Raw genomic sequence first — 72,089 nt, forward strand, 5'->3', positions numbered from 1 at the left:
AAAAAAACACGTCGATCCCCTGTGATGCTTCGGTAATTAAAGATCCAGCGGTTGCTCTCAGCATGGCTACGTCTGTTTCACTGCCGGCTGACAAGGCAGATTTCCGGGTGGAGCCGGATCTGGTTGCAATAGCGTTGGCCGCTCAGTCGGCACTTTTGGTATATATCTCGACTTTGTCTTTTCACTTTATGCAAATACTATTTTGGTCTTAACTTCCTGTTTTGCAGACCGTCGAAAGGATAGCGGAGATGGGCCATCGCCATCATAACACCATCGAACAGCTCGACCGTCTTCAAACGGAAGTTAAGGGCCAAAAGAGTAAGGCCGAGTTCGAGGCTTTAAGGGCGAAGATGGAAGGCGCGCAGGGCGAGGCCGAGATGGAGAGGGCATGAAATGCGGATGAGCTGAGGTTATCCGCCGAGAACAGGGCAAACGCGAGCGAAGAAGCTCTGAAATTGGCCCAAGAGACGGTCTCCAAACTGGAGGCTGAGTTGGAGGAAATAAAGAAAGCGAAGGAAGCAGCCGACTCGAAGGCTTCTAAGGCATTCAAGGCCGGGAAAAGTGCTGCCTTCGCTGAATATGTAGATGAAGTCCCCAAATTTGAAAAGCGGGGATTCAAACATGGCTGGCTCGAAGCCCTTATTGCTGCTGATGTGATATTGGCTATGCCAATTCCATACAAGCAAGTGGATATTGAGCCGCTGGAGTCTGACTCTGAGGATTAATTTGGGCGACACCTTTTTTGTTGTTTTGTTTTAGGAGTTTTCGAATGTATTTTTACAGCTTTTTGTTGTTTTGTTTTAGGAGTTTTCGAATGTATTTTTATAGCTTTTTGTTTGGCAATTTTCATGTGTAAAATGGCTACAATTTGTGCTCAATTTCCAAATGAAAATTTTCCTTTTTTGCCTTGCTGTTTATCTGTGCTAAATTTTGTTATTGATGAATGTTATTGCTTTTGCGTACAAAATGGCTACACTTTATTTTTAATACCAAGTATCGATCGGCATTGGGTTTAAATACTTGGCCGATCAGATTAATAAATCTGCCCTTGCCCCAGCCAATGCACGAGCTTCATAAGCCGAATAGGACTAGTGCGTGGAATGGCAGAGGCATAGCTCGATCGACATTGGGCTTAAATACTTGGCCGATAAGATTAATATACCTGCCCTTGCCCTAGCCAGTGCACGAGCTTCATTAGCCGAATAGACCTAGTTCGTGGAGTGGCTGCAGCATAGATCGATCGGCATTGGGCTTAAATACTTGGCCGAAAAGATTAATAAACCTGCCCTTGGCCCAACCAGTGCACAAGCTTCATTAGCTGAATAGGCCTAGTTTGTGGAATGGCTGCGGCATCCGTTGATCGGCGTTTGGCTTAAATACTTGGTCGATAAGATTAATAAATCTGCCCTTGCCTCAGCTAGTGCACGAGCTTCATCAGCCGAATAGGCCTAGTTTATGGAGTGGCTGCGGCATAGATCGATTGGCATTGGGCTTAAATACTTGGCCGAAAAGATTAATAAACCTGTCCTTAGCCCAGCCAGTGCACGACCTTCATTAGCCGAATAAGCCTAGTTCGTGGAGTGGCTGCGGCATCCGTCGATCTGCGTTTGGCTTAAATACTTGGCCGATAAGATTAATAAATCTGCCTTTGCCCCAGCCAGTGCACGAGCTTCATTAGCCGAATAGGCCTAGTTCGTGGAGTGGCTGCAGCATAGGTCGATCGGCATGTGGCTTCTGGCGTTTGGCATTAATGATGTCGCCTTGGGGGCGCTGCATACATACGAATAAATGGGGTGAGTTCGCGCCGGTGATTCCACTTATTTTTATTCAGACTCGATTTAAACTAGCTTGGGGCAAATGCGAATGTCAAATAGAGTTTTCTTCAACAGCAGAGCAGAAGCGCGTACTTTGGCTGAGCTTGATACTGCAATGAATTGCAGCAGCGAACCCACCCATGCGAGAGGTAGGGCATCCAAAGAACGGGAAAAACGTCAGCCTCCAAGTCTTCGAAGCAGATCACCCCGAAAGGAGAAACAGCAATGGGAAAGTTCTCCGTTACCGCGACCGAGAAATGAGGCCGACGTGGCACCGTAACCGTTGAGTTTTGCAGTTTTCGCTGGGAATAAACCGATGACGGAGGCGGATTCCATTATCAAGGACCCGGGTGTGGTGGTCGAGTTTGCTCAATAGATTTTTCCACCGAAGATCCAGCAGTCGATGGTTAGTCGGCAAGATTTTGACATATTTTGAGAGGGCATCCACGGGGTGGTGAAAGGGCTGTATATCGCCTATGAAGTTGGCATGCGCCTACGCGCCGCGCGACGTGAAATAAAGAAGAAGGAGGAAAGAATCCGCAGTTTAGAGGCATGCGCGGAGAAGGCCGAGTGTGAGCTTAAGGAGCTTAGGAAGGCTCAAACCACTGAGCCACGTGCGGTGGGTCAATCCAACCCGATCGTGGAGGAGAGGGTGACTCAACGGCTGTTGAGTCATGCGATCGCCGACAGTGACACGGCAAGCATGTTCGTCGTGGAGAATGCGAGGAGCATGGGTTACGAACAAGGCTTCCATGCGGGCCAGAAGGTCGGCATCGACAAAACCAAAGAGAAATATTCGTTGTAATGCTCAAACGCGGATTGCATCTAAAATTATGTAATTATTGGTTGATCGAATAAACGGATTTTATTTTCAACGTGTTTTGTTGTAATTTTCATTCAACACACACGTGTTTGCATGTCTTATTATATAAATGTTTGAATAAACGTATTTTAGATGATTGAATAGACATTGATCAACCTGAATTAATCACAATCGCGCATTTCACCTCGAATGTTTATATGCTTTGATATGTAAACGGTTTTTTGCCGGCTCGCCATAACAAAGCGTTCTTCATTAAATATCTAATCGGCATAAATATGTTACGCACGGCCTGAAATCCGCGAAGGGCGCTCCAAATCCGGAGGCTTTATCGGCCCAAAGACGTCATGCACTGATGGGGCTCCGAATCCGATGACTATTTGGCCAATCGTGATATCCACGAAGAGTGCTCCGAATCCGGAGGCTTTATCGGCCCAAAGACGTCATGCGTCGATGGGGTTCTGAATCCGGAGATTATTTGGCCAATCATGATATCCATGAAGGGCGCTCCGAATTCGAAGGCTTTATCGGCCCGAAGATGTCATGCGCCGATGGGACTCCGAATCCGGAGACTTGATTTGGCCAATCGTGATATCCACGAAGGGCGCTCCGAATTCGGAGGCTTTATCGGCCCAAAGACGTCATGCGCCGATGGGGCTCCGAATCTGGAGACTATTTGGCCAATCGTGATATCCATGAAGGGCGCTCCGAATCCGGAGGCTTTATTTGGCCAATCGTGATATCCACAAAGGGCGCTCCGAATCCGAAGGCTTTATCGGCCCAAAGACGTCATGTGCTGATGGGGCTCTGAATTCGAAGACTTTATTTGGCCAATCGTGATATCCATGAAAGGCGTTCCGAATCCGAAGGCTTTATCGGACCAAAGATGTCATTGGCCTATGGGGCTCCGAATCTGGAGACTTTATTTTGCTAACCATGATATCCACGAAGGGCGCTCCGAATCTGGAGGCTTTATCAGCCCAAAGACATCATGCGCTGATGGGGTTCCGAATCCGGAGACTAGCCAATCGTGATATCCACGACGGGCGCTTCGAATCTGAAGGCATTATCGGCCCAAAGACGTCATGTGCCGATGGGGCTCCAAATCCGGAGACTTTATTTGGCCAATCGTGATATCCACGAAGGGCGCTCCGAATCCAGAGGCTTTATCAGCCCGAAGACGTCATGCGCCGATGGGGTTCCGAATCCGGAGACTTTGTTTAGCTAATTGTGATATCCACGAAGGGCGCTCTGAATCCGAAGGCTTTATCGGCCGAAAGACGTCATGCGCCGACGGGGCTCCGAATTCGGAGATTTTATTTGGCCAATCGTGATATCCACGAAGGGCGCTCCAAATCCGAAGGCTTTATTGGCCCAAAGACGTCATGCGCCAATAGGGCTCCGAATCCAGAGACTATTTGGCTAATCGTGATATCCACGAAGGGCGCTCTAAATCCAGAGGCTTTATCGGCCTAAAGACGTCATGCGTCGATAGGGCTCCGAATCCGGAGACTATTTAGCCAATCGTGATATCCACGAAGGGCGCTCTTAATCCGGAGGCTTTATTGGCCCGAAGACGTCATGCGCCGATGGGGCTCCGAATCTAGAGGCTATTTGGCCAATCGTGATATCCACGAAGGGCGCTCTGAATCTGGAGGCTTTATCGACCCGAAGACATCATGCGCCGATGGGGCTCCGAATCCGGAGACTTTATTTGGCCAATCGTGATATCCACGAAGGGCGCTCCGAATCCGGAGGCTTTATCGGCCCAAAGACGTCATGCGCCGATGGGGCTCCGAATCCAGAGACTTTGTTTAGCCAATCGTAATATCCACGAAGGGTGCTTCGAATCCAGAGGCTTTATCGGCTCAAAGACGTCATGCGCCGATGGGGCTCTTAATCCGGAGACTTTATTTGGCCAATCGTGATATCCATGAAGGGCGCTCCGAATCCGGAGGCTTTATCGGGCCAAAGACATCATGCGCCGATGGGGCTCCAAATCCGGAGACTTTGTTTGGCCAATCATGATATCCACGAAGGGCGCTCCGAATCCGGAGGCTTTATTGGCCCAAAGACGTCATGCGCCGATAGGGCTCTAAATCCGGAGACTTTATTTGGCCAATCGTGATATCCACGAAGGGCGCTCTGAATCCGGAGGCTTTATCAAAACACTTTTGAACTGGATTTTGTATTGAGTAAATAGAGATCTTTGCATTACAGAAAATGAGATGTACATGGTGAACCGTTTAGAACAAGCATCATGTCCCACAAGTCGGGTCAATGATAAAATTTGCGTAAATGCGTGGAATTCCAAGGCCGTGGCAAACTCCTTCCAGACATGTCTTTGAGCCGATATGCCCCCACTCCTGCGATCGAATCAATCTGATAGGGGCCGTCCCAGTTTGGATCCAATTTTCCATCTGCCAGTTTCTTGGCAGCTGGGAGTACCTTCTTCAGGACCAACTCTCCTGGTATGTAACGGCGCAGCTGAACACGTCAATTATACGACTTAGCAAGCTGTTGCTGATACTGCGCCGTGGATACAACGGCACGGTCTCTGCATTCTTCAATCAGAATCTAATCCAGGGCCAGCATCATGTCATTTTGGCCAATATCAAAAACTTTCGATCTTAAGGTTGGGAGGCCGATCTCCAGGGGTATGATTGCCTAGGTTCCAAAGCATAGAGCAAATGGCGTTTCCCCAGTAGATCGTCTCAGCGTAGTTCGGTGAGCCTATAACACACTCGGCAATTCTTCGACTCATTTGCCTTTAGCATTCTCTAGCCTTTTCTTGATGTCGTCTAAGATGGATTTGTTAGAGGCTTCAGCTTGATTGTTGCTTTGAGGATAGGCCGGCGCGGAGAAATAAGGCCGGATACCATATTTGCTACATAATTCTCGGTAGACGCCACAGTTGAACTGGGTGCCGTTGTCTAAGATAAGTGCTCTTGGAATACCGAATCGCGTTATGATGTTTCTCCAAACAAAACGCTTCATGTCGGAATCTCGGATGTGCGTTAGTGCCTCCGCTTCTACGCATTTTGTAAAATAATCTGTCGCGACAATAAAAAATCTCTTGTTACCCGGGGCACGAGGCAATGGTCCGACGATGTTAAGCCCCCATTGGGCGAACGGCCAAGGACTGGTTATGGAGTTTAGCTCTTCTGTAGGTAGGTGGGTCAAAAGAGAGAACTTCTGGCACTGTTCTCACTTTTTTACATAGCATTCGGCATTAGCTTTCATTGTCAGCCAGTAATACCCTTGGGTTATAGCTCGATGGGCCAAAGAACGCCCGCCAGAATGGGCGCCACAACTGCCCTCATGTATTTCAGTCAGAAGCTCTTCGACTTTATCCGGGTGTACACACTCCAGGTATGGACTAGAAAGGAATTTTTTATAAAGCTTTCCTTGCGGATCCAAGTAATATCGCAGGGCTTTGTTTCACAGTTTGTGCGCTTCTTTTTTGTCCGCTGGGAGCTGTTCGGAAGACAGGAATGCAGCAATGAGATCCATCTAACTCGGTCCAGCTTCTATAACATTGACCTGGACTTCTTCCGAAGGGCCAATGCTTGACTCCGAGATGAAACCTACTTCGATGGTCTGTTTAATCTCTGAGTTAATGGCGGAGGCTAGACAGGCAAGGGCATCTGCATGTGTGTTCTGATCACGTGTTATCTGGTTCAATTCATAATGGTCAAATTTTGCGAGTAAGGAGTTAGCTGTTTTCATGTAAGCCGCCATACGGTCGTTTCTTGCCGCGTACTCCCCATTTAGCTGATTGATCACCATCTTTGAATCATAAAATACAAGCAAACGCCGAACACCCAGAAGATGTGCATTTCGCAAACTGGCTAGAAGGGCTTCGTATTCGACTTCGTTATTTGACGCTTCGAAACCGAGCTTAACAGCCTGCTCAATTATTGTGCCGTCGGGAGCCATGATTACAACTCCGGCTCTGCTACCCCACTGATTGGATGATCCATCACAGTACAACTGTCAAATGTCCCCAACATAAATTCTCCAGTTCGGCTCCGGTCGAATCTCATCGAATTTGAAATCGGCTAGACCCTAGTGAATTTGGCAACAAAGTCGGCGAGCACTTGTCCCTTAACTGAGGTTCTAGGTAGAAACTGAATGTCATACTGGCCGAGTTCAAAAGCCCACTTTGAAACACGTCCTGATGCTTCTGCACTTTGTAGTACTAATCAGAAGGGATAATCTGTTAGCACCCCAATGCTGTGTCCCTGGAAGTAATGCATCAGTTTTCTTGCCGCCATGACTAGGGCTAGGATGAGTTTTTTCAGCGGAAGGTAGCGTGTTTCGGTGTCAACCATTGCCTTGCTCACATAATACACTGGCCGCTGCTCCCCAAGCTTTTCCTTTATCAATATGGCTCTGTCGGAAACTGCCAGATACAAGATGAACGGGTCACCAGCAGCAGGTGTTGTCAAGAGTGGTACTGAGCGGAGGTAGGTCTTGAGGCCGTTAAAAGCGGCTTCACATTCGGCGGACCATTCAAAAGTCTTGCCCTGCCGTAATGTATGAAAGAATTATCGGCAGTGATCTGTGGACCGACTGATGAACCTGTTGAGTGCGGCGGCCATCCCCATTAACTTCTGAACTTCCTTGACCGATCGGGGGAAGCTGAGTTCTAGGATTGCCGTGATTTTCCTTGGGTTGGCTTCGATTCCTCGATGGTTGACAATGTGTCCCAAGTATTTGCCAAAGCCAATCCCAAACGCACATTTGGAAGCATTCAGCTTCATTCTATATTTGTGTAGAATGTCGAATGTCTCTTTCAGATCGGCTATATGATTCTGCTCTTACTTGGACTTGACCACCATATCGTCAATGTACACTTCCATAGTGTGGCTGAGTTGCTCCTTGAACATGGCGATGACCAATCTTTAGTAGGTTGCCCATGCATTCTTCAACCCAAAAGGCATAACCTTGTAGCAGTAGGTTCCTCTTGGTGTGAGGAATGCAGTTTTGTCCTAGTCCTCTGGATGCATGGCGATTTGATGGTAGCCTCTGTAAGCATCGAGGAAGCTCATACGTTGATGGCGTGCCGTTGCATCTACAAGTTAGTCAATTCTTGGTAGGGGAAAACAATCCTTGGGGCAGGCTTTGTTCAGGTCCGTGAAATCGACGCACACTCGCCAAGTACCGTTTTTCTTCTTCACCACCACTGTATTAGAGAGCCATGTAAGGTAGGTCACTTCTCTAATTGCCCCGGCGTCAAGCAGCCTGTCAACCTCCTCAACAACGGCGGTAGTGTGCTCTGCGGCCGACCGCTGGCTTTTCTGAATGATCGGCTTGTACTTAGGATCAACATTCAAACGGTGGTGTGAAATGGACGGATATATACCGGGTATCTCATATGGAGTCCACGTAAAGACATTGAGGTTGCTAAGTAGGAAAGAGATTAGCTGCTGTCTGTCACCCTGACTCAGGGATGCACCGACCATGAAGAATTTGTCTGGGCTTCCATCGATTTCAACTCGGTCTAAGCCTTCCGTGGCCTTTTCATCAGGTAGCCACCCAACATCGTCGAGGCTTTCTCGATCTGGCACCTCAATAGAATTCATCTGCAGTTGTTTTGGTATTTTTTCAGCAAGGAGATAACATGTTTGTGCCAACTTCTAGGAGCCATGGATTTGCTCAATACCGCGTTCTGTCAGGAAGCGGAGCAGCTGATGATACGTACTCGGCACGGCCTGCATGGTGTGCAACCAAGTCCGCCCCATAATGAGATTGTACGGCGATGGCAACTTAACGACCAAGAATTCTACATCCACTGTGCGGGAGCCCGCTCGAATAGGTAGTGTGATTTTTCCCAATGAGTACTCTGGATTGGCGTTAAAACCGAATAGTGGATGAGGGGCCGGGGAGAGATCCGATTAGGAGAAGCCAAATTTGGTGAATGTCTTGTAGTACATAACCTCCGATGTGCTCCCCGGATCGATGAGTACGCGCTCAACTGTGAATCAGTTTACGCGTAACTCAATTACCAAGGGATCGATGTGGGAAAGTGTCACACCAGCCAGATCTAAATCATCAAAAGAAATGCTGGCAGCTTCATGGGGTCGTTTAGCCGGAGGGAGTTGATTTTGAGGGTCAGGATTCGACTGAATCGTATGCACTGCGGATGAAATTGGCAAGTTGTATATCATGTGGATCACGCCGACTGGAGGTGAATTCTGTCTTAAGGCTATTGCTTTGGTTGGGTTGCCTTTTCGGACGTACTGTTATAGCCGGTCATCCTGTACCAATTCCTCCAAGAGATCCTTCAGTGCATAACAACTATCAGTATCATGGCCATGGTCCTTGTGATACTCACACCGTCTATCCCGTCTTCTCGTGTCGTGAGGTCCTATCATTTTCGATGGCCATTTGAAGTACAGAAGGTGTTGGATTTTGGACATAACCGCACTGATCGACTCTGTCAACTCTGTATATTTCTTGTCGGCGTGCCTCGTGCGCCTGCTATCAACTTGCAGCTATTCATTTTCTCGGTGGGAGCATTGGTCGCTTGATCGGCGGGAATCCCGTCTCTTGTCCCGTTTGGCCCGATGCCGTGGTTCAGGGGTCTAGGGTGTTACAGAATTTAATAGTTGAGCAATTTCAGCAAGAGCCGTCTTGTTGGTCACATTTTCAGCTTTAATCCTCAAGGCATCATCTTCCACTTTACAGTATTCTTTAACTTTCGTCATCAACAACCAAACTGTTTTGGGGGGCCGTCTGGTCAAAGAGCTGCGGAGGGCACTGTCGGGATGCAGCCCCATCTTGAAGGTGGTGATGGCCATGGAGTCATTGCAAGCATCGTCTACCAGATTGAAACATTTCCAATACCGCACCGAATAGGCCCGAAGGGTTTTCCCCCGTTGAATCTGCATTGCCCAGAGGGAATCGGCTTGCTTTGGCTGGACCTCATTAGTGATAAACCTTGCCCTGAAAGATTTTTGAAGTTGGTGAAAGCTTTTAATCGAAGCCGGTCTATAATACCACCTAATAGCTAGTGGTCCCAAGCTGCTTGGAAATATTCTGCACATCAAAGCCTCGTCATCTGCATGCAGCGTCATGGCTTGCTTGTAATGGCGGATATGATCAGTGGGGTCTGATTTACCGTCGTACAAGGTAAATGACGGTGCTTTGAATTTCTTGGGTAGCACTGCCTTTGCAATCCGTCGTACAAATGGATCATGCCGGTGTTCTTCATCTGAGCTATTTCGTCTGCGCTTATGCCTTATACGTGGACTCTCTTCAGAGGAACTGGAAGTTTCAGATCATCCCTTCTTCTTGGGCTCCGGGGATAATGAGTTGAAGTCGCTATCAGTGTCTTGTTGTCAGGCTCGAGATCATTAACCTCCTGCCCTTACAGGTCATTCCAGATCTTGGCGTACAGCTTGTTTGGACTTCGCCACCTCCAAGGCCAAATCCTGACGGAGACGTTCGTTTTCAGCGATCATATTCTCCAACCTTTGTTCGTTTTGCTTTGCTTGTTCCATGATCGCTTGCATTGCCTCATGTTCCGAAGTCGAGAGTGAGGCGAAGTTCAAAACGCGTCTTATGGGGATAGTCTCTGGTCCAAGCATGTTTGTTGGAGTGAGGTCGTCTCTCTGCGTGGTTTCATCAGTGACTATCGGAGGGTCTTCCGTTACATCCGCCATGGATGTGTTTGAGTATTCCCACAGACGGCGCCAATTGTGGAGAAGTGGTTTGAAAATACTCTTCTGATCCTGGGGGACGCTCGTGATCCTCAGCTAGCCACCTGAAAAAGAATCAACACTCCGGTCGAGGGTGCCGGAATTGACACTCCAACGGACAAGTCAGTCTCTACTCTCTGAATTACTTGTATTTTAAGTATAGTGTAATAGTTCTCACATACCTCTTCCTGACTGATGTTCTTCTATTTATATCTTTTCTTTCTTGGGCCTCAGGATCGAGTCCACTTTCAATTTGCTATTCGGCTTCAACTGTAACAAACTGCTCTTCACTCGGCCCCTTGCTTGACCGACTATTGGGCCGAATAGGATAAGGTTCGGGCGTGTGAGATGGCGCCGAATGCTATATATTTCGACCCAAAGTTCGACTATTCGGCATATCTGTGACTCCCAATATTGGGCCCTCACACTATAAATGTGTCTCATTCGGAATTGGGATAGCAGTCATTATTGTGCAGTTAAATGGATTCATTTTATGATTTGAACTGTTTATATTGAGTAGAATATATCTTCAAAAAAATCAAATTAATCGGATATCGTTAACCCTCTCATCCACTCATTCATTTTAATACTTTAATACTTTATTTTTGTAGATATAAATGTGAGTGAATGAAAGAGTTAATGATTAATGATATCCGATTAATTTGATTTTTTATAAGTATGTTTTACTCAATGTATTTTGAACAGTTTGAATTATCAAAATAAGTCCCTCAATGAGTCTATTTGAATGCACAGCATTAGCTTATGCCCCAATACAACAACCACTCCAAATCTCATGAATCCCTCCCAAGTATTACACTTGTGTTTTTTCTTATTATTTTATTTGGACGAACAATAAATAATAAATATTTATTTTATATATTTTACATTTAAAGAGATAATTTAAATATTATAAAAAAATATATAAAGAACAATTTTAATTTCTTAAATCTCATCAATTTTACTAAGAAAGAAAACAAGAATTTTAAATGATTTATCTTTGACGCAATTTCTATTACTTTTTTTGACAATTTCTCACTTTTTTAATCTTTCAAACAAAAAATAAGAGATATGCTATCTTTATTTTTTTACTTTTCACATCAAACCCTTCCTACATATATGGGCTAGCACTATAATTTATCCCAAAAGTTTCAGAACTGAAAAAGAAAACAAGTAATAACTATAAAGAGTTGGTCTCATTTGAGAATAAATTATTTTAGTAATTTTTTTAGTTTTTATGAAAGATATATAAAAAATAAAAATAAAAAATAAAATCTTTAACTTTTGTATAATTTATTTATTTTTTTATTTTTTTAATAATTTTTAAATTTTTAGACTAAAAAAAGAGTTGAAATTTGCAACACCAGGTTAAAAAAAAAAAAAAAAAATTCTTGAAATTTGCATGATTTCAAACTGATGGAAGCAGAAAAAAAAAAGGTGATGATTCAAATAAAATACAAGCCCACATTGATTATAACAGGCCTTTTTCTTAAAGTTTCTTTCTTTTTAATTTTTTATAGTTAAATTCTTACAAATGCTGATCCTTCTTATCTCTTCATCATAATCCTGACATCTCTACTCCAAGTTTTGTTGTTTTCTATCCAATCCCCACCAAATTTGGCACATAAAAGATAGTTTCCTCCTTTCTCTTCACCTTTCCATTTTTTCATTTTACTCTCTTTCTCGCTCTCTCTGCAAGTTGATGCATGCTTTTAGGTGTCAGATTTTTAATGGGGCAGGGGGGGACTTCTTGCAACTAGTTGCTCGTTCACTATGATCCCACACCTCCTCCCCCATTGCCTTGCCTAATGATAATATTTCAGGATAACCCCATCAACATCATCCTCCCAATTTTTTTGACTTGCCCTTTTTAACCTTTTCCCTAACATTTTTTTTTTTTTTTAATTAGATTCCAAGGAAAGAAAGAAACAAAAGGTTGTGTTTGTTTGGGATAAAATCATAGGGTTGGATTATATGTTATGACTGATTTTGAATTTCATATTTAAATATAAAATTAGATTTTTGATTTGACAGTTTTTCAAATTGTGTATTCTTCATATGTGACAATATTGAGTCTCATAAAGGTTGATATATAAAATGAAGAATTAGATATGTCCAAATTTACGTTAAATGATCAAAATACCATCAGTTTATGATCATTACATATATATGGGCTTGGCTTTGCAGCAATCATGATCGGTAACATAGAGATTAATTTTTTTTTTTTTTGTTTGATTTCACTATTTGGTATGTTTTATTGTAAAGATTACATACAGTAAAAATTATTATCATTCATTACCAATTGCTTACTCTAACAAAATAAACATGGCCAAAGAACGATAAATGAATATATTAAAGTATTGAGAGATGCTATATATCACTGATTTTTTTGTCACAATTATGTATTATGATAACTATTAACGAATTAATGAAAGTAGACGTATCTTAACGTAAACGTACCAATGATATAAAATGGTAAAAAAATAGAATGTATATAGGATTTCTTTAAAGTATTTAGTACACGGCCGTACTTATCTTTGTTCTTATCATATTTAAATTTGATTTAAAATCTTCAAAATTTCTTGCAACTCTTTTAAGAGATTTTTTTTTATAATATTTTTTTATTTTTAACTTCAACTTAAGCTACTTTATGGGGGATATGTCAACTTCGAAAATCACTTTCCAAAATTATATTAAAATTTAAACTTAAATTTTATAAAATTAGAATAACCTATATGAGATGAAGTTTTTATTTAAATTTTTACAAGTAAAAATAAGGGTAGAATACACACAAGGGCAAAATGGGATTAAAATTTATTTATTTGTTAAAAATCTAGTCACATTTAATATACAAAAATATTAAAAACACTTGATTTTCTACCGCTTGCTTATAATGAAAGTGAAGTAGGCAATGGAAAATGATAGGTTCCATTCCCATTATGAATAGACAATAAAAACTGTAACAAAATATTCATTAATATATATTCCAACTATGAACATATTCAGAATGTTAGTTGACAAGTGCATTGAATCACCAAAATCTGAATATAATTTGGTTAGTGAATAATGTATGTGAGTATTGATTTTTTTATCTTACAATCAAATTAAATTTTTTTATTGAGGTCTAAGGAATTTAATTGTACAACACACGAAAGAATAGAAGAGTCCAATATCTGCATACAAAAAGATAACAAACACTACAGTGGCTCGTTCATTTGAGGCACTCTGATATTCAAGTTAGTCAATTTATCTCTCAAAAATAACAACTTCAGTAAACAATTCACAAGTAAAAGCATACCTTAGATTCACGGGATGCCTTACTTTTATAATCAGCAGTGCCTTCGTCCTTTAGAAGTATCAGTCCATATGACTCTGTCATTTACAAGAATAACATCTATCATAACTCACATCATTCAGATTAAGATACACTTCCATAACAATCTCATCTCTATCAAAAAATATAATTTGATATCATTTAGGACTCTTACCCTCTATCCGACCATATATCGGCATCTCGGCCAATCCATGTGACACCTGACTAACAACATCGACCACATGAACAACTCTAAAAATATGTTCTCACAATGTCTACCCTAATATAGTGTTGGTATCTTCCCTACAAATGCTCTTATTTAACCCAAATCTGTCTAGTAATTAAGATTTTTTTTTATTGCTTTTGGGGTACCCACAATTTGTTCATGTTAAAGTTAGTGTTGTATTATTCAGCTTATTTGGTTTTGATTTTCAGAAAATTTTATTTTTTTATTTTTCATATTTTAATGTTTTCAATAAATTTTTTTAATATTTTAAGTAATTTTTTGAAAAAAAATTTAGGCACACCTAAATACATTTTTCATATTTTTGTGTATTCATTAATTTTTTAAAATATTTTTTCACAAATATTTTACTATTTAGATTTATCTAAGTAAGATGCTTCTAAAAATATAAAAAAATGCTTAAAATTTAAAAAATATTCACTAAAAATAAAAAAGTACGAAAGCAAAAAACTTAATTTTTAAAAAACTGAAACCAAACACACTAATTGATTTTGTTTATGGTTTATTTGGTTCTTATAATTTGAAAAAAGTTATATTAGGAATTCCAAATAATCTACTAAATTTTCTACCAAACCTGTCACATAAGTGTGGGATCGACACACATGTGGGTTTGTGTACGTTCACACTCATATGAAAAATTTGATAGAAAATTTGATAAATTATTTAGGGTATATTATATTTTTTATTTGGAAATTCACTGGCTCCATTAATTTCATTTTTTTTTTTCAAGTTATGAAAATAATATAAGAGATTAGTATTTGAAAAATGGTTGAGAGCACTAAAAATAGTACTCTAATAGCATCACTAATAATGTGACAATGACGGGGCACTGCTTATGCCTTGGTTTTTTTTTTTTTTGAAAAATAATTGAGAGCTCTCTAATGGAAGTGGACTCCATTCTAATGTGATATTTTGATATTGGTTTTATTTTTTTTATTCTCTGCCATATAATTAGAGTTTCAAAATTAAATAGATGTATCATTGCGGTTTTTTTTTTTTTTTTTTTTTTTTTTTTTTTTTTTTTTTTTTTTTTAATATGCACTAGTACTAATAGTGAGTTTTTTTTAATCGTATGAATCGGTAATACTTGGAGACGATACCAATAATTCAAGTTATTCTCTTTTTGGTTTTTTTTAGGTTGGAGAATCCACGGATTATCCATGGGTAAGATAGTTGGAAAGGAAAGTTGATTTATGAGTGGTTGGTTAAACTGTCAAAATCTTGATGATATGGGAGTAGTAGGAGTAGTTTTCGGGTTTGTAGAGTTTTACTGAGGAGTAGTACTTGTACTACTGGGGTCGCTCTCAGAGGTTAAACTATTTAGGAAGGAATCTGAGAGATGGGTTTTCACAATCAACCACAGCAACCCCCCACATGGACCATTTGCTAGTCTTGTTGTTTTCTTTTGTTGTTGTTGGCTGATAAATCATTGTGCATTTTCTGATGGGTGTTTGTTTACTCAGAAAAAAAGGGGGCTTTCGTTATTCACTCAAATAGTAAGTACCAATTCACTTCTGTATTTCTTTTCTCTCTCGGTAAAAAAAAAAATGAAATGGGTTTTTTCTTTTGGTGTTCAGTCACAAATTACAAGTGTTTAAACTCGTTTCTCTGGAAAATTTTCACAATACTGAATTAACTACATTGCAATCTCATGTAATTGAGGTATAAAATTCTAGTTTTTTAACTTCATGCTGAGGAGTCACTGTGTGGAATGGACTGTAGTGGAATATATTTTTTTTTGTGTGGGCCTTTTCTGTAAAAACTGTTGCAATCAGTAAGGACTTTTGGTTATTGGGTATTTGTTTGAATCGGAAATGGCAATTTGTGAATGGTTTTTTGGCTTTTCTTTTTTTAAAAGAAAAAGAAAAAAATCATTTCAGACTTCTGGGTCTTTCTTCTTTGTTTGGCTCTTTCTTATCTCACAGTCCAAAGCCCTAATTACCATCGAATTGAATTCACCGTCTCCATTAATTTCAGTTTTTTTTTTTTTTTTTTTCTTTCCTTGTCTTGTTTCACACTGCCATTTATTGCTTCTTTTGATTTTATGGTTTTCAGATATTTCTCATGGTGTCTAACTGAACCTGTTTGCTTGACTTCATCAATAGGTAAGCATTTTGCAAGTGTCCAATACTTGAATTGTGAAGCAAATAACCATTTGAAATCATCAGCATCTTCATTTCCTCAGATTTTTCATGATATTTATTGGTTCTAGTTTCTGGTGCAGCTCACTTGGCTATTTTTAGGGTTTGTTTCTTTCCTTCCTTCTCACTCTCTTTGGTCTGACGTATCTTATTCACACAATTCCAGTCTACCAATTTGCTGGTTGTCAGTGAACCCCCCCTTATTGGAAATAATGCAGATCCAGTTTTCAAGAGCCATTCTAGAGAATTCCTTGGTTGTGGAGATGGGTATTTTAGCTTAGATATTGATTTTGGAGTGTTTGCTAGATTCCTTTTCTTCTTCATCTTCTTCTTCTTGCTGTGGGTGAAACACTTGATAGGGGAATCAAACAAGGCTAGATGAAAGCTGAAGAAACTGGGGATAGCTCTGCTTGGAGTAGAGAGCAGGACAGGGCATTTGAGAATGCCCTAGCAACTTATCCTGAGGATTCTGCAGATTGGTGGGAGAAGATTGCAGCAGATGTTCCAGGGAAATCCTTAGAAGAGATTAAACATCATTATGAGCTGTTAGTTGATGACATTAATAACATTGAGTCTGGCTGCGTGCCTCTACCTTGCTATAATTCCTCTTCAGACGGTTCTACGAGCCACGCAGGTGATGAAGGAACTGGTAAAAAGGGTGGCCATTTTGGGAATTTTAATGGCGATTCTAATCATGGAGGTAAGGCTTCAAGATCAGATCAGGAGCGCCGCAAGGGAATTGCTTGGACAGAGGAGGAGCACAGGTGAGCCTATAGTTGCGTTTTACGATTCATATAATTCATCTACAAAGAAGTTTAAAGCATCATACCTCTGATTACTACTTCTTTACTTAGTGATTAGTGAGTTCGTTTTCTTCAACTTAGGAATGATATAACATGCTTTTGAGTATAGTTAAAATTCCTCTCTGGATTAATGTCATAAAAATGGTTTAGAATCATGATTTCATTAGTCGGTTTATACATGTGTGCCTCTGTATGCGAGTTCTTTAACTTCAAAATAATTCAACATGCTTACGAGTACGGTTTTATATTATTGCCAGGATTCTTGTAATCTCAACTGTATTAGTATCATAACATAACATGTGTACACGCGCATGTAATAATTTCTTTGTTGATTTGTGCTTCTTTATTTGGATTAAAATTCAAACCTTGCATCCATAGCATCTCTTTCCAAATTGTTGCTGCTATAACATTTCTATCAAATCATTTGTATTCTTTGACTGACTAGTAGGTAATCGGTCTTCAACCCTAGAGATTACAATATAATCTGAATTTATTTGAATTAGGTCGAATAATGTTGATAAGATATATATTCTTATACGAGAAACCTTTCATCCGGCCTAGATTCTTGTTCATCATGTATTGTTGGGCCACACTTGTGTCTAAAAGGGAAGATTTTATCCATTATGAGTTTAAAGTTCTTACTTAGTCCATGTCAGCCTGTACTTGTTTCTTAAGTAATTTCTAGAGAGGATTGATTCATAGTTTCCAATGCCTGTACTGGCACGAGTTTGAGTTAAGGCATTTTCTATTTTTCCACTACAACCACCACTTTCCATCCACTGCAATCCACCACCTCAACCCCCTACTGCCCAATCCACCAAAACCCATCACCATTGCAGAAACTTTTGGTTAGAGCGTCATGAAGCTTCTTGAATTTTGCCACAAAAGCTTCCCTCCCCTGGCTGGAGCCTCAAATTTTTGAGACCTGGAATGTAGTGTAGATTGACAGAGAAAAACCTGCAGCATTTATACCAAACAAAAAACAAAAGAACAAAAAAATGAAAAAAAGAAGATAGGGCAAGGGGGAGAGAGAAATAGATGTTCAATAGAGTAGTGTATGTCCTTGATCCGACTGCCATTTCACTTGTACCAATTGTAGAATAGATCTCCTAACTGATGCTTGTTAAGGATGCAACTAATCTTCCGGCCATCCATATGAGCTCCTTGCTCCTCCCTTGCACATTAATGATTTCCCTAGTTAAAGAAAATCCAGACCTCACTCCCAATTACGTTTATACCTATATTTCCAATTGTGCGTTAAAGATGGGAAAATATGCAAGTAATTATCCTCTAGGAAACAATTCACCATGTTGTATGTTCTACCTGATACTTTGGTTCTTTATGTAGGCAATTATGGGGAAAAAATAATGAATGAGAGGTAGAGAAGTTTTTAAGAATAGGAAAGGACCATAAATGATTGTTGATCATCCTCACAATTGATCTCACAGATGCAAAGAGGCTTTCTGCATAAATGATAAAAGTGGACAATGAGTTAAAATGAGCAAGAAGAGATAGTGGCAGATAAGTAATTTCACTAACTAGTTGATTGTTGATTTAGTCCTTTCATAACAATTAGGGGCATTTTGGTCGAAACAAAAAATATTTACATGATGTCAGCAAAATTCTTTACATCCCTTAGCAAGGGGGTCTCTGTTACATAGTTGGAAAAGTACAGGAGGTTGGTGTAATTTAATTCCAGACACCGCGGGTGTATTGTCTGTATTTTCAATAAATCTTAGGAGAGGTTAGTATAATGGGATTTTTATTGATAAATCTCATTTAGAAGTGTTCTAACCTAAGAAGTCCATGAAGGAATTTTTTAACCCACTTTTAGTCCCATGTGTTTATACTTTTATTTCATAAAGTCTTTTTTCTTGATTTACACTATTTTCTTAGACTCTTATGCCCTTATATTTAATATTGATATTTAATGTTGGAGGAGGAGAGAAAAGGAAAAGGATCAAGGCGTAGGAATTTCATCATTGATGTTATTATTTTATATTATTATATAATGTGAATATATTTTTAATTGACAATAAATTAAAAATAATGTGAACATTCTTTCTCATCTGATGTGAATATATTTTTAATTGACAACACATTAAAAATAATGTGAGCATTCTCTCTCATCTGATGTGAACATTCACAACACTTTTCCGAAAAATTCTCTCTCATCTAATGTAGTGATGTGAACGTTCACAACATGTGAACCTTCTTATTTTAATTGACAACACATTCTTATTCACAATATATAGTGATGTGAACGTTCACAACATGTGAACATTCTCTCTCATCTAACGTAGTGATGTGAATGTTCACATTCATATGTTTTAGTATGAATATTCATATCATGTAATTGACAACACAATGACAAAAATTCATTTCAAATTAATGTGAATATAATGATGTGAATATTCATTTCAATTACATGATGTGAATATAATTAACAACACAATGACAAAAATTCATTTCAAATTAATATGAATATAATGACAACATCTTAATGTATGGAAACTATCAAAATATAATGACAATCAACATTAAATATCAACATTAATAGGGGCATGAGAGATTAAGGGTGTTTTGGTCTTCTTACCTTAAATAAGACTTAATGGAATAGGCAAAAAGAATATGACTTGGATGGAATAAAACTCTTAAAAAGAGGATTTATTAAAAAGCTCCCTAATATAATTTACCCAATATTAATCATCAATGATCTCAAATTTATTTCTAATAAAAGTTTCAAAGTTTCACTTACGATTATATAGTTAAATCTAAAACCCTTGTTAAAAAAAAAAAATTATTTTCCATTTGACTATGTGATTTTCTTTTCGCTTACGATTATATAGTTAAATCTAAAAATTCTCATCTCCCATTAAGCAATCTGATTTTCTTTTCTAGCGATAGAAAAGGTTTTGAAGGCTTGGTACAGCGGGTTTTTATCTCCCATTAAGCAATCTGATCCCATTTCTAGCTTATAGAAACTAGAAAGGGTGTTGTTGAAGCAGAGGTTCGCAGCTCCCATTAAGCAATCTGATCTTCTTTTCTAGCTATAGAAAGGGTTTTAAGGATTGATACGGCAAGTTTTTATCTCCCATTAAGCAATCTGACCTCTCTCTCTCTCTCTTTCTCTCTCTCTCTCTTTCCCTGCAAAATTTTGAATGTCTTAGATAAAACCGAATGACCTATAACTATGTGGTGGTTGACTGGTGGGTAGGTGGTGGAGGTCTTGGTTATTTCCAGTTGTGATTTTTAATTGTTGTTCGGGAGTTAAGAGATGGATCGATGTGAGTGGTCTAGTGGTGTGGCAAAGGTTGGCTCTGACAGTGGTCATTTGTGATGGTGCAATGATGGTGTGGCGGTCGTTCTGATGCTTGGCAATCTTGGAGAGAGATAAAGAAAGAGAGCAGCTTGTGACTTATAACCGTGAAAATTATCCACAGGTGAGATTGTATTTTAATATATTTTGTTAATGGCATTCAACAAAACTAGAATCTCAGTTAAGAAGGTACTTTGTTGATTTTCTCATATCAACGACATTAAATGAAAATACGACATACCTTATGGATGTCCTTGTATTTTACAAATATTTAATGCTTTAAATATTTTCTTTTCTCCAATTTTTCTGGAAAAAAGTATACTACGTCATCACCTGTTAATAAGTACCCGATACATTTAGTGGTGGTAGAATAATGATTTAAGTGTTGAGATGTATTTTGAGTTTTGAGTTTTATTTTTAGTTTTGAAAAAATTTGTTTGATTATGAGTTTTGAAAAGAGTTTTGAGTTGTATTTTCAGTTTTGAGTTTTTGAGTTTTGAGTTGTATTTTGAAAATTTTTAGATTTGTCTTTTTTAAATATTTAAAAATGTTTAGAAATTTTTTTATTTTTTATTATTTTATTTTAAATATTTTATTTTATTTTCCAAATATTTTTTTTAATATTTTTTTTAAAAAAAATTATACTTTTTTTTTTAAATATTTATTCTTTTTTAAGATTTAAATTTTTTTTGGATCGCCCATCTATATCTAAATCATAACAAGTTATTTGGCCAATACTTAAAAAAATAAAAAAATATTTTTTTGAAAAAATAAAAAAAATAAAAATATTTTTCTTCAAAAATAAAAGTAAACAAAATGTGTTTTGAAAAAAAATATAAAATAAAAAATAATTTTAAAGAATAAAATAAAAAAAAATAAAATTTTGAAAAAGTTTGATTATGTGTTTTGAATTAAATTTTGAGTTATATATTTGATAATATGTTTTAAAAATAGTTTTTGAATTGAGTTTTGAATTGTGTGTTTAATTATGAATTTTGAAAAAAAAAAATTAAAATCACAATTTCAAAAGTGAACCAAACACGACCCTTGATTTTCCCCGGCAGCATCACTTCCTTCACACTACATGTGGGACTAAAGTATCTCAATGGCTTTTTGATTCAAATTATCTAAATGCAATGATTGTACCTAGATGTAGATTGCTAGGTATGGTAGCAAATTGATGATGAAATTAAATTAGAATGAATTAAAATATTATTTTTTAACCAAACCAAATATATATGAACCAGACCAAATATATATGAACCAGCACAAAAAACAAAATGATAAAATGGGAAGAAAAAAATGAGAGCCATCTACTGTAGCAATACCTAACTGCATTTTATTTATAATAGTAAGGTATAAGGAAGTACCACTTATATCACAAGCGTCTTCAACATCACGCCCCTTCCAGAGCTCTTTGCTTTTGAGCGCTTTGCATTTGAGCTCTTATATTCCACTTCCTCTCTCTCCTGCTAGATCATAGTAGTTTATGCATGGGTTGGTTTGGTTTGGTTTGGTTCGGGTTGGCACTAAATTTGGAACTAATCCAATCATGATTGGTTTCAAGTTTTGGACCCAGGACCAAATCTATCATGCACTAGAACCAACTCAACCCAATCCAACCCAATGTAGCTCGGGTTGATTTGGGTTGGCACCATGGTTTCACCATACTAAAAATAAGTAAATCAACCAATACTGAATAATTAAATTAAACAAGTCTTTAACATTTAAATATAACACAAATAAAGAACAAAATATTGTTTAATACATGCCAACAATTGTGAATAGTATAGAGAAGGCCAACTCAAACTTAAACACAACCAATACCAATTAAATCCAATAACATTTCTTTCATGTGAGAAATTATTAGGTGCAATCAAATCCATCCTAATAGACTAATTAGGTGAAGACATGCCAATTTAAATAGAATTTTACATTATATATATGTGTTTGGTTCTTGGGTTGGCTTGCCTAAACCGAACCAACCCAATCGTATTGGTTTGATGATTTGAAGACCCAGAACCAAACCAATATACTCAAAAACCAAACCAACCCAATCCAAAGAGGTTGGGTTTGGTTGGTTATGTTCTTCAGTTTATTGGGTATTTTGTGCACCCTAGATCCAACTGTTTACTCACCAGTTGGATGTGTTTGCCACTCTTTGGGGAACCTAAGCCCATCAGGTATGTGACCAAGGTTTTAAAAAGCGGCCGCAACCGTTACGTAACGCCGTTACGTAACGGTTTTGGTGGTTACTGTCACCCGTTACGGCCGCTTTTGCAATATGATTGAGACTCACAGGTGTGTCGGCCGTAGCGGTTGCCGTAGCGGTCGTAACAGTGCCGTAACGGCTTGTTACGCACCGTTACGTAATGGTTCCAAACTGTTTCTTTCGAAAAAATACAAAAAAAAGTTGAAAATGAGAGAAGAGGGATAGAGAGAAGAGGGAAGATAAAGAGAGAAAATGGAGCAAGAGATAGAGAAAGAGAAGAGGGAAGATGAAGAACATGTTATTGATTTGTTGAAGCTGTAAGACCTATGCTATTCTATTCAGCTGCTATCACTCAACTATTTTGTTTGTGTGTGTCTATTTATATATTGTTTGAAAATAATAATAATAATAAGTGTGATCATTATTTATTTGGCTTGGTAAAAATATGTATATATATATATATTTAGGCTCTTATTTATTCTCTTACTTTTGTCATTGTTTATCTTATATATAATAGTTAGTAATTGATTTTTTGTATAATATAAAATCATTAATCATTAAAATAAAATGTAAAAAACTCAGTTTATAGTGATTTAAAAATATGAAATATATTGGATCATACTTAAAAATTTACAAAAATTTATCAATATTTATTTTTAACCCAATAAATATGATCATGGAAAAAAAATATGCGTATCGGTAAATTTTTTTCAAATTGTGCGAAAAATAAAAAAATTCACGGTTCCGGTTACCGCAACCGTTACACTACGGCCTTTACACCCCACAACCGCAACTGCTTTTCAGAACCTTGGGTGTGACATTTTGGTTTGATCTTTCTGTCTTATCCCAGCCTTTTTCCTTGCCTCTCTTTGTTGTGTTTCATGTGACATGTCTAAGTTGTTAATAACGGGATCATACTCCAAAGTTAATTAAAATCCAAACCTGTGGGAAAGCAAATGTCAGGAAGTTGACATTCTCCCTACAGATTTATTTATTTATTTCCTCTATCTTAATTATCTCCTACGATTGAGACATCATTCTCCAACTGTTAGGAAATGGATCACTACTAATCTCAAAATCTTAAGCTGTTAGGAAATGGACCCAACAATGTATATCAACCTATTTAACATCCTCCCTCACGTGTAACCCCATCTTGTCCATGGAGATGCAAACGCCCATATATATAGAGAAGAACAAATGCAAACGAAAGAAGAAAGAAAGCAGACGGGGACCAAATGCAAACGAAGAGACTTAAACTCAAGACCTCTCCCAACTTGATCTCTAATCACTAATCCCAAAAGCCTAAGTTGTTGGGAGATGGGCCTAACTATTTATGTCAAGCTGTCCAACACAAACAACATCTCAATTTTGGTCTTTGGTATCTTTGAACTTGCTGGTTGATATATTTTTTTCCCTTAGTTAATAAAGCTAATTTTTTTTCCATGGAACAAAATCAATTCAAAATTCTCCTGCTAATATGAGGTGTCTAAGTTTCTTTATCTGTTCATTGGATTAAATGAACTGGATCTAATCCATTGCTCAACCATGTCATGTTCAACAATTTTCAGCTTGAGTATATGAGCTCAAGATAAGCGTGGTGCCTGTTTGAGCCCTTGCACTAAGTTGAAATCCTGATCTCAATTAGATTTTTAAGGCCCAAAAATCAAGAGGAAAACTCTAGATCTTGGAGCTTATCTTGACTTTGAAAATTAAGAAATCCGAGGGGGGATGATAAAATATTCTTAGATGACAATGACATAGAGGAACCATGAAGGAAAACAAAATAAGAATAGCAAATAAACAGGCCTGAGGTAAATGAGTGAAATAAAAAATTTAAAGCATATTTGATGGCCAACATGTTCTATGCCTTTCAAATCCATCAAAGAAACCACTGCCCATGTTTTTTGCAATGTTGGTTGAAAGTAGAAAATGAGATGACTTGAAATTTTATCTCTTGGTCTTGAGAAAATGAGAGAAGATTTTTATGCTGGACAACATAATCTAAGTTTAAAACAGGCAATTTATGATTTTCTTTAATTCTCACTTTTCATAGGTGATCACTTGGGCATTGTTGTGTTTGGACCATTTAGACTAGTTATGAAACGGTGGCAATTTGTTTATCAAAGTAACTAGAAATAACCAATGGGAAATAATAAGAAGCTCACACTAAAGACAGACGATTTACGTGGTTTGGATTACTTCCTACGTCCATGGACAAGACAACAAGAATACTTCACTATGGAAGAAAAATGTTTAGAAGTGGACTCAATTTGTTTTTTACATCCTCAAACTCAGTACATTTAGAAATATACCCAAGCCCTTGTATACCCAACTCTCTATATAAGAAATTCACTCTATATTTCTCTATGTACTTTCTCTACTTGCGCCATCAACTGAAAACATTTTCTATGATCAACAAAACTCTATTTGAACAGAAAATGCTTTCCATTTTTAAATGGCAGAAAATATTTTTCAGACTAAAATTTTACCAATGTCATCACACTAATACCGCCACTATCACCTCCACCATCACACCACCATCACCGTTGCCGCCACCTCACCACCATTCCACCACCTCCACCTCCACCTCCACCTCCACCTCCACCTCCGCCTTCACCTTCACCTTCACCTTCACCTTCACCTTCACCTTCGTCCCACCACCACCACCAAACATAGAAAAGTATTTTCTTTGGAAAACATTTTCTGAAAAAAAATGTCCATCAGAAAATGTTTTTAGGCCAATCAAATGGAGCATTACACTAGTATTACTCTATGGTTTTGTTGTGTTGGATGTGAGACATCAAGCCCTTATTTTATAGTTGAGCTCCAGGGAATTAACTTGCAATTATGGAGAGTTGAGGGTCTTATGTATAAATACAAGAAGAACCAAAATTCAACCATTTTCGGCTGAATATCCCAAGTCCAAAGATTTGTGGTGGGCTCACCTTTTTAGGTTGGCTTTGTAGCTTCACCTGCATAGCCCCCATTTGTTCACAAAATGTGATCCACAAAGTCAACAAATATCCACCTTAGCGAACATTCGAGTTGATCCTCTAAAATCGAAATTCTTCTCACCATCTTCACACCACTTCCAATTAGGTACCCGCTAATTCCTAATTCCAATCAAGTCCATGCAATACGATACTTGAACTTGACTGCTAAAATGGGTTTCGCCATCATGTCAGCTAGATTGCCTGCTGTGTGAATTTTCTGCACAATAATTGCACTTTCACCAACAATATCTCAAAAAAAATGCACTCTAACATCAATGTCTTTGGTTCTTTCATAGCAAATATGATTTTTAGCCGGATGTATAGCACTCTGGCTGTCGCAATACACAGTAGTAGACTTCTGTTGCAATCCCAAATCCCCAACCAGAACTCTCTTAACCACAGCACTTCCTTCACAGCTTCTGTAGCCGCGATATACTCTGCTTCAGTTGTAAACAGGGCAACTGTAGACTGCAAGGTTGCCTTCCACTAATGTCACCATGCCTGATTTTCTGGCCTCTATTTAAAATTGGAATTAAATGGTTTGTATATATTTGACGATATAATATTCATTTATTTATTGTTTGGGTCTTGTTTAGAAGCAAAGTTGCATATGTTACATTTGAAATTAATTAAAGACCTCTTAAATAAGGGAACGGATCTTATATTTTGATGAGCTATGGTGTAATGCTTATTCATGTTTATTACTCTGAAGAACACGAATGGACGTTTGAGGATATCATCTACTTCGATATTTTCCTTTTGTATTGCATATTTAAGTGCTAACTTTACCTAAATTCTTACAAAGTAGTATTTTTTAATTTAAATTCAACTTGTTGATTACCTTTTTCTTTTTCTGTCTTTTTGCAAAAGCAGATTATTTCTTATTGGTTTGGATAAATATGGGAAAGGTGATTGGCGAAGTATCTCCCGAAATTATGTGGTGACAAGAACACCTACACAAGTGGCAAGCCATGCACAGAAGTACTTCATTCGTTTGAACTCTATGAACAAAGACCGGAGGCGATCAAGCATTCATGACATCACAAGCGTCAATAATGGAGATGTTTCAGTGCCCCAAGGACCCATTACCGGTCAAACAAATTGTTCTGCCACAGGGACATCTGGCAAATCAAACAAACCACCTTCGCAAACCCCAGCTGCACCTTCAGGAGTTGGCGTGTATGGAGCACCAACTATAGGGCAACCAATAGGACCCCTTGTTTCAGCGGTTGGCACGCCAGTGAATCTTCCTCCGGGACACATGGCATATGGTGTCAGAGCTCCGGTTCCGGGACAGGTGGTTCCTGGTGCCCCAATGAACATGGGTCCCATGACGTATCCGATGCCACACACATCTGCTCATAGGTAATTTGCTTTTCTACTAGCAAAATGTACAAAGGGACAGAGAGGAGTGTAAAGCTCAAGCTCAGTTGGTGTTATTGGGTTCTTCTGCACTTGAGCTGGAATAATATTTGCTTATTTGCAGACATAAATTTGTCTAATGAGTTGTCATTTTTCATTTCCATTTCTCTCGATCGGTGGTCACATTTGAATAAGTCTCTGTGTAGCTGCTGTGGATAATGTGGCAGCATTTAGGGGTAAACAACTAGCATTATAGTTTATATTAATTAGTTCAATTAGGAATTTTCATTGCAATCACTAGACAAAGTAGAGGTGCTCTCGTTGCTAAAGCGAAGCAGCAGTAGTTCTTTCATGGCCAAAATTGTAAAGGACTGTTGATCTTCTCTAGTTTTTATTTTATCGGTATGTTATTTTTGTTTTAAGTAGTGAATAATATGAGCATGAACAAGGTTCCTTATGAATTTGTTTTGATAATGTTTGGAGGAGGTAGTGTTTGTGGTTTTTGGGTGCTGGTGGGTTTTTAAGCAGATGTCTTAAAACATTTTAATGGTATTAGAATTGGGTTTGGACTGTCTCTAGTTGGGTATTTCAACTGGACGGTCCAGGCCGGTCCATTTTGAGTTTGTCACAATGATCCAAACGTTCAATGTGTAGGCTTGTTGAGTACTTAACCTCTGTAAAAATCACGTTGATCGGATATTGATAGCCATTAAGACTCGTTGAGTATTTTATTCTTACAAAAAATCACGTTGATTGGATATCTATAGCTACTTGATCAGATCATATATGTGTTAATAATATATTTTTAAAATCATACTTACTGTTAAAACAAATTTGATATGATCAAGTGGCTATCAATATCCAATTTATATGATTTTTTGTAAGAATAAAGTACTCGACGAGTCCTACATGTTGAATGGTTCAAATCATTGTTGCGAGCTCTGTGATGGGTCTACGGACGCCTAACAACACACTCCAATCTGATTTTGAACTAGAGAGAGGCTGCCGAAGAATTTATATGTATTGAATTTGATGGATAACCTTGTCTTGAGATGACTGATTATTATTCTGTCGACTCAAAAGAAAGTTGCTGCAAACATGTATGTTTCTTGTCTTACATATTACAGAACCAACAACTTTCTTGTGTCGCCTCTTTTCTTGTAATAGATAGGTTGTGTTGGGCTCTCTTTTTTTTTTTCTTTTTGTATATTATATTTTTTAAAATTCAATTTTGGGCAATTCTATTTTGAAAATGGAACATACTCTGTAATTTGAATTATTCAGCCAATCAAATTCATTTTAAATTCTTTAAGGGAGCAGCTTCCCTCCAGTCTGAAGGACTAAAGGGTGCTGTTGGGCCTGTGGGAGTCCATCACGGTTCCCGTTTCGATAATTCAAATCGTTCAATGTGTAGAACTCGTCGAATACTATATGTCTGTAAAAAATCACGTTGATCAGATATCGATAGTTATTTCATCATATTAGTTTTCTATCAACCGTTAATTATTCACCGTCTATTTTTTTTATACAAAACTAATTTGAGCACATAGCTATTGATATCCGATCAACGTGATTTTTTATAGGCATAATTTTACACATTGAATAGTTCGGATTATCGAAACGAGACCCGTGATGAGTCCCTACTGACCAACAGCACCTTCCAGTCCAATCCAGGACCGGAGGGAAGCTACTCCCATTCTGTAACTTGTATATTTGAGTAGTTTGAGGTTGTTGGACCTGAAATTGCATGCACAAGGGAAAACTCTCTTTCTAAACCCTCCATTACCGGGCTCATAGCTGGCCGGCCACCGCCAAATGACTTAGCTCTTTTCTACGTGCGTGCATTCTCTTTTCTTTTTAAATAAACTTGAATCCCCATACGCCTCCCACCCTCTCCTCACCAGATAGTTTTTGCTGCTTTGATCTTTGGGTTGGGTGTTCCATGGGTGGTTTCAAAGCTATCATATTCGACGACGTTGGCGTTCAATGGGTGTTTGATTGCAGGCATTTTTCGGGGTTGCCACTTTTGACGGTGTGGGTGCTTGTTTATGGGCATTTTTTGGCGGGTTAAATTCGAGTGGTTCAGGGGGAGGGGTTGGAGTTGCATCAGCGCAGCAAAGTTGGGTGCTCGGAGTTGGGTGAGTCGGTTATGGGTGTTCAATTGGTGGAGGAGGGTTTGTGTGCTCGTGGTATTAGAAGAGGTGTTCGATATAGTGAGTGCTCGCGGTGACCTTTGCAGTGGCGGTTTGGTGCGACGACGGCGATGTAGAAGTGGAGTGCGGGATTGGGAGGCGCATGCGAAGGTTTCACAGTTTGGTGCGAGGCTTGTAAGGAAGGAGTAGTTTTGGTGCATGCAATGGAAGTAGTTCGACAATGGATGGTGGCTGGGCGTGATAGTTTCCAGCAAGCAATGGAAGTGGTTCGACAATGAATGGTCGTCGGGCATGATAATACAGCAATGCTAGGTATTAGAAAATAAAAATGATCATGAAAGATTTGTAATATTTGAATTATACTTAGAATAAAACACTACATACTAATCAAGGTAATAAAACACTACACACTAAATAAGGGTCACAAATCTGTCATGATCATTTTTATGAAAAAATTATTCATCATCCTGAAATTTCTCAGGATAATATGCGTGGGAGGCATATTATTGCTTTGGGAAGTGTGTTTGGCGAACTGGGTTTGGAGTAGGAGACTATTTTGGTGTAGATGTCAGAACTTTTTGGAGGATTCAAGCTTTTTAATGTTGTGTAATTTAGATTTACTTAGTTGTTGTTTTTACTTTATTTGTAATTTTATCCTTTAAAATTTTAAAAAATTGTGAGGTGGAGACTGGTTGTGTAAATGCATGCAGCAGTAATAAGAGAATTTGCATTCTCTAACTCTCTATATGCATTTCATTTTTTTTGCACTTTTAATTTTATATTTTTAATAAAATTTTTATTTTACGCATAAAAATAAATAAAGAAAATGTTGGACCTGATGAGAAGAAGTCCACCGACAATAAGAAAATCAAAGACACATAATACAAATTGCTCTTCAATCTCTACTAATTAAGAATAATAGAGGCTCTTTAAGAGAGCTGGTTATCGAAGCCTAAAACAAGACACAAAAACTCTGTAATTTAATTAGGGAAACTTATTGATAAGTTTCATATATAAAATTTAAAATTTATTTTATTTCAAAACAATACACTTGTATCAATTAGTCCTATATATTTCTAATTATTACCAAAAAAATTTTTTTTTTTTAAATAATAATAATAATTTAAAGACGACATTGTATCCCACCACCGTCGGACTGTCGTCAGACGGTCATCAGAGACTCGTTAGAATGTTCAACATTATCGAGAAGTTGCTGGAATATCACAGGAAATTTGTCGGAATATTGTCGGAATATTTTGAATGCCGCTGGAAGTCGTCAGGATGTCTAGAATGTTCACTGGACGTCAAGAATATTGCCGGAGACTCACCGGAATGTCTAGAATGTTGTCCAAAAAAAGAAGAAGAATAATAAAATGAGAAATTAAAGTGAAAAAATATAGCAAAGTGTGCTAAATATTAATATACTGAAAGAAGAAGAAAAACCTGAACAACAAACGACAATAATAAAAAAGAACATATATAGTTTTCAACTTTTGTAGGGTTTAAACAAATAATTTTCAATATTGATCAAACTGAAAAAGTAAACTTTTGTAGGGAGGTTCGAGGTTAGGAAGATGATTAGAGAGACAAAACTATGTTAATGGTCCAAGAATGATGGAATGACTGAAGAATGAGCAGCAACCATTGTTTGGGAGTTTGGAGAGTGAATGGCTAGGTGAGGGTGAAGCAAGTAGCTCAAGAAGAAGACAATGGCAATGCACAAATGAACAGCATCTCCCCCAAATCCCCAAAATTCCTCTCTTGAACCTTGAGAAGTTGGGTCATATTTATAGGCTTTTCCTTGGTACTAAGAGGACACCAAGTGGCCAAATAGAGAAAAGACATGTGTCCTAATAGAGAAAAGACATGTGTCCTTAAGGATCACATGGAATATTCTGCCTTGAGCCACCAGGCTGAAGGTGCCACGTGTCCCTCTGCATGTACTGTGTACTATCTATTTGGCGCAGATGCCTCAGCAAGTGCACTTGCGACGAGAGTGTTTGGCGATGCAACTACCTTTTGAGCCTCAACAAGTGCACTTGCGGCGATCGTGTTTGCCTCTGCCCTTGCCTTCTCAGCTTAAACCTTAACAAGTTCACTTGCAGCGGTAAACCTTGTTGCTACACTTGCCTTCTCAGTTCGAACCTCAAAAAGTGCACTTGCAACTGTAAACCTTACTGCTGCACTTGCCTTCTCAACTCTATTTAGCCAATACATGCATTCTCAAAACTTCATAGCCTGCTATCAGCCATGTTTTCATGTTCACCTCAGTGAAACCTCTACCCTTAGCCACCTAACTACAAACTCCCCAGCTTCCCAGGGCGAAGGCCACAGCCAAACCTGTTATTAGCTATGTTGTGCCTTAGTACCAAACCCAAGGGGGCTTCTTTCTGTGCAACCAAGGCAAGTCCATGACCTGGGTAAATGGAAAGTGAGTCCCTTACGCTTGGGCTACCCTGCTCCCATCTTCGCGGGGTTACCGCGGTATGCTGGTATCTCTAGGCTTGCTATCAGCTCCAAGTTAATAAACTTTGGGGCCTGCTATCAGCCTAGGCTAGTAATGCCTTGGAGGCTTGTATCAGAGCCAAGCATTAGTCTCTATTTGCAGAAGGCAAACTTCTCCCAAAGGCTGTTATCACCTTGGCAGGACGTTTCTTTTGCACGTTAGTTACGGCGGCTGTAGTTTTGGAGGTAGTCATTTCCCGCGGCAAGTTCAAATGGCAGAATTGACAATATTAGAGATAGTGGCGCCGACAAAACACCTCCACAACTAGGGCACTGCAAGTATTGCCTCTACAACTTAGTTGCTTCAGTTTTCTCCTTCCCTCAATAACTCCAAGTGGCTGTGGTACCAACAATACTTGGAATGGCAACGGTACCGACAATACTTGGAATGGTGGTGTTAAGACAAAGTGCCTCCGCAACTTGGCCGTCGCAAGTGTCGCCTCTACAACTTAGTTGCTTCGATTTTCTCCTTCCCTCAGCAACTTTAGATGGCGATAGAACCGACAATATTAGAGATGGCGGCGTTGAGGCAAAGTGCCTCAGCAACTTGACCGCTGCAAGTGTTGCCTCTGCAACTTCACTTAGACATTTTCCATCGTAGAGCCTATTTGGACCCTTGGCGGGTCGAACCTGCTTCGGCCTACTGTTGGCCCACTTTCCTTGGGCTTTAGCCCATGCTCCTTTAGTCATTCCTGGTCACCTTAAAGGGGCGACCTCAGCACTTAGGCCCATACCTAATTTGGAGTTTAATTTCTGACCCTCTATATTTGCCCCCTACGTGCATGGGGGATATGTCCCTTTGTTTCCCGCATGCGCATGATGCCAGCAAGTAACCCTAGGGTTGTGTCGGTTGGGTCAGAAGTTACATCAACTCCGTAGGGTCATGATGACTATGAAAAGATGTGTGGACTGCCCTTTTGATCCCGCATCCCTGACTACTGCAGAACAGACTACCGTTACTGCTCTCCAAGGTGCCTTTTGAGAGACACGAAAGTATGGCTCTTGGTACGATCCTAGGACTGGGGAATTACTCCAAGAGAGGCTAAAGAGAGACAAGACCACCTACATCTCCTGGCTGAAACATTTTTTCAAGGACATGCAACCAGTTGTAGGCGATATTACAGATGATAGCCACAATTCCATAGTTGGTCCCTGTTACCGTGACAACTTGTACCTAGCTGCGTTTGTTAGTTATTTTATCTCTTTTTTTGTTCTTCCCAGCAACCCTGCCTAGAGCATTAATCCCATGGTGTTCCCTCTTGCCGTCAAACTCTGCAGCGGCAATCAGATCCTTCTGGCTCCCCTCTTCTTGAGGAACTTATACTTCCATCTCGACCTCATTTACTCGGACATGGAGAGGTCCATGGGCCGTTATGGTGTATGGAGCTTTATACACACTCAATTCCTGACCGCCTTCTTTTACGAGCAATTCCTTACTATGGGTCCTGCCCCTAAAGAGTATTAGCCATTCTTCACCGACGAAGTCCTTGATGTAGAGGGTCGTCCTGTCCTAGATGCAGAGGGATGACCCGTTACAAGACAAGTACGCCATTCCCTCCCTCGCACCTCCAGATGGTTTGGTGTTGGTACTAACAAGTCTTTCGTGGATTTATTGATCTCATGGAGGACTGTGTGTTCCGTCCCTTCACCCAGCTTTTCCCAGGCATCTCTGTTGTTCCTTTTTATTTCTCAGAGGCTCGTCACGTCGACTTTTCTCTTGACAGTGTCCGTGCTAATTCTCTTCTTATGGCTACCATGATATGCCCTGAATTCTTGTTGGTATGGAATGAAGAGGGCATGTCTAACGTTGTCTATTGGCCAGACAAGGTCCTTAGGCAATTCGACATGGACCAAGGTATCCTACATGCTCCTTTGCGCCAAATAAATTTCCATCAGAGCTTCTAATGGTTCGCTCACGATTACACCACCTTACTTGTGGAGGGCTTAGGCCTCATAGAGTTGCCTTCACTTGGAAGAGAATGTGCCTTCACCCCCAGTAATAGGCTATTTTGGCACCCCAACCTCAACTCTTTTTTCAACTTTTGCAACAGTGATCCAGTTGTCCCTATAGTGGAACCCATTTCGCAACCTGACTTATCTTTTCGTCTCCCCTCTGGTCGTGGGAATCAGACAAGTCTATCTTGCCATTTCAAACTTTTATCTTTGTCTGCAGTAGAGGAGCCTCATCCATCTGGGGCAATGCCCGTCTAACCTCTATAAGTCGCTCTCCCGCCTATTGGTACAACAGTGCGTATGACCCACTCCCAACTAAAAGCAGTCTAGGAGGCAACAACATCAGTTGCTGAGGCTCATGCCTCGCCAAAGTAGGAAGAGACTCCGGAAGGTATCCACACTTAAAACATATTTTGCATTCTTTTGTACTTCCCTGGTCCTGTTATCTTTACTCTAATAGTCACATGATCTTTTTCCTTTTCAGGGCCTATTGGTCTTAAGATGTGGCACTGCTTTGGCCATACCACCTTTGAGCCCCGGAGGTCCTTCGAATGTCATTGGACTTTTCTTGGATTCAGACGATGATAACGACCTTCTCATCGCTTCAAGAGTCATCAGACTTAGAACTCGTAGAATGATACTTCCGGACATTGAAGAAAAACCAAGTGTTGAAGCCGAACCAGTTGCTAGAGTTGAGCCAGTTGTTGAGGCTACAGATATGGAAGAAGGTCATGATACCCCCTTACTAAAAGTGGACGAGTTCCCCCTACTATGAAAGTTGCAGAGAGTGGTACAATTGTTGAGGGCACTGAGACTCCAAACCCTGTTGATCTCATTCACTCCGACCATTCCTCCGTTGGTAGGGAAGATTTTGTTCTTGAAACCCCGAGAGAAAAGCGTGGAGCAAGGGAACCACTTGAAGTTGCATTATCCCCAATGGAAGTTGGATCTGGGGGCTTTTCTTAATCTACTAAGTCTCCACTAGTTCAAAAAACCACACTTTCCAATGTCTAAGTTGCTGAGAAGGGTGCAAATATAACGGCTGTTCATGCTGTGGGGCCCCCAAAACTTGCAGAGGTAACTATTAACTTGGCCACTCATGGTGCTACTATTGTTACTGGTATTTCTGACCCAGTTGCCTAAGCAACTTCTGAGCAGCTTACTGATCTGTACCCCACTCATTTTCCTGAGGTGCTAGCTAATCTTGGGAGATCACGAGACTTTTATACATGGATGGACAACATCGCTGTACTAGATCTGAATGTTGAGGACTACCACATGGACGACCTTTTTTTAGAGTGACACGACGGTGTAGGCAGTTTTGGCCTATCTTGCGAGATCAGTTCACCCGGTCATTTCCCAACATCTACCCATTCTAACACCGCTAGGCAATCATCTTCAAGGGAGATGCGTCGCCCTCAGACTTTTGGTCACTCTGCAAGTCTCCCTTTTGGAGTTCAAGCTAGCAGTGGTGTGAGAGAATCCTCACAGCCTTCAGGGAGAGTTTCTTTTCTAAGCTATTAGGTCTCCTCCGAAGCTGTTTTCATCATTGTTCGCATCCAAGCGTTGCACCTTAGCACCTTTACTACTTTTAATGTTCTAGGCTCGATGGTGCAGACAGCACTGTTGGAGTCCTTTGCTAATTTCATACGCGAACTCGCCACGAAGAAGATTCTAACAACTCCCAGCAAGTTTGTAGAGAGTGCCGAGGAAAATTTGAGTGGTTTTGAGAGGAATGGTTTGGACTTATCGTGGATGAAGGCTAGGCTCCAAGCAGTCGATGGCTTTCTCGAGCACCCAGATAATGTGGCCATGATCACCTCATTGGAAGAGACTATCAAAGAATGTGAGGGTGCTTTAGAGCAGCACCGACAGAACCTGACTCGGTTCAAAGAGAAGGACTCTAAGCTTGTTGCTCAGTTGCCTTTTGATGTGACTCTGATGGACTCCCTAATGAAGGGTTTGATTTGATGTATTGTGACTTTGTTATGGTTTTTTTTTTTTTTTTTGGGTACTCTTGCTATCTTTTTCTTTCTTCTTTTTTTCTTTGAGCATTGTAAATATGCTATGGGAAACTTTGATTTTTTTATGAGAAGCAAAGATATTGAGTAGTTGAATTTCACTTCATTGCCTTCCTTTTATTGTCTTTACATAACTTCTCAAGACAACTAGTACTTTTGCTATGAACAGGATTTCTCTATGACTAAGTGTTTACAAGAGTAACAAGTTTACTAAGTGTTTGACACTTTCTTTACACTTTACTTTGGAAATATTAACAAAAGAAACTTACAACTCTTTGCTGAACAAAGGAAGTTAAGGAAAATACTCATGTATATACTTAGTGTTGATAGGACCAGTTCTAAACCCGTTATCTACTCTCGTCAACTTGTAATACCCACTACTGCCTGCCTTAGCAACTTTGTAGGGGCCTTTCCATCTTGGCGAGAACTTGGGAATTGGTTGCCCCTGCATGATTATGTCTACCATCTTCCATATCAAGTCCCCTTCATTGAACTCCTTATGTTGAACAGAATGATTGTAGGCGCAGGCTATGGACTGATGATACTTTTCAATTGCCCATGAGGCTCGATCTCTTCTTTCTTGGGCTGCCTCTATGTCGTTCTTTCTGCTATCTGGAATGGATCCATATACTAGGGAAAATGGGGTTGCCTGAGTCGGCTTCCTCCTTGACGTTCTGTACGCCTAGAGTGCTACGGGGAGTTGTTCAGACCATGTGCCCCCTACTTCATCCATCATTTTACTCAGTATTTGGATGGGGGTTTTGTTGGTTACCTCATCTTGTCTGCTCCTTTGAGGATAGTATGGAGTAGACTTGTGATGTTTGATCTGGTATGTATCCAGCAATCTACCCATATGGCGGTTTATGAAAGCAGCCTCATTATCAGACAACATCACTTTGGGTATGCCAAACCTATAGGTGATGTTTTCCTTGATAAAGTTGGCCACTCTTGCCCCGTCTGCTTTTCTCATCGGTATAGCCTCCACCCACTTGGTGCTAACTTCGATCGCTACAAGTATCCATCTGTGGCCTTTGGATTGTTATGCTATAGGACCTACTAGGTCGAATGCCCAAGTATGAAACGGGTAAGGAGTCTTGAAGTTGTGCAGTTCAACCGCTGGTGCATGTATCAAGTTCCCAAACTTCTGATAAGACTGGCATCCTCTTACAAAGTTTTTAGTATCTTCTTTCATTATTGGCCTGTAGTAGTCAAGGTGGATAAGGTGTCTATATAGTCGTTACCCTCCTTGATGCTCTACCTTGTGGACTTCTCTCAGTACTTCGTTTGCCTCATCTTTGGATAAACACGCCAAAGGTGCCCTTTCAAAGCTTCTTCGGTACAACTTGCCTTGGTCAAAGAAGAAGCGGAGGGCCCGCCTCTTAACTCTGATTGCATCAGTTTCATTCTCAGACAGTGTGCTATTTCCAAGGTAGTCAATATGGCTGTCTCCATTCTTCACTACTTAAGAAATGGGCTTTCTCTTCTTTAGGATGGGATTGACATTTTGCACATTACCTCTGCAACTCAGTACTTTCCTTTTCCATCTCTGGCCAGTAATACCCTTGCCTTTACATCCGTCGGTATAGACTAATATCTCCATCTCCACAAGACTTAGTGTGGATCTGCTTAAGTCTGTAAGTTGCTTCTTGTCTGTCGATGCACCTTGCTAGCAGGTTATTGGGACCACAAAAATACAATTCTCGTCTCTCAGGAGTAGGAATGATGCAAGTTTTGCTGGTCTGATTGTTCCTCGGCTTGTTTTCAGTTATTGGATTATATCTGCTCTCCATTCCTCAGCATTTTGCTCTGTACGTTCTTCGGCTAACACTACTGGTGTTGTTCTTTTCTCGATGACGATGGCTATACTATCATTTGGTATGTCCACATTTGCCCCTAGTGTAGCCAGGGCATCGGGAAAACGGTTATGTGTGCGAGGGGTGTGTTGGATTTGAACATCATCAAACTGAGTGAGCAACTTCTGAACTATGGTGCGGTATGGGGCCAAAAAAGGTTCTTTCAAGGCGAAATCACCCAAGGTTTGCTTGACAACTAACTTGGAGTCACCCCAAATTTTCAACTTGTGGAGGCCTTTCTTTTGGGCAGCAATTAAACCCAGTATTAGCACCTCATATTCAGCATCGTTGTTTGAACATTCAAAGTCAAGCTTATATGGTAAGTGGAACTTTTCTCATTCTTGACTGGTTAAGGTTATACCAGCTCCGCCTTTTCTAGTCCCAGAGGCTTCATCAAATTTTAAATCCCAATAAGTCTCAACCGCAACTGCTGAGACATGGACCTCACCAAGTAGAGGTACCTCTGCAGGTTCATGTTCACCAGATGGGAATTGTGCTAGCTAGTCTATAAGTGCTTGGCTCTTAATAGCCTTGGGTGTAATGCAAGTGATGTCATATTCGGCTAGAGCCAAAAACCATCTTGCCATTTTTCCAGTTAGAGCAGGCTTGCTTAATAGGTAGCGGACTAGATCACTCCTGGTCACAAACTAAATCGGGTGTGCCAAAAAATAATGGCGCAACTTCTGTGTAGAGATAGAGGTAAGGTACAGTGGGGTAAGGTACAGTAGCAGAGGCATTTTAGGTTGTGGGGCAATCATTGTAAATGGCGAGGTAAGTGCTTTCTTCACCATAGCAAATGTCTGTTGATGTTCTTGTAACCATTTAAACTTGTGATTCCCTTTCAGTAGTGCCCCAAAGGAAAAGGTTATCTCAGTAAGGGCTGGAATGAACCTCCTGAGGTATGACACTTTACCTAGGAATTTCTTCAAGGCTTTTTGAGAGTGCGGCAGTGGCATCTCCATGATGAACTTGATCTTATCCCCGTCTACTTCAATACCACGTTGGTGTACTAAGAAACCAAGGAACTTTCATGCGGTAACTCTAAAGGCACACTTGAGAGGATTCATTTTTAAGCAAAATTTTTGACAACGCTAAAAAACTTTTTCTAAGTCACAGAGGTGTCGGTTTACCTCGGTAGACTTTACTACCAAATCATCCACATACACTTCTACTTTGTGATGTAACATATCATGGAATACTGCAGTCATAGCCTGTTGATAAGTTGCCCTCACATTTTTCAAACCAAAAGGCATCACGGTATAGAAAAAATTTCCCAATAACGTTATGAAAGCTGTCTTTTCTACATCTTCTGGTGCCATTTTTATCTGGTTATAACCACTGAAAACTGTCCATGAAGGAGAACATCTGATGGCTTGCGGTAGAATCGACAAGTGTGTCGACATGGGGTAATGGAAATTCATCTCTCAAGGAGGCCTTGTTCAGGTTGCAAAAGTCTACGCAGACTCTGATCTGGTCATTCTTCTTCTTTATAGGAACAATGTTTGCTAGCCAAGTTGGGTATTGTATAGGCTCAATGAATTTGGCCCTCTGCAACTTTTCTACTTCTTCCTTAATCTTTGCCTCAAGATCGGGGCGGTACTTTCAAGCATGCTGCTTTATTGGCTTAGAGTTGGGAAAAGTATCAAGGTGATGAGTAACAAGAGATGGATCAAGGCCAGACATCTCGTCATATGTCCAAGTGAAGACGTCATTATACCGCTTTACTAGCGTTATGAATTCTGTCTTAGCTGCTGGAGCCATTGTGCCTCTGATAAACACAGGTTTGTTCTGGCCTGGCAAGTCGCTGAGGTTTACCTCAGCAAGTATTTCTTGTTACGGTTTGAGCCTGTCTTGCATACATTCAGGAGCGGGTTTAAGAGTCTCCACCAACCCTTCTTAGGACTTGTCACCCTCACACTTATTGGTCTCAGGGCCATCCTTCCAAGGTATGAAGTCTGGCCCCCACGACCGTTATAGGTAGTAAACTGTCTTGCCACCCTCATGCACCGTAACAATCTTTGGTAAGGGACTGGTGGACTTGCTGCTCCTCTTTTGCCCGCTGCTTTCTGGAGTAGCCTCTACATCTCGAATGTCTTCCCACTTTGGCAACTTTACCCCTGTAACCTTGCCAGTCCTTGGAGTTTCATTCATGAATAGTTCAGTAAAGAAAACTACATCAGAATAGTGTGCTTCCTTTACTACAAATGGCTTTTCGAACACATTTATGGTCACTGTTTGCTTCCCTAATTTTGCCTTCTCACATTGGTAATAACTTGATAGAATAGCCCCATATCGGTGCATCCAAGCTCTACCAAGTATCATGTGGTAATTTGTGTCTGCTTCAATCACATGGAACTTAGTTACGGAACGGATCTCCCAACTGCTAAGTCCACTACAACATGGCCTTAGTATCCTTTTTCTCATTACCAAAGCCTGTCACAGTAATGGTTTGGCGGACCATCCTGGATTCTGGGATACCAGCTCTTGCAAAGGTGTCGGTAGTGATAACGTTTATGGATGACCCGCTATCTAGGAAAGCACGCTTGAACTCCACATCATTGATGTAAGATATGACAAAAAGAGGACGGTTGTGGAGAAATGGGTATGCTCTGTCTGCCTCTAAAAAAGTAATGGCCCCATAGTCCTCCTGGATACGCCGAGACACATATTCCTTAGCCTCAACAGTATGATGCTCTTCAGAAATGTTGATGAGGGCCTTTGTTATTTCCAACTTGGCAGCTTGGCTCAGCCCCAACTAGTCAAAGAAAGTGCGAAACTTAATAGAGTTTTCTAAGGCCTGAGCATGAGTATCCTTTGTGAATTTTGCCTCCGCAAGTACTATTTTAGGGAGCTGGCCCATGGTGATTTCTTCTAACTCATCAAAGTAGGACGCCATGTGCACTTGATCACGCATAGGCCCAAGATATCCAATCATATGTACATTCTTCCTTTTTTCTTTGTGGTTAGGATAAGGGTCCTTCCTTACATCACGATTACCAACATCTTTGAATTTCAGCTCATTCGCAGCAATTTTCTTCTTAAAGATACTTTTCAAAGTCCAACGGTCTCTAGTAAGGTCTCTAGTGGCTCTGTGATAGACACAATAATCTGGGCTTTCTTTGTCCTTCTTGGTTAGGGGGAATATCAACCGGAGGTAAAGTAAGTTCACCAGCAGTTACCCATTCTTTAACCAAGGCTTTAATGTTCTCAAGGCTGCAAGGAAATGGGTTTGTATCCTTATAACTTTTCCTCTTTCGGGAGGACGACGCCTCTCCTTACGAGCGGCTCTACCATTGCGAGAGTAGCGATGACTGTTGCGAGATCTATGCAAAGGACCAGTGGTACTGAGGTTCCCAGCCGCCTTAATTAAGGCTGAAAAGGTAGGCAGATTATGGTTCATCAAGAAGATTTTGTAGTCTCGTATGGCACCCTCCACATATATGCTGACTAAGTGGGCTTTTATCTACTGGTTCATGACAGTCAATAGCCTTATCCTAGAACCGCTTGCCATAGTCTAGTATATCTTCACCTTCTTTTTGGACATCTCGCCCAAGTGTGAAGGTTGTAACTTTCTCTTGGACTTGAAAGAATTTTGTATGAAACTTGTTCACCATCTCCTCCCAACTCTTGATTGAGTCAAGGGCTAAGTTCACATACCAGCTGTAAGCCTTTTCAGTAAGTGATTTGGAGAACGCCCGAAGGTGCAGAAAGTGGTCACCACCATGGACACCAAGAGTTTTAATGAACCTTACCACATGTTCTGGGCACTACCTTGCTTCCCATCAAACTTAACAAACTTGGGTACTGTATACCCAGTTGGGTATGGCATGGCCAATATCTCCTAAGAGTATGGAGGCTTTACATTCGGGTCGAGGAGAGGTGGCAGTTGCTTCTTGCTACGCTCTTGCTTGAGCATAGCTTATACATCTGCTAGAGTAACGAAGTGAGTGGGCTAAAATGAACTAGTCTGCTCCTGGGTAGCTGAACTAGCAGCCGTACCATTCGTCTGAGGTACCACCAGAGGCACCTGGATCGGAGCCCGATTCTCAGGGAACGGGTTAGGTACGAGGTTTGAGGTTGCTACAAGCGGAGGTGCTTGTGCTGGAGCTGGTCTGGACGCCATGGCCATAATAGCCTCAGTGAGAGTTTGTAAAGCTGTAAGGATCTCTTTCTGCGTATCCTGAAGTAACTGGACTACCTCAACCACAACACTGTGGTCAAGGTCCTCAGCATGTGCTACTCTGCCATTGGAAGAGCCATGCTGCAGTGGGGGTTGCTAAACTTCATTCACTATCATTTTTTCCAATGAAGTGTGTAAGCCACTGCAGGTATAAACCATTAACAAAGCAGCCTCCCCAGCGGAGTCACTAGAAATGTATGGAGGTTCAAGGTTAGGAAGATGATTAGAGAGGAAAAACTATGTTAATGGTCCAAGAATAGTGGAATGACTGGAGAATGAGCAGCAACAACTGTCTGGGAGTTTGGAGAGTGAGCGGCTAGGTGAGGGTGAAGCAAGTAGCTCAAGAAGAAGACAATGACAGTGCACAAATGGGCAGCATCTCCCCTAAATCCCCAAAATTCCTCTATTGGACCTTGAGAAGTTAGGTCCTATTTATAGGATTTTCCTTGGTACTAAAAGGACACCAAGTGGCCAAATAGAGAGAAGACATGTGTCCCTAAGGATCACGTGGAATATTCTGCCTTGAGCCACCAGGCTGAAGGTGCCATGTGTCCCTCTACATGTAATGTGTACTATCTATTTGGCAACAAATGCCTCAATAGGTGCACTTGCGACGGGAGTGTTTGGCACTACAACTACCTTTTAAGCCTCAGCAAGTGCACTTACGGTGGTAGTATTTGCCGCTGCACTTGCCTTCTCAGCTTGAACCTCAACAAGTGCACTTGCAACGGTAAACCTTGCTACTGCACTTGTCTTCTCAGTTCGAACCTTAGCAAATGCACTTGCAACGGTAAACCTTGCTGCTGTACTTGCCTTCTCAGTTTTATTTAGCCAATACATGCATTCTCAAGACTTCATAGCCCGCTATCAGCCATGTTTTTGTGTTCACCTCAGTGAAGCCTCCACCCTTAGTCACCTAACCACAAACTCTCTAGCTTCCCAGGGTGAAGGCCATAGCCAAGCATGCTATCAGTTATGCTGTGTCTTAGTACGAAACCCAAAGGGGCTTCTTTGGTCCTGCTTGTGCAACCAAGGCAAGTCCATGACCTGGGTAAATGGAAAGGGAGTCCTTTGCGCTCGGGCTGCCCTGCTCCCATCTTCGCGGGGTTACTACGGTATACTGGTATCTCTGGGCCTACTATCAGGTCCAAGTTAATGAACTTTGGGGCCTGCTATCAGCACCAAGCATTAGCCTCTACTTGCAGAGGGGAAACTTCTCCCAAAGGCTGCTATCACCTTGGTAGGACGTTCCCTCTGCATGTTAGCTGCGGTGACTGTAGTTGTGGAGGTAGTCATTTCCCGCGGCAAGTTCAAATGGCAGAACCGACAATATTAGAGATAGCGACGCCGACAAAATGCCTCATTAACTTGGGCACTACAAGTACTGCCTCCGCAACTTAGTTGCTTCATTTTTCTCATTCTCTCAACAACTCCAGGTAGCTGTGGTACCGACAATACTTGGAATAGTGGCGGTACCGACAATACTTGGATTGGCAGTGCTAAGACAAAGTGCCTCCGCAACTTGGCCGTTGCAAGTGTCGCCTCTGCAACTTAGTTGCTTCGGCTTTCTCTTTTCCTCAGCAACTTCATATGGTGACGGAATCGACAATATTAGAGATGATGGCGCTGAAGCAAAGTGTGACAACCCTCACTACTATTTACTGATAACACCACTGATTATTGCTAAACTGAGACTGATCATGATAAGTAATTGAATTGACTGAAAATCTGAACTGATTGATTAAGTGTGTTAGTTAAATGCATTTCTATCTGTTTGACTGTTAAATTATCTGTTCGTGTTTTATGTTTAAACTGCGAATTGAAGGCCTTATCGGCGGCCGAATCTGAAATTGATGGATGTTTTATACTAATTGAAATTTATGTGATTTTATGCTATATTTAATTGAAATTTGATTGGGTATGATTAAATTAGATTTAATAATGGTAAATTACAAGAGTTGGCCTTAATCACCAAATTGCCATCTAGTGGATTTATCTAGGCAACCCCTCTCCACTTCATACATATTGATACAACATTTCTTTAGCTCATTTCCTAGAGCAAAACCGACTAGAGAGAGAGGGAATTGAGAGAAAATAAAATTCATCAAAGATTGCTTGGAGAATTTGAAAGAGAATTGCATATTGAGCTTCTACATCTTGAACTTAAGACATAAGGTAGAGAATTTCCCTTTTTGATCATGAAATTTAGTAGATTCTTGCATGGTACATGGTAATTGAGTGAGTTGAGTCAAGAATTGGATTAAATTGTTGAATTGGAGCTTGATTCATGCATGCATGTGCATATCTTGAAATTTAGAGTTGTTTTCATGGAAATTTTTGCATGCATGTCCATATTATTATTATTATAATCCATGAGTTCATCATGTTTTTGGAAGTTTAGACTCAATTGAGCTCGCATGGAAGCTTTGAATTTGGTTGAGCACTTGCATGTTATATTTGAGTCTTGTTCTTGATGTTTATTTGGAAATTGTGTTTAATTGAACTACCTTTGGGCTTTGATTTCTCAAATTGATCTTTGAAACATGTCATATTATGGGTTTAAAGTGTTTTTCCAGAAAATGGGCCCAAGAGGTTGAGTTTTGATGCATTAAAATTGAGTTTTGAGCTTGAGGTTCAAATATGGAAATTCCAGATTTTGGACTCACACTCGAGCGAGGAGTTCTACGCTCGAGCGTAAGCCTTGTGTTCATGTAGTCTGCTCGAGCGAGGAAAGTGGCGCTCGAGCGTGAAATGCGTGTATCTAGTACTTTGCATGTGTTTACAGTCCGCTTGAGTGAGAGAGTTCACGCTCGAGCGAGGACTTGTGTCTCACGCTCGAGCGTGTATCGAGCACCCGTCGAGCGTGATTTTTGTGCATCTAGTACTTTAACTGTAGCTTGCAGTCCGCTTGAGCGACGGAAGTTACGCTCGAGCGAAGATCATTTGTCTGCATGTCCGCTCGAGCGTAGAAAGCCACGCTCGAGCGAGACCCCTATTTTCTGAAAATTCTGAAAAGTGTTTTAAAGTGCATCTTTGTATCCTCATTACATCTTAGGCATTCTTAGGCCTAGTTTAAGGTATCTAATGAGGATATTGATGTAGAACCACACCGAGTCAAGTTAGGGATTAAGTTATTATTTTTCCAATTGTGTAGCTTAGTGTGTGTTCATTCTGTAACTGTGTAGGGTTGGCATCTGAGGACGTATCTGTAGCCTAGAACTCTGCGAGTAACAATGTTGTAAAGATATGTTCAATTGAGATTATTTTCTGAACAATTACTGTACTGCTTTATGAAATGACACTGTTTACTGAATGAATGTTTGTCCTATTTGTGAACTATATTCGTGGCATCCATGGCAATTTACTGTTACTGCTACTGTTACAGAGATCTCTGTCGGTTCCCATGTTTGAAACCATTACTGATGGCCATCATTGACTGCTCGGTCTGTTAAGACCTACTGTACTGTTTTGCTATTGGATGTACCACATATGACTATTCTAGTTTCTGAATAACTGTTATGGCATGAGATATGAGCCACAAACTGAATGACTGATATACTGATAAATGACTATTTTTAATATTGAAAGGACATTCATTCTTAACCTCTTTACGCATATGTTATTCACTGGGCTTTAGCTTACTGTTTATATATATATATATGTAGGTGTACAGGCACCAGACTGTTGCTAGAAGCGTCGGGCTATGCTCCCGTTTTGTCAAAGCCAACCATTGTGCCTCACTGCGAGGTTTCAAGTCCTTTAACTAGGGCTTTTTGGGGGTGTTTTAGTTTTCCCCCTTTTGTATCTGGTTTTGTAACACTGTATAGACTGAATGATATATGTACCTGTACTGTACTGTTATGGTAGGGATTTGGTCCCTAACCTGATTATCTGTATATGATGTATGTACATACTGTTTTGTTTCGAATGTGAATATGTTTTAAAAAGTCTTTTTGCATACAGACTGTCATAGCTCATTGGACATCTTTTATTACTGTTTTGGCTTTCGCCAACCCCTGTACTCTGTATTACTGTCTTACTGTTAAGCAGGCCTTTGGTAATCTCGGATTACTGGCCGGTTACGATGCTAAACCCATAGGGACGGGTTTGGGTCGTGACACAAAGTGCCTTAATAACTTGACTGTTGCAAGTGTTGCCTCTGCAACTTCACTTAGGCATTTTCCTTCGTAGAGTTTGTTTGGACCCTTGGTGGGTAAGACTTGCTTCGGTCTATTGTTGGCCCACTTCCCTTGGGCTTTAGCCCATGCTCCTTTAGTCATTCCTGGTCGCCTTAAGACCTCAGCACTTAGATCTATACTTAATTTAGAGTTTAATTTTTGTCCCTCTACAGCTTTGCAACTATAAAATGTTACAGTTTTAACTTATAATTTTATTAAGTATTTATTCTTATTAATCAAACTGAAAAACATGTTATGAAACTGCAAAATTTTACAGTTCTAAAGAAAGTTATGAAATTGTAAAATCTTACAATTCTAAAGAATAATTCACTTCAACACCAAAGAAAATTTAAACTGTAAAATTTTACAGTTTTCACCATCTGTGATTAAAAGTCGAAAACAACTTGTGCAGAATTAAAAAAATTTCTCCATTATAACAGGAAAATAGAAGTGTGTAGTACAGAAAAAGTATTAAAACTGAGAGATCGAAGGAAAGAGATAGACATAGAGAGATGCTTGTACTCTGACAACTATTTTGGTTTAGATCTAATCGGATCTAATGAAGATCTACTCAAATCTGATTAGATCTTTAGATCTGAGTAGATTTATTCATCTTCTTCGTTGAAAATTCATCCATTTCGCTGTCGATGAGCACGAAGCAAAAAGTTGGTGCTCGGTGGTTGCCTGTGAACCCTAATCAATGGTGGACACCAGTCGCCAGTGACTGTAGATTAGAAAGAAAAAAAAAAGAAGGAAGACGTGGTGGTGATCCTCATCGTTGTCGCTGATATTAAAGAAAGAGATATAAAGAGAAGAATCAACATATAATGAAAGAGAAGAAGATAAATAAGTATATGATTTTTGAATCTATCTAATAGATTTTGGAATTAAATACTTCAAAAAAAAGACTTGTAGGTAATGTGCCCTTTAATTTATGGAAGAGGTCTAATTAGGTGATGTAGATTACTTTGGGCCCATTTTTAATAGGGGGATTTGGTTAAACTCCTCTCATATAAAATTTTAATGCTTTAGAGATAAATATAAAAAAGTTTTCATTGAAAAGTCCAACACATATCACTATTATTAAAATATTAAATTTTAAAATAATATAACTTTTGTTAGATGTCGATTTTTAATAAAATAAGTATTTTTAGAATCTTTATCTATCAAATAAGATTTATATTGACTATGAAATTCTTTTAAAAAAATAAAATTTATTATCATCAAAATTGATGTAAATAATAACATGTTATTCTGGTTCACAGTAACATGTTACTCTGAGAATATTGTTCAAAAATGATATTTTATTTTGTTCTTACTCAATTATGCGCCTTCTTCTTAGGAGATTTATAAAACAAAATAAATTAGACTGTCATTTTCACCAAACAAGGGTCCAATAGAATAATTTTAGTTAAATTTTCCTTTTTTTAAAATAATATGAACTATTTATATTGTAATTCAGTGAATAATTCATACAAAAAAAATACTTTGAGCCTATTTTAATAATTTGAACTATTTATATTTTGATTTCTCATCTAAGAAAAAAAAAAAATGATTTAGTTTCTTATCATTATATTTGAATGAATAAAAGAAAAGATAATGTAACTTCTTACATCTTGTTTTGATAGAATAAATAGGAGAAAATAAAAGAAAATGTTGTATTTCATTTTACCAATACAATATTTCATATAAAGGTAATTTTAGTATTTTAAAAAACTTTTATTGTACACAATTTCATTCTCACCATTTTCAGTGATAACATAATACAAGTTTGGTAAGAATTTTTTTCCGAGTAATGATTCATCCCCCCTTTTCCCCCCACCTCCTTTGAACCCCTCTTTCTCTCATTGGTTACATTTTCTTTTTCTTTTTCTTTTTTTTCCTGCTCCACCAATCACCCCCCTGCCACGTGGCAAAGGGGGTGAGGGGGTGACCCCCAAAAGGGATCCCAAGCATTATTCTTTTTTTCCCACCCCCCTCTCATCATTTCTCACCTAATTAACCCTCCAAACAAATAAAAAAATGTCATATTCTCATTATTTCTTTTATTTTCTCGCCCAACACTATCATGCGATTAACACCGTTTTTTATTAAAAATATTTTTAGTCAAAAAATATTTATGTTAAAAATATAAATTAAAAAAAATTAATGTAAAAACAATTTTATCAAAAGCGTTTTTAATTAATTCAGAATTAATTAAAATTGACTTTTCTAAAACTATTTTTTGTATTTAAAATTTATTATTATTTTAATCACAAAACATGATTTTTGAAAAGTGATTTTCTAAAAAACGGCATTACTAAAATCGTTTTATCCTAGAATAAAATTAAAAACACACCATAAAGGGTGACTAAAGTTTAAAAAATAACATAACCAGGAAAATCAGCCAGTGTTAGGGTTTATTACTGAGAGAGAGAGAGAGAGAGAGAGAGAGCGCTGTGTTTCCAAACAAGAAAAGAGGAAGAGGGTGTTGAAGTTGAAGTTGAAGTTGAAGTTGATCAACTATCAAAATTCACTACTGCACACATTATTATTACCTTCCTTTTTCAGAAATTCAACTATCAAAATTCACTACTGCACACATTATTATTACCTTTCTTTTTCAGAAATTGAACTATCAAAATTCACTACTGCACGCATTATTATTACCTTTCTTTTTCAGAAATCCATATGACATATACATGTCTGCAACTGCAACAACAACAATCTACTCCTCCTTTCCTCACCTGCTCCCAACCACCACCACCACCACCACCCTCTATTTCACAAACTCACATTCACATTCCACATCAAAATCAAACACATTCCCTCCTCAAGTTTCATCCACCAAGATCAATACCACCTGTGCTGTGCCTCCCATTCCCAAATTCCCCCACCCACCTTGGACCGTCTCCGAGATAGCAGAGGCCATCAATGGCACTATCCTAAAATGGGGCCCTCCTGGATCCATCTCTACTGACACCCGTACTCTCCAACCCGGCCAATGGTTCTTCGCCATTACAGGTCTAAACTTCGATGCCCATCATTTTATTACCCCTAATTTGTACTCTCTTGGCTGTGTTGGTGTAATCGCTAACCGGGTTTCCCATAATTGGGACAAGGGTTTTGTTCAGATTGAAAGTAGCAGTAATAATAATACCCTAATTTCGTTGAACAAGATGGCTATTTACGCTAGGAATAGGTTTCATGGTCCCCTGATAGGGTTAACTGGCAGTGTAGGTAAGACCACTACAAGAACTATGATAGCTTTGGCTCTTGAAGGCCTGGGTTCTGTTCACCAGAGTCCTGGGAATTGGAACAATCGAATTGGGGTTTCTTTATCTTTGATTGGGATTCCTAGGAATGTGGACTTCGCGGTTTTGGAGCTTGGGATGAGTGGGAAAGGAGAGATTTTGGAGCTCGCCAGGATGTGTAGGCCGTCCATAAGAGTGATTTTGAATGTGGGTGCTTCTCATTTGGGGAATTTTGGGAGTTTAGAAGAAGTTTCGGTGGCGAAAGGGGAGATTCTAAGAGAAGCTAAGCCAGGGGATGTGTGTGTTCTTTTTGCGGATGATCCTCTTGTTATGAGCCTTCCCGTCCCAATTGGAGTTAAGAGAGTGAGTCTATTATTGTTAGTTCTATTATTTATTTATTTTTGAATTTTAGCTACATCATGTATAAATTATCATTCTGTCAACCTGAGGATCTAATTATGGATTGTAGCCATATGAGAGGATGTCTTTCCAGTTTCACTTTCACCTGTTCAATTTGAGAAAAGAGTTTTTAACACCTTAGTGTATTATACTCTTGGGCAGTTGGCATGATAGATAGTGTGTATGCATATGCATACATTTATATATCTTTATTTATTTATCTATAAGCAAAATGGGTTCTCATTCGTACAGTTGATGGAATTTTGCTTCAGGACCAACTCACTTTCCTTCCAATTTTGGAATTTTCCAGTGTTTTATCCCAGTTATTTACTTTTCGGTAATTTTGATTCATGATGTAACTAGATCATAACATTTTGTCAAATAGCAGGCAGAATCCACCAGATGGCACGTGAACCTGTATAGTTTGATGTCTTTGTAACAGTACCCGTATAGATGTTGACATGCCGGACGCTGATGGTCACCTGGGTTCTGTGTATAGTTTGCTGTCTTTGTAACAGTTATAGATGTTGACATGCTGGACACTGATGGTCACCTGGGTTCTGTCATGTTATTATGCCTTTTGCGTCTTCTGTTGTTAGCTACATTATCCATTCATTTGGTGGAGGAAACGAGTGCTTATATTTCTTGATATTGGATTACTTTCAATTATGTGGAAGTTATCTCCAACTCCAAAATAGTCTTCTTTCTTTCTAAATAAAAGATGGTATTCTTGTGAAACTTCATGTTAAAGGATGGTATTCTTCTCTTTTACCAAAGCCCAAACTGTTCACTAGATAATGAAAATTTTCCGTGGCTTTAGGTGCTCTTTGGTCGGAGAATGGATTGCGATGTTCGGTTGCTTTTGGCAGAAAGTACTGATGGAGGTCTTGGAGTTCGAGTTGTTTTAGAGAGAAATAAAGAGATGTAAGTATTGACAAACAAAAACATTACTTGAATTTGTTGGACTATTAAACTTAAAAACATATAGGAAATTTACTAATATCTTCTCTTCTTTTGATATTCTGTGAGAAATGGCACATTATTTTCCTGTGTCTTTTCTTAATTAGGCTGTTTATGTCCATATAATTAAGTAATGTGTGCACTTGTTTTTGTTTTTTAATATTTATTATATTATTTTTTATGGTAATTCTCACTTAAGACTTTAGGAGCTATGCGGGTTGATAATGAGGTTATGAGTTGTGGTTCAAATGAGGATAACAAACTTTAACACAGATTTTCAATGAAACAATCCAGAATTAAGTGGTAAGCACCTTAAATCTATCTTTTATGGTTCAAGAATTACTAGGGGTGAGCATGGTTCGGATTGGACCGGATTGGGGTAAAACCAGGACCAATCCGTTATCTACGGTTCTTGAAAAATTGGAACCAATCCAATCCGTTTAAATCATGGAACCAATCCATTTAAATACGGATTGGATCGGTTTAGGACCACGGATTCACATAATTAAATAACAAAAAAATATATATAACACTTTAATTTCATAAAAATATAAACATAGCGCTATATTAGTTCCACAATAGTAACATCTATTTCTATAATAGCGACATACTGTGCTAGAATTTAAACAACCATAAGAAAACTGGTTTCACCATAAGTATTTAGACCATTACAAATTAAAACTAAAAATTAACAAATAAAAAGTAATAAAAGAAGATATTATACGGTTTTAGGTTTGAGTTTAGATTTTATATAGAATAAGAGAAGATACTATAGGGGAGGATGTATAATAAAAATATATACTATTTGTATACGGTCCGGATCGGTTCCAATCCGGAACCGTGAGGTTCAATCCGGAACCAATCCGTGTACTACGGATTTTTAATTTTTCAATTCGAAACCGAACCACGGATTCAAAAAACCAATCCAAACCTATCGGATTGGACTGGACTGGATCGGATTACGGATTTCACGGATTCCTTGCTCAGCCCTAAGAATTACATATCAGTACATTTGATACTGTGAATAATATAAAATTATAGTTTCTTCTTATCAACAAAATTTTGAATTATAATTTCCTCATATGGACCCTTGCTCTTTTCTCTGCTAGTCATGGCTTGCCCTTAGTTGCACAAAGTGGGAGCAAGAGCGGGGACAAGTGTCTAAAGTTGGGAGTGTTAATGTGTTTTATATATAAATATATTAAGAAATAATTTTGTTGTCTAGTTGTAATATACATATTAAATGTCTACATTACATTACCACTTAAACTATTAAACATAAGCATGGTAAATTCTCATTACAAAAGGAACAATTCATCACCAATAAATATAATCCTCAAAAAAAATCTGTGATAAATAATTACAAAACTAATTGAAACATCTATAAAAAACATCTCCATCCTTCAATTCCTAAGAGAATAGCCAAAATCTAAGATAGATATATGTTCTTTACAAATTTTATTTTTCCTTGATAGTTGTCCTTTTCTTTCTTTGGGGTGCGTATGTTAAGTGGTCCATCCCAAAACCATGATTCTATCTCAACAAGAACGAGATTCTAACAAGATTTTTACACTTAATCGTGAAATTTACGTTATAGAGTGGAAACATCATCCTTAGTAGGAGATTCCTGCAACTAAGTGCTTGCCTGTGCTCAATTCCATTTTGGAACCTTCTGAATTTTTATTTTTATTTTTTTTGGGTGCAACTTCTGTGTATTTCCTTCTCTCCTTTTATTTCTATTTATTTGTTTTTTCCAATTGATGTTGCCCTTCAAACTTCAGTTATCTTTTTTTTCCAGTTTTCATTGAGGTTGGAAATTTCCATTGTATTTGTGAAACTTCATATTATTTTATAGCATCTTATGTTTCGATGTATTGACAGTTTTCCTCAGTGTTTATATTAGTTTTTTAAAATTTTCTTTTAAGAAATGTTCAAATTATTCTAAACATACTCTCTCTCTCTCTCTCTCTCAATTGCATCTTGGGGGGCACATAGTGTTGAATTTGTGATCTCCAGTCCTGGTCTGCATTTGGCTATGAATGCATGTGCAGCAGCAGCTGTTGCAACTATGTTGGGAGTTTCTCTTTCTGAAGTCGGGAAGTGCTTGTCAAGATTTATTCCTTTTCACATGAGATCAGAGCTTGAAGTTGCTAGAAGTGGTATCAAAGTAATTAAGGACACTTACAATGCCAATCCTGTTAGCACCAAAGCTGCTATAGACACGCTGAAAGGCATGAGTTGCAAAGGTAAAAGAGTTGCCATACTTGGAGACATGCTAGAACTTGGTCCAACAGAAATAAAGTTTCATGAGATGATGTTAAGGCATTGCTGTGATGCTGGTTTTGATCTTGTTGCCCTTGTTGGAGAGAGGTTTCTGACAGCAGCTGAGAATTTGGATTTAGTCAAAGAGAGATATATCTTACACGCTGATGATGCAGAAAGCCTTGTGCTTGAAATAGTTAAAAGGTTGAACAATAATGACATTGTTTTGGTGAAGGGCAGTCGGGCAATGCAAATGGAGAAAATTGTTGATGCAATTAAGGACTTGGGTATTTGAATTTCGTATTTCTAAATTTTTGGAGACAAGTTCTATTCAAGTAACCTCTCTCTCTCTCTCTCTCTCTCATCTGGTATTGGTTTCATTAATACTGAAGGTGCTTGCATACTTGAATTTACCGATATATTCAGTCACCACTGTGGTAGAAGCTACTGCTGGGATATATGCATCTAATATCAACTTGGGTATGATGATAGTGAGGCGTAACCTAGATTATGAGAAAGGGTGAGGAAGTGAAGACAAATTTATATGGTGTTTTCTGCTTGCTAGTACATCAGGAAGCAAAGTTAGACATTTTGGGACCCTGAACTGCTTTAGAAGAAAGAGGATGAAGCAAAGCAACTCATAGATGAACATCAATTATTTGAGCTTTGTTTCTATATTTAGATGCATTTAAATGAAAGTCAATAAAATGTTTATGTAAGCCAACTTTGAAATATGCAGAGGGAAACTAATTCAGAATTTTCTTATTTTTCCTCATTAGAAATCTATATGTATATATATATTTAAAAGATGTTTGTCCAAACGTCATCCTACAAATTTATGGAAATATTCATTTTCAAGAAAACACCTTGGTGACCATTAACTGTCTGGCTCTCCAAACAAAACAAACAATTACTAGTTATATAAGAAATTCTATGTCTACTCTATGTAAACAAATAATTTTATCAATTTGAAGTAAACAAACAACCAGAGCATAATGGAATATCTTATTTAAACATTGAATATATGTGTCATTACTTAAACTAATCAAGTGGAGGTATTACTGATGCAATGGTCTGAATGATGGTATGTAGAAGGAGCACAACAGCTGAGATAGTTGAAACAGTTGCCCATGGACTGTTGAAGTAATCATGCCTTAATTTTGCCATCATCACATTCCAAACTTTGTTACAATGTTGGTTGACCTTGTTGCAGACTCCTTCATAGAAGAAACTTGATGACGTGACAACTCCTTCACCAAACTTTGTTGATGATACGAGCCACCTCTCATGATAATTCCTTTCAGTCGAAGTAAGTTCACATCTTTTTCTGTGTTAATAAGTTGATCCATGAAGGTTGTATAGTCAGTGAAATATTTGGGGTTGACATGTGAATAACGTTGCTCAAAGGCAATGAGATTTCTCAAGAAGGTCTCTGTTGAATCATCAAATTTAAAATAAGGGATTTCCATTAGACCCTTATTGAACTTTATATCGAATAAGCTAACACTATTGGACATGCTATCTGAGTCTAATGACTCAACACCTGCACAAACATTTCCAACCTTCTTGAACCTGACACCGGCCTCTTGCTACTCTGTCGCACTATGCATTTGGTCCCAGACCTCACTAACATATATGGTGTTTCCTGCTAACCTTGTTTTCTCGGATGGAGATCGACAAATGATGTGCACTTAGTGAAGTAAATGCTTGATTTCATGAGACTCGTTTGCAAATGAAAATGCAGAAACTGGACATAGCTTTGGGAACATACTTGAGAGAGTCAGCACTAACCTGTTCATGAAAGGTTCTTTGTGCATTGGATCCTTAGTCATGTTGTACAATTCAGTCACAATAACGTAAGGAAGTTGGTTTTCAAGTAACATGGGGTTGCGACAGATGAACTCTCACCCAATCTACGCTGAAGATAGGATCATCTTCATCGTCTGGCCCTAATTCTGAAGTTTTTCGAACAAATTCAACAATGAAACAACTGTCAAGTAGCATCAGCTCCAGAAATTCATCTGTCTCAACGTTTACGTGGCCTGCATAGCGTTTGCGAGCTTTGTGTTCCAATTTCTCCGAGGCTAATATGTAAGTCTCAACACTTTTTTCCTCTTTCGTTCAAGAAATGATTGCAGATACCGGAGCGGATGTTCTTTCATTGCACATAAGCTAGGGTTTCTGTAATGGTAAGGGCCTATAGAAACTATCATTGGTGTGTAGGCATTAGAGTTTGATCTATGCAGCCCATCGTGCACTTTGAAAATGCATGGTTCTAGAGTGGGTCAGCTAAGAGCAACCAAGAAACAACATGTAGATAAGATGAGTGTGGCGGAGATGAGGATGCTAAGGTGGATGCATGGCAAGACTAGACAAGAAAGAATTAGAAATGAGTGTATTCGGAAATGGGTAGGAGTAGCACCGATAAAAGATAAGTTGAGAGAGAATCGATTGAGATGGTTTGGTCACATTCAACGAAGACCAACAAAGACAGTAATGAAGAGATATGATGTTGTAACGGTAGAGGGGAGGGAGATGAGGTAGGCCTAGATTAACGTTGGCTAACGTTGTAAATAGAGATATGGATCTACTTAATTTGACTAACGAAATGGCCTTTGATAGGGCCGCGTGGAGAAGAAGGATTTATGTAACCGACCCCATTTGATGGGACTCAAGGCTTGGATTGGTTTGGTTTTGGAGTTGGTGGTGGCAAGTGATGAAGCTTTTCATTAATATCTCATGCTAGTTTATGAGGAGCTTCGTTTATTGCAGTGAGAACTAGATTATCTGTTTCTCCAATATTGATCTGATGCTCTATATCTTCATCTTATTTGGCATTTGTTGGCATTGCGAGATACATGAACATACTCTTTTGAGGGAGAGGAAGAATAGAAGACTTGACGGAGGGCTTTAGCGACAGAGAAAGAAAGTTTGGTAAAAGTTTTGTAAGAGTTTAGGGAAGGAACACTTGTAACAGGAACTTTACTATTGTCGTCTAAATACTCTAGTTCATATAGATTGTTGATCAACTGAGTTCAACTGATAGGCTCAAGCCTCACCCTCTTTTTTTGGTTTTTGTTTTTGTTTTTGTTTTGTATGTGAATGTGAATTATCTGAATCTAGTTCTGAATACTGGACTGATCTTTCTAGAAAAGGTCTCTTGGCATTTCCCTCTTTGTTGTGGGGGGTTGTCACAGATTGGCGAGCCATACGGATAGGGAAACCTAAGGAGCTTTTTGTTTGATCACAATTAGAAAATAATGAAGATGAGTTGTAAATAACACCTTCTATTATATGCATTAATACAAAAATGTCAGCTTACATGTGCCCACTATTTTGGCTGGTTTAATGGCTATTCCATTTCTTGGAAAATAAACATCAGAAAACAAATAGTTGTCAGTACACTTTTGTTAATTTGTGGTGGAATTTTTATGAAGAAAAGTGAACAAAATAGTTTTTTTGTAATTTTTTTACAAATCCTTTCATTTTTATTTCTCCCCACAAATTCATTTACAAAACTAAGATCCAAACACTGTATTACAGAATTCAGTTATATTCGGATACTTGTTATAACTGAGGTGTCATAATATATCTATCACTTTGATTAAAGGGAATATATTAGCTAGCTTCTTTGTCTAGTTTGATTTTGTCAATACCTTAGACAAAACCTAATTCAGTTGTATTTGCCTATTTGAGAAATGGGTGAATTTTCCTTCTGACCTCGAAAAATAGTAATCTGAGACGTAATTGACCGATTTCTGTCCAAAATTCTAATGCCCACATTATTGATTGGACCAAATTCACACGAGTGAGAAAATTTAGGTACCATTGGTTTAATTTTTCCTTCTCCATTTGGTACTTTTGATTCCCTTTCGATATGAGAGTTCCAAATTTAGAGTGCCAAAAATCAAGCCTAATATGGTTGATCAACCAACTGAACGCACAGATGATGAAAAACAGTTTGTTTTGCACCCTTGAGTGAAAAACAAATTGCTGATCCTTAAAACACTCCATAAAATGGTTGACGCTTTGCTTATTACAAATTTATGGTTCTCCCAAATGATTGAATGAAGAAGCAGCTCAGTGGTTTGGCATGCCACTTTCCAGGAAAACAGGCTATAGCTGCCCAGAGGTTTCATTCATTACATATTATGGAGATAAATCTATATCATAGCAAACTATCAACGAATCATAACGATACCCATAATTTCAAATAACATCAATGATATGGTTTATCAACACATTGTTTTGCTTTGAAACAAAGTAACAAAATTTGTACAGAATAGTTGACTACAGAAGTTGTATGTCATTGAGCTTGAGAGATTGTTTGCTGAAGATATCTCAAAGTTTTTCGATAATTCAAGAATCCCATAAACCAAAAATCAAAATTGTCCACAGTTACAATTTCTATGTACTTCCGTGATGGTCTCTTCACATTTTGGCTTTCGTTGGCTCTCAATATCTTTTCTAGTGGGATCAATACCTGCATAGAGTAGACATTGTTAGATATTAATATTACCAACTTTGAGATCTCAGTAACAACATGGAGATGTAAATATGGATGTGTATCGACTCACCTTGTAACGAATTCTAATAAACTCGCCGGTTGGAGAAGACAGTTTGATGGATCTCTCGCTGCAGAAGGCAACCTTGTCGGATGAGATGAAGAGGAGGCCTGCTATTGGACCAGCTGTTGTTGATAAATAGCATTGGCAAGCCTTTAGCAGCTTCTCTCCGTCTCTAACACTAAAGTTGTTCTTGAAAATCTTCTTCACACCGCCTACTCGAATAATTTTAGCCCCCAGGCTCAGTTTCCCCTTCACAGTTTCAGAGATGTTGGGCCCCAAACTCACTGCAATTTTCACAAAATCAAATATGACTTGCATTCACATAGAGGTGTATCATGATCAACCTATTTTAGCTGAAACTAACACAGGCTCGGGAAAAAAGAAATTGAGATGTTACTAGTAAATGCTAAATACTTTTTTGTTTTGTTTTTTGGGTAACAAGGATATCGGTAGCTTTGGCTGAACACTTTTCTAGTAAAGATATACTCCTTTATTCTTGAATTTAGTTATTCTTAGACTCAATTGAAGCAAGAAACCAGTTTTTACCATGTTCTCGAATGCCATTTGCAAGAGTGTTTGCTTTTCCTCCAAGTTTTTTCATCCTATCTACCTTATCTGCACATTGATCACAATCAATTGTTAAACACTGCGTTGATTTAAAAAATTTAAAAGTAGTAATACTATTAAGCAACAATGGCTATTTATTTGCAAGGGTAATGAAGAGACTTACTTTGTTTTAATTTCAGAGATCCAATCGAAGAGGAGGATATTTGGTATTGGCTAGCACTAGCACTATTAGGGTCCTGTAAGATTCTTTTTGATGTCCTCTCATCCAGATATGCCAGAGGTGAGCTGACCAGAGTTCCAAAAACATGTGCCAGCTGCCGTGTCTTCATATTTGATGAATTGCTATTACTCCAATGTGATTCTGTTTTCAATTCCTTGGTTTTCCTGTATGCAGAAAGCAACTTGCTCGGAATGTTGTGTGATTGTCAGATGCCAAGGCTGAGGAGCTGCTTAGTATGATGGTTCAAACCATGGATCAGCGAATGTACTTATAGGAGGAGAAAGTTAACTTTTAGTGGAATGAGTCATGTGTGCCTCATCCACATGAATAAAAGCAGCACACAAAAAGGCATTCTATAAAGAAAAGATTGTGGTTGGGGAGGTGATGATGTGTCTGGCTTCTTTTGAAAAGAGATTTGCTGAAAGATCCAAGTCTTCTTTTGTGAAGATTCCACAAAATGATCAAGTCATATAAAGAACATAATTAAATAGTGAACAAAATTAGAAGTAATGGAAGCATTTACCAAAGACATTTTATTAGAGGCTAAGCATTAGATAATTTTTTTCAAAATTGAAGAGAATGTGATAAATTTGTCCCTTAAAATTCTAGTTTTCAATTAAAACTTATAAATTGATCATTCAATCTTTTTTCAATTCTAAAGTAACTTTTAAACTTCATTTTTGGTTTCATGGAAAGAATTGGGAAATCGTACACTTTGTCCAATTGGTGACTGAAAGTAAAATAATAGAATTAGTAGGGTCGGCCGCATTTCAACCATTCAATCTTACAAATTAAGCAGCACACATTGGCTGCTTATAATTAGGTATTGCTGACTGTGTGGGAGGGTAAGAATTAAGCTTTCTGAGCTGGCATTTTAGCTTTGTGATGCCATTCCCCTCTCTTAGTTTCGGAGGAAAAGAAGCTGGTCACAATGTCAGAATCTGATATGACCATATCACCCAAATGCATTTTTATTATCTTTATCCTCAGCCTGAGGTGTAACTTGTAAGGGAAAGGATTGTATTTGTAGATTAAAAGAAAGATGCTTCAATGCATTTCAATGGTCCAGCTCAACATGTTTCCATGTCCAAATCTAAAGCCGGCCTTACATGCTGCTACGCCTTCATAAGATTTATATATATACTATATATACATGCTTAATTTTATTGTTGGTCGGAAAGAGAATCTTACACATCGATGCCCCATCAGCACAATTTTCCTACATGTTCAACAACTTTTCAGCTCTTGAATTTTGAAGGTTAATGACTGTTGCTGTTTTGGTAAAATGAACAGTAAAAATACAGTTTTAGGTGAAGATACTAGAAATATGGTCAAATATTAAATGCTATGGGTATATATTGAATATGCATAATTTTATCAAACCTGTTGTTGGGTATAAGAATAGAAAGTGTTCCAAGTTCATGGTTAAGGATTTTAGATAAGTTTTGTAAGAATTGGGTTTTACTCCAGAATTATCCACATTCAAATATCTGTCAAAAATTAGGGTGAGTAGTGTTTGGACATGTTTGCAGAAAACTTGTGAAGACTAAGGTTTTGCTGATCAGTTGAGTGCACTCCAAAAATTAAGTATATAGGAAGGACTCAATGGAAGGATTCTATCAGCCGTGGCAAACAACCTCGTCACTACTCTTTGAAAGTGCCAATCAAAATTATTCTTGAGAAGAAGATCAATGAATAGGAGCTAGAGAAGATGAGAGAGCGATGATGGGCAGAAAATGACAGAGAGTTAGTTTGCTTGAAGTTTCATTCTACACCGTACATTTCATTTTCCGACCATTTTTCGAGCTAACTTTTCTGGTTCCGTAACTATTCCCTTTACACAAAGATTATAGTAATTATATTAGACAAAAGAAATACAAGGTGTCAATCCAACACAACCAAAAAAAAAATAATTTGTTTCAGAAAGGCTTTGAATCTGTTCTCTCTCTCTCTCTCTCTTTCTTTCTTAGAGGTTAGTAATCTTACTTTCTACGGTAAACTATTTAAAATAAAGTAGTAACTGGTGAATCATAGATTCATAGCCATCTATTTCATACTGATTGCCTTGCCATGTTTAACTGCATGAAAAGAATGGATATGCTACCAAATTATGAGGAGCATTAGACATTGGTCAATGGTGATTGTGTTGTAATGTGTCCCACACTACCTGGAGTTGCCCCCATTTGTACTAGTTATAAAGCTCCAGTTTCTCTCTTTAATACCTAGGTTTTAAGGAGAAGTGTGGATTGGGCTTTTCAATTTGGTATTAGAACTTCGTTAGGCCTGTGACTGATATACCGTTTATCCGGCTAGTGGATGTTGTGGTTTTATTTAAATGAATCCTCTTTTCTGAATCTAATTAAACCCCCACGAAAAAAACCTAACACTCTAATTTTCATGATTTTTTTATGATCCTATCTTGATTACACCCAATTCCCTGTTTGACAAAAGAGCCATTTGTATGCAATAATCACATTGTAGCGGGTATAGTTTAGCAGTAAAACTGTGATTCGTTCTATTAACCCCCTTAATAGTTAAGGGGTCTTTCAATTTAATTCATATTCCAATCAAAAACTTTATTTCTTAAAAGGATTTAATCCTTTACCTCTCAATGACAGATTCGAGGAAAAATATGCATTCTCGTGATTTGTGTTCAAAGACCAATTAGAAATTGAAAAATTGGATTATGAAATTGCGAAACATAATTTTTGAATTGGATTAATACTTCCAATTGAATAAGTATGGATAAAGGATGTGTTGGAATATGTCTCACATCACCTGGAGTTGCCCCATGTGTGCTAATTATAAGGTTTCAGTTTCCCTCTTCTTAATACTTGAATTTTAAGGAGAAGTGTGGGCTGAGCTTTTCAATTGATTGGTGAGCAACATTTTATATTTAGTGTTTTGGGAAGCATTAGGCTTGGTTTTGAGTTTTGAGTGAGTTGAAATTCTGTGAGCTTAAGAAAGCTCTCGCTCATGATATTAGAAGGCTTTTTGATAATTTAGTTCTCTCTCAAATTATAGATTGCAACGACTTACTGGTTTCCATTTCCGATCTTGGGAAGCAAAATTGCAGGAAACTAGGCATTTTTTTCCATATGCAAATGATTCTAGGTTGTAGAAAATCATCATCAAGTCATGATGATATATAGCAAACAGTATCGACAACCCATTTAATGAGAAAATTGTTTTCCATTGAAGTAAAAGCCTAACAAAATTTTTTACAATATTTATACAACTTTTTTCTCCTAATTTGTTACAATATTCAAATTGTTCTTTGGATCTATTTGTAATTATTGAGCTTGAGAGAGTGCTTGTTGAAGATATTTCAAAGTTCCACGATAATTCAGTAGTCTCATAAACCAAAATTCAAAATTGTCCATAGTAACTATTTCTATGTACTTCCGTGATGGTCTCTTTGTGTTTTGGCTTTCATTGGCTCTTTTTATCTTTATTAGTGGGATCGAGACCTGCATGTAATACACATTACTTACCTATTATATATTTATTTAAGATGTTAGCAAGAATGGATATGCATTCAGACATGGACAAAAATATATATATTGACTCGCTTTGTAATGGATTCTAACTGCCTGCCCATTCGAATAAGACAATTTAATGGATCTCTCACTGCAGAAGGCGACCTTGTCGGTGGAGATGAAGAGGCCTGCTATTGGACCAGCTGTTGTTGATAAATAGCATTGGGAAGCCTTTGACAACTTCTCTCCTTCTCTGATGCTGAAATTGTGCATGAAAATCTTCTCCACACCGCCTACTCTAATAATTTTAGCCCCCAAGCTCAGTTTCCCCTTCACAGTTTCAGATATCTTGAGTCCCAAACTCACTGCAATTTTCAAAAAATAATATAAGACACTGATAAAGACATATCATGATCATCAATTTTGTTTCAATGTTGAGAAGGCAGAGGAAATGCAAGCAAAATTCTGGATTTTCAACAAAAACCAAACAAATTCTGAATATTTCTTTGATTTCAAAACTTCTCAGTTTGTTTTTCTGCCTTCTTTTTGGCAGCAAAACAAATTGAGCTGTTAATATGATATGGATGCCAATAAACACTAAATAATTTTCTAGAAAAATAAACAACTATGTTCTTGAATTTAGTTTATTCTCAGACTCAATTGAAGGAAGGAAACAGTTAGTTATACCGTGCTCTCATATGCCATTTGCAAGGTTGTCTGCTTTTCCTCCAAGTTTGTTCATCCTCTCTACTTTATCTGCGCATTAGTTACAAATCAATTGTTAAACAATGTCTCTTCTCAATTTAATAATTCAAAACTAGCAAGTAAAAAAAATAATTTATCTCTTTATTGGTGATGAGAGTAATGGACAGACTTACACTGCTTTAATTTTAGAGGCCCATTTGAAGGAGGAGGAATATGGTATTGGCCGCTAGCAGGCTCTAGAAAAAGTCTGTTTGGATATGCCACTGACAATGAGCTGACTGGAATTCCACTAACATGTGCCAGAATCTGCTTCATATTCGGCAAAAATTGTTCCGATTTGATTATGTTACCTATTCCTTGGTTTCGCTGTCTTTCCCAGAATGTACTCTGATTTCCCAGAATGTTCCTTGAGAGATGCTTAGTTTGTGATGGTTGCAACCATGGATTCAGCAAATGTATTTATAGGGGGTAGAAAGGTAAGTTGGTGGATCTTGAATTTTTTAGTTGGATGAGTCATGTATACCTCATCCACATGAATAAAAAACACAAGTGCTCTATAGACATTCTTTAAAGAAGATTGATGTTGGACAGGTGATGATGTGTCTGGTTTCTTCTAGAAGGAGATTTTGCTGCAGAGAGGACCAAGTTTTATTTAGTGAAGATTTCACAAAAATGATCATCAAGTTATTCAAAGAAAATAATTAAATAGTAAATTGACAATATTATAATTATGTAATATTAGCATGACCAAAGACATTTTATTAGAGGCTAAACATTAAATAATTTTATTTTTTTTTTTCAAAATTTAAGAGGAAAGTGATAAATAAATTTGTTTCTTAAAATTCTAGTTGGTTTTTACAATTAAATCGGTTCAGCGGTTTCCAAGAAATTCCATTAAAACTTCCAAAGCTAGCATGCAATAATTTTTCATTTGTAAAGTAACTTCTAAAATTTTATTTTTTATATTTAATTGAAAAAATCTCTTTCAGCATTTGTTGTCAAGAGTTGGGAGGGAAATCAAACTCTTTGTGCAATTGGTGGATGAAAGTAAAATTATAGGATTACTTGGGTTAGCATTTCAATCCTACAAAGCAATGACACATTGGCTGCTTAGACTGTGTGTGAGCATGTGAATTAATCTTTTTGAGCTGGCATTTTAGCTTTCTGACACCATTTCTCTCTCTTAGTAACAGAACAAACCAACAAACCAAAGACTAAAAGGCATTGCTCACACACACACGCACACACACCCCGAACTTGTGAAGTAAACCAAACCAGCATTATGAAGGATACCATACAAATTATGCAGTGATATCATCTTGATGATTATTAGTGGACAATGCGTCTGTCATGTATAAGAGATTGGGTCAACATACCAAAATTGAGATCATTAGTTTTCAGCAGTTGTCTCTATTTAGAAATGTAAGACCTTTTTTTGAGAATTTAAATACCCAATTAATCTTAGGAAAGGGACTTGGATATGCTGCAAAATACAGCTGGTTTACCAACAACACTATAGAAAGTCTTTGGTTAAACCGTTCAATTAGACCTCCCTTCTTCTTATAGGCTTAATAATTGGTGCCTTGATCTATTCACCATGACGAGTAAAACCAAATTAGAATTCCAAAGCATTATTCATCATTCTAAATAATAATTAAAAAAAAAATATTGATACTTCAGCTTGACTGAAACCACAGAATCAAATTATCTGTACATTTCCGTTGTGAGGGAAAACAAAGTTAGTTGAAATAGACTCAGCACTCTTGAAATCAATTAACCCGTGTTTGGTTAGGAGATTTGAGGAGGAATTTGGAAAGAAAAATGAAAAAGGTAAGTGAAATGTAATAAAATATACTTATATTTCACTTAGTTTCACACATCTTTTTCCTTTTTCTTTTCAAATTCCTCCCCAAATCTTCTAACCAAACACAGCATAAGTGTTACTTAATTAGTGAGGAAAAGTGACTACTCCAAAAGTCACAAACTGATAGGATCAAACTACCCAAATGCTTTATATCTGAACTACAATTCTCATTTTTGACATTCCTTTTTTATCTTATCCTGAGGTGGAAAGTATTGGATAGCAGGGCAGGGCAGGGCAGATTAAAGAAAGATGATTCAACACTTTTCAATGGTGTCGCGCTCCAAGTTCCGTGACAATGCCGCACACTCATTTAAGTGAGCATGTAAGGCTAAGAGTCCAATCACATAACCCACAATGTAAAGTACTCAAATTAAATCTTTAATTATCATAATGCTAAAATCCATAAAAATAAATAATTCTTATGATATGAAATTGTCCACCAAGTCCACTAATATAATCCACTAACAAAATAATAATCCCAGTTCTTATATCATAGTCCTACTCTCAGTACTCCCACAAGTAAAAACCTCGCTCAGCTCTACTCCTCAGAATCTAAAAAAAAAATAAAAATAAGGGTAAGCTAGACAGCCCAGTAAATAACCAACCATCACTGCTAGCTGGATCAAGTATACCAAAAAAAAAAAAAAAAAATAGTCGATAACCAATAAATATATTTTTTGCTACCATTCAATAAATAAACAATTATTTTGTAAGATAATTTCATATCTGAAAATAAACAGTGTAGCAATACATTTTAATTGAAAAGACAATGAGGTAATTCGACGAAATTTCGTTGTTCAAAATTGATGGTTCGATATTCAATGGTTCAATGACGCAATTCACAAAACCCAAGTCTTGGTGACTACGGTCACTTAGCCCGTGACAAGGCCCAAAACCACACATAGGCCGGTGGTAAAACCCCAAAAGAAACTAGTTTCTATGCCAATAAATAACCCATATTGGTTAAGGTCCAAATCATAGTCAGACTATAGTGATGTTCAAAATTTAAACAATACACAACTTTTAAATAAAATATTCAATATTTTCAAAATAAACATTTAGTACAATTTTCATAATAGTTCCATAAAATATTCAAATAATTTTCATAATAATATTCGATGCTATTTTATACTTGACCCATATTTTATTTTAAGAGAACATGAAGGCTATGAATAAATACTTATAATTTTAAACGATTCAATAGGAATAAAAATGAACCAACAGTGGTAGAGGGTTACTTACACAAACGCTTAGAAATAATATTCCAACACCAACTCCAAACACCCAGCTCCACCACTTCAATCACACAAACCTAATAACAAAACCTCAAATAAATTAATATTTTTATGTGTTACATACACCCACAAAAACCCCACCATAATATATTAATGTATTGCTTTAATATCCAAGTGATCAAACCATTCAACCCAACTTTATAGCCAAACACACCCTTACCCATGATACAAAATTCACATTGTTTCTATTACCCACCCAAAGTTACACTTACACATTGCACCCAATTCTCAAAACATAAGTAGGCACCTATAGATCTTCCAAATCCCCTTAATGCATTGCTTGTTAAATTCCTCAACATAAACTTAATAATTAACAGTAAAGACAGATTTTACCTTAACCAATGTGCGTCCCAAAATCACCAATGTGCTGCCTTCAATCCCTATTGCAGCCTCACTTGAACCTCTCTTCTCTTTTTCTTTTCTTTTTTTTCTTTCACCTTTTCAAACCCTAGCCGCCTATGGAGCAATTGCCCAGCCTCTGTTTTGTTTGTTTTCCAAGACTTAAAGCCACAATAGGTGGGCTTATTAACCTAATTTCTCAAAGTTACAAAATTACCCATCTAAGTAATAGGAAATATAATGTCATCTCATAACTAATTCTTTGATATTAATAAATGACCCATATAAATTAATTTAATTACTTATCTATCCAATAAAATAATCCTACACACAACTTGGGTTTTACAGATGGTCCATCTCAACATGTTTGCATGTACAAATCTAAAGCCGGCCTTACATGCTATTACTTTCTGATAAGAAATATATATATATATATATATATAAATAATGTTATTGTTAGTTGGAAAGAGAATCAACGCATCATAGCCCCATCAGCACAATTTTTTCACTTGTTGAACAACTTTTTAACTCTTGAAGTTTCGAGGTTAGTAAGCATTGTTGGTTTTGTTTGAAATTTGTGCCCTTAAAATCAATCAATCTTAATATAAGTAATAAAATGAGAGATTAAAGAAATCTTAAAATCAGTCAATCTTTGGCTTCTTCACTCAATGCCATTTGTCTTTGTTTAATAAAATCACATCAGAAGATTGTAGGGTACTTTTATCTCTTCTTTAGTGGTTCTTCATATTTAGTATTACAATCCAAAAGCTCTTTCCCTTGGTTCTAATCAACAATAAAAAATAAGAACTCGTCTTGAATTTTGAAGGAGTACATTTACCAGATTATTTATAACATGAAAGTGTAATACAGCCAAAGGTCAAAGCAAACGAAGCCTTTTGATTTGGCTGACAATCACAAGTACAACACTTGTTGTCATGTTTGTTTGGTCGGATGGACTGAATTAGATGAGGTTAGCATTCCTAGGACTGTTAGTCTTAGACTATGTTTAGATCATGGATTTGGATAGGGATTTGGAAAGGGAAAGTTATCAATCCTTTGGATTGTGTACCCTATCCCATGTCCGGATGCACTATTAATCTGGACTATAATTTTCTTAGCCCAACATTGAATTATGCATTTTGCTGGATTATTAGTCCAATCCCAAGGCTATGTCTGCCCAAACAAGCATGAATAGAAGGATGATGGCAAGAACTGGAAAAGTTCTGTGACCAAATGGGCAGGCAATGGAAAACCTTGTTATTACTCTTTGAAAGTACAATCAGAATTGCTGTGAGAGGAAGATCAGTGAAATTTACAAGAGAAGCTGAAAAATGAGGGGCAGAAATTGAAAGAGAGTTAAATATCAATTTTAGTGATATTAATCTTGGAATTTAGGAGTGATTTGTAGATGGAAAATATCACATTTCCCTTCCTTTGTATTTTTTCCCTCCTCAAATTCTTCCTTAATCCAAGACCCAACACAGCCTAAGAAAATTCTTGCTTCTGTAAACCAGTAGCCAAAATTATTTGCAGTAGCTAAATCTCACGGCACAAAACCACTGACCCTTTGTTGATTATGAATTTTGTACTTCTCTCAAATTATTGTTTTCGACAATATACTGGTTTCCTTTTTCCACTTGTCATTCTTTACATATAATGCTAGGATGTAGCAAACAGAATCAATGACTCATTTACTGATGAGAAATTGCTTTCCATTGAAGCAAAAGCCTAAGTAAAAATTTGTTAGAATGTGATTATACAACTTTCTTCTCCTAATTCATATACACATCTAACAAATACATCTGTTCAATCACTTCTGATCAAGTTGTAAGTATTGAGCTGAGATTGAGAGAGTGCCTTGAAGATATTTGAAGGTTCTGCGATAATTCAGCAATGCCATGAACCAGAAATCAAAATTGTCCACAGTTTCTATTTCTATGTACTCCCACGATGGTCTCTTCGTGTTTTGGCTCGCATTGGCTCTCTTTATCTTTACTAGTAGGATCACGACCTGCATGTGATTCACATTACTTAGCTATTATTTAAGATTTTAACAAGAATGAATATGAATTCAGATATGGATATTAACTTACTTTGTTATGGATTCGAGCTGGCTGCCCATTCGGAGATGACAATTTGATTGCTCTCTCACTGCAGAAGGCAACCTTGTCGGTTGAGATAAAGAGGAGGCCTGCTATAGGACCGGCTGTTGTTGACAAATAGCATTGGGAAGCCTTGAGCAACTTCTCTCCTTCTCTAATGTTAAAATTCTTCTTGAAGATCTTCTCCATCCCCCCAACTTGAAGAATTTTCATGGTCAATCTCAACTTCCCTTTCACTGTTTCCTAGATGTTGGGCCCCTAATCTCATTGCAATTTTGTAAAAGAAAAAAAAAGTAAAAACATGATACAAGGCCAAAGTTTACTATGTTGTTTAAAGTAGAAGATGTGTATTTGGAAATTTTCAGTTTTGGCTATGACAATGGGGGAAACAAAATCAAAATTCAAATGTTGGATACAAGTGTTAGTTTGATACGTGTTCTTAAAACTTTGATTAATTAGTCTCACGCTCAATTGAATTGAGAAATAGTTACCGTGATCTTGAATGCCATTTGCAAGATTGTCACACCCAAAATCCAGACATTGTTGAAATGTGTCCCACATCCCTTGGAGTTGCCCCATGTGTGCTAGTTATAAGGCTCTAGTTTCCCTCTCCTTAATGCCTGGGTTTTAAGGAGAAGTGTGGGCTGGGCTTTTCAACTTGGTATCAGAGTTTAGTTGGGCCTGTGACTGGTGGGCTATTTGTCCAACTAGTGTGTGTTGTGGTCTAGGAGGGTGTGTTGGAATGTGTCCCACATTGCCAACTAGTGTGTGTTGTGGTCTAGGAGGTGTTGGAAATGGTTGGAAAATTCTGGGTAAAACCAAAATTTTTTCCTAACTTTAGTCTGTTATTTAGGTGGGACCCGAGTGTCAAATTTGGCGGGTCAAAGTGGTAGCGCGTTCTATGTCGCGTTGTGATTCACGTGGTATATTTGGTTGCTCAAAACCATTACCGAGTGGATGGAAAATTGAAGCCAAAGTATGCTCCATGAAAATAGAGTTTTGGTGGAAAATAAGGTTTGAATAAGGCTTGTCCCATATTGATTTGGTGGCAAATTTTGAATGAGTTTATAAGGTATGGGATTTGAATTTGAGGTGTGCCCCAAGGGGTACCCAAGTGTTTTAGAGAGGGGGGTTATGGGCAAAATGGGCTAGATCCATTGGATCCAAAAATCACCACACACACGCGCACCGCCTTCCATCTGGTCGGCTGGGCTTGGGCACGGGTGCGTGGTGTGAGATTGGGTTGGGCTTGTCCGGCCCAATACCTTTATTTTTGGGTAAAAAACATTTGAATTTAATTTTATTTTTTGAAAAATAAAATCCAAAATTCAAATTAATTCCGGAAATAAACTGGTCCGGTTTTTCTATACACCCAAGCAGGTCCTTTCCCATTTTTATTTGTTTGAATTTTGAACCGAATAGATTTAAATTTGTTTAATTCAAAACCAATCAGGTTTCATACTTGTTCAAACAGGTTTGCACCTGTTTAATTCAAAACCTACAGCCACCAATACATCTATAAATAGGACAACCCTCATTTGATGTTTTAGGTTCAGAAATTTCGTACTTCACCACTGCAAATTTATTCTTCATTTTGCTGCATTTAATTTTTGTGAGAGAGAGTATAAAACACTTAGTGTGTTCGTTGTACAAATATATTGTCGTGCTGCATATATTTGTTGTTGATCATTTCATCCTAGGAGATAGACGTCCATATTCTGAAAGCACCGTGGAGAGGACGAATCTGTCTTAAGGACACAGTGTTAAACACTGAATTTGATCAGAATAATATTCAAGTTATTAATCAAGTAAGTTATTTATTTATTTTCTGTTTTTTATTACTTATTTAAATCATATTTTAATTTTATTTTTATAACAAAATAAAATATGTTTTTATTTATTTAATTCTTTTTCTAGTTTGATTTTTGTAATCAAACATTCATTCTCCTTTCCTATATTTCTTTTATATTTTGTTTGTCGTTTAGTACCCAAACAGAATTAATTAATTTAAATACAGTGAAGATTGTCCAGCAATCTTAAGACAGAACTATTTTTGGTATATTCTTTGTATTTAATTTTCTGTGATTTCAAAAATATATATTCTGGTTGGAAAAACAAATAGTGGTTATGCTATTTGACATATAGTAGTAATATACTGTCTCTTTTCTTTGACAGCTAGTAGTAATATACTTGTGTCATTAACAATTGCAGAATATTAATTTGTGTTACAAAAAGTTATTATGGTATTTTATTTTTCTAGTTTTAGTAACAAGGAAAATAAAATTATTTTGTGTAATAATTTATTTTCTGGTTTTAGTAACTAGAAAATTAATTTATGTTTTAATTTTTTTTTATTTTTGTAATCAGAGATTATGGCTACTGCTACTGAAACTGCAATTGGTAGTGGTACTCCAATTGTTACACCAACACCAGTCCCTATCCAGAACCATGTTCATGTACCAATCAATCATGGAGAAAAAACGAAAAAATTTAACGATACTGAGTTTAAAAGATGGCAGCAAAAGATGCTGTTCTATCTTACAACTTTTAATTTGGCCCGGTTTCTTCATGAAGAGCCTCTAGCACTTAAAGAGGGTGAAAGTGATCGGCAAGTTGTTGTCGCTGTAGATGCTTGGAAACATTTAGATTTCCTGTGCAGAAACTACATCCTCAATGGCCTTGACAACATGCTGTATAATGTTTACAGTCCTTTGAATTCAGCAAAAGAATTGTGGGATTCTTTGGAGAAGAAGTACAAGACAAAGGATGTCGACACGAAGAAATTTGTTGTCGGTAAATTTCTGAACTTTGTTATGGTAGACTCCCAAATGGTAATTTCTCAAGTTCAAAATTTTCAAATAATTTTGCATGATATTCATTCAGAAGATATGTCTCTTAGCGAGTCTTTCCAAGTCGCTACTTTAGTAGAAAAGTTACCACCAGCTTGGAAAGATTTCAAAAATTATTTAAAACATAAACGCAAAGAGATGACCATGGATGAATTGATTGTAAGATTAAGAATTGAGGAAGATAACTGAAAGGCTGAAAAGAGGAATGAGAAAAATCCCATTGAGTCCAAGGCTAATGTGGCTGAACAAGTTCACAAACCACATAGCAAAAAGAAAAAGTTTACTGGAGATGGTCCTAAACAAGGCGATAGCAACAAGAAGTTCAAAGGAAAATGCTATAATTGTGGCAAAACTGGACATCGGGCTTCTGACTGCTACCGCCCTAGGAAGGATCATGGAAGTACAAGCAAGAAGACTACGAATCAGGCCAATGTAACTGAACTAGATTACATCTCTAACGGAGTGAATCACATCAACCTGTCTGCTGTGGTGTCTGAGGCTAATCTGGTTGGAAATCCCAAGGAATGGTGGGTTGACACTGGGGCAACTCGTCATATTTGTGCGGACAAGAAGATGTTCACTACCTACAATGAGGCTGCAAATGGTGAACAACTTTTCATAGAAAATTCTTCTACTTCTACTGTGGCTGGACAAGGGAAAGTGATCTTGAAGATGACGTCAGGGAAAGAACTGACCCTCAACAACGTACTACATGTACCTGACATCCGGAAGAATTTAGTTTCTGGTTCTTTGTTAAGTAAAAATGGTTTTAGGCTTGTTTTTTAGTCTGATAAATTTGTATTAACAAAGAGTGGTATATATGTTGGTAAGGGATACATGAGTGATGGTCTCTTTAAATTGAATGTAATGACAGTTGTACCGAAAGTTGCTATGAATAAGAATAACACATCTTTTTTTTTATATTCTTGAGTTAAATTTATGGCATGGTAGATTAGGACATGTAAATTATGATGCTTTGCGTAGATTAATTGGTTTAGATTATATACCAAAGTTTGAAATTAATCATAATCATAAATGTGAAGTTTGTGTAGAAGGGAAACTAATTAAGGCTCCATTTAAATCGGTTGAAAGGAAAACCGAACCTCTAGAATTAATTCATACAGATGTATGTGATCTTAAATTTATTCAAACTAGAGGAGGCAAAAAGGATTTCATAACATTTATCGATGATTGCACAAGATATTGTTATGTTTATTTACTTAGAAGTAAAGATGAAACCTTAGAAATGTTTAAACTCTACAAAACAGAAGTTGAAAATCAACTTGGTAAATCCATTAAAATGGTTAGAAGTGATAGGGGTGGTGAATATGATGCACCATTAAATGAATTTTGTGCACAACATGGCATTATTCACCAAACTGAAGTACCCTATTCTCCTCAGCAAAATGGAATTGCTGAAAGAAAGAATAGAACCCTTAAAGAAATGATGAATGTCATGTTACTAAGTTCAGGCTTACCGCAGAACTTGTGAGGGGAAGCAATATTGTCTGCTAATTATGTTCTTAACAGAATACCCCACAAGAAAACCAAAAACACTCCTTATGAATTGTGAAAAGGTCGACCGCCTTCCTACAAATACTTATGTGGAGGTGTTTGGCAAAAGTTGAAGTTCCTATTCCTAAAAAGACTAAGATTGGACCAAAAATAGTAGATTGTGTG

The 72,089-nt window shown here is 38.1% G+C and overlaps 3 protein-coding genes, 1 long non-coding RNA gene and 1 pseudogene across 8 annotated transcripts; 2 read left to right on the forward strand and 3 right to left on the reverse strand.

The window, feature by feature from the left end:
* The first annotated feature begins 15,241 nt into the window (after positions 1-15,241).
* On the forward strand, positions 15,242-27,181 carry LOC114313360 (transcription factor SRM1). Of its 4 annotated transcripts, none has more exons than XM_082893517.1 (4): positions 15,242-15,390; positions 15,950-15,999; positions 16,202-16,799; positions 26,236-27,181. In XM_082893517.1, the coding sequence occupies exons 3-4, from the start codon at positions 16,414-16,416 to the stop codon at positions 26,729-26,731; spliced, it is 882 nt and encodes a 293-aa protein (XP_082749643.1). In that variant the 5' UTR covers positions 15,242-15,390; positions 15,950-15,999; positions 16,202-16,413; the 3' UTR covers positions 26,732-27,181. The 4 variants fall into 4 exon arrangements, with proteins under 4 accessions (XP_082749643.1, XP_082749641.1, XP_082749640.1 ...); XM_082893515.1 differs by having other exon boundaries at positions 15,285-15,390; positions 16,119-16,799; XM_082893514.1 differs by lacking the exon at positions 15,242-15,390 and having other exon boundaries at positions 15,705-15,999; positions 16,119-16,799.
* A 20,898-nt stretch (positions 27,182-48,079) lies between these two features.
* On the forward strand, positions 48,080-58,850 carry LOC145801828 (uncharacterized). 2 transcript variants are annotated; one of them, XR_014343476.1, is made up of 6 exons: positions 48,081-49,163; positions 50,020-50,123; positions 52,155-52,756; positions 53,635-53,730; positions 57,736-57,836; positions 57,951-58,850. XR_014343476.1 is itself a non-coding variant. In XM_082893518.1 (3 exons), exons 1-3 carry the CDS (start codon positions 48,249-48,251, stop codon positions 52,714-52,716), a joined length of 1,581 nt encoding a protein of 526 aa, XP_082749644.1. In that variant the 5' UTR covers positions 48,080-48,248; the 3' UTR covers positions 52,717-53,196. The 2 variants fall into 2 exon arrangements, 1 of the variants encoding a protein (XP_082749644.1); XM_082893518.1 differs by lacking the exons at positions 53,635-53,730; positions 57,736-57,836; positions 57,951-58,850 and having other exon boundaries at positions 48,080-49,163; positions 52,155-53,196.
* LOC145801829 (putative GEM-like protein 8) lies at positions 56,629-57,956 on the reverse strand. Its single transcript, XM_082893519.1, has 4 exons — positions 57,720-57,956; positions 57,536-57,604; positions 56,999-57,273; positions 56,629-56,904 (listed from the first exon to the last, which is right to left on the reverse strand). Exons 1-4 carry the CDS (start codon positions 57,883-57,885, stop codon positions 56,728-56,730), a joined length of 687 nt encoding a protein of 228 aa, XP_082749645.1. The 5' UTR covers positions 57,886-57,956; the 3' UTR covers positions 56,629-56,727.
* A 2,467-nt stretch (positions 58,851-61,317) lies between the features above and the next one.
* On the reverse strand, positions 61,318-62,272 carry LOC114273467 (uncharacterized). Its single transcript, XR_014343478.1, has 3 exons — positions 62,134-62,272; positions 61,943-62,011; positions 61,318-61,620 (listed from the first exon to the last, which is right to left on the reverse strand). It is a non-coding gene; the product is annotated as an uncharacterized LOC114273467 (long non-coding RNA).
* Positions 62,273-67,268: 4,996 nt separating this feature from the next.
* LOC114273454 (GEM-like protein 4 pseudogene) lies at positions 67,269-67,773 on the reverse strand (annotated as a pseudogene).
* Between the last annotated feature and the right edge of the window lie 4,316 nt (positions 67,774-72,089).

The sequence above is a fragment of the Camellia sinensis genome, chromosome 11, assembly GCF_055761805.1.
Source record: "Camellia sinensis isolate YWXY chromosome 11, ASM5576180v1, whole genome shotgun sequence".
In the NCBI taxonomy this organism is placed as follows: domain Eukaryota; kingdom Viridiplantae; phylum Streptophyta; class Magnoliopsida; order Ericales; family Theaceae; genus Camellia; species Camellia sinensis.

Coding starts and splice junctions, on each gene's coding strand:
- LOC114313360 (XM_082893517.1), top strand. CDS start 16,414: ATGAAAGCTGAAGAAACTGGGGATAGCTCTGCTTGGAGTAGAGAGCAG. Junction 16,800..26,235: donor TGGACAGAGGAGGAGCACAG/GTGAGCCTATAG, acceptor TTGCAAAAGCAG/ATTATTTCTTATTGGTTTGG.
- LOC145801829 (XM_082893519.1), bottom strand. CDS start 57,885: ATGAAGACACGGCAGCTGGCACATGTTTTTGGAACTCTGGTCAGCTCA. Junction 57,605..57,719: donor ATCTCTGAAATTAAAACAAA/GTAAGTCTCTTC, acceptor ATCAATGTGCAG/ATAAGGTAGATAGGATGAAA. Junction 56,905..56,998: donor TTATTAGAATTCGTTACAAG/GTGAGTCGATAC, acceptor TACTCTATGCAG/GTATTGATCCCACTAGAAAA.
- LOC145801828 (XM_082893518.1), top strand. CDS start 48,249: ATGTCTGCAACTGCAACAACAACAATCTACTCCTCCTTTCCTCACCTG. Junction 49,164..50,019: donor TCCCAATTGGAGTTAAGAGA/GTGAGTCTATTA, acceptor CCGTGGCTTTAG/GTGCTCTTTGGTCGGAGAAT. Junction 50,124..52,154: donor TTAGAGAGAAATAAAGAGAT/GTAAGTATTGAC, acceptor GGGGGCACATAG/TGTTGAATTTGTGATCTCCA.